Source organism: Cervus elaphus, chromosome 23 (assembly GCF_910594005.1).
Source record: "Cervus elaphus chromosome 23, mCerEla1.1, whole genome shotgun sequence".
In the NCBI taxonomy this organism is placed as follows: Eukaryota; Metazoa; Chordata; class Mammalia; order Artiodactyla; family Cervidae; genus Cervus; species Cervus elaphus.
The window spans coordinates 71,501,657-71,572,706 of record NC_057837.1 but is presented as its reverse complement, the minus strand read 5'-3'; the positions used below and the strand labels follow the sequence as shown (position 1 = coordinate 71,572,706).

The 71,050-nt window shown below is 48.7% G+C and overlaps 2 protein-coding genes across 3 annotated transcripts; one reads left to right on the top strand and one right to left on the bottom strand.

Annotated features, from left to right (window-relative positions):
- Positions 1 to 31,693: 31,693 nt before the first annotated feature.
- GTSF1L (gametocyte specific factor 1 like) lies at positions 31,694 to 32,152 on the top strand. Its single transcript, XM_043884773.1, has 2 exons — positions 31,694 to 31,978; positions 32,054 to 32,152. Exons 1-2 carry the CDS (start codon positions 31,694 to 31,696, stop codon positions 32,150 to 32,152), a joined length of 384 nt encoding a protein of 127 aa, XP_043740708.1.
- Positions 32,153 to 41,752: 9,600 nt separating this feature from the next.
- Positions 41,753 to 67,761, bottom strand: MYBL2 (MYB proto-oncogene like 2). 2 transcript variants are annotated; one of them, XM_043883820.1, is made up of 14 exons: positions 67,500 to 67,761; positions 63,804 to 63,897; positions 59,786 to 59,857; positions 58,870 to 58,962; positions 58,517 to 58,737; positions 56,157 to 56,319; positions 52,014 to 52,301; positions 48,787 to 49,200; positions 48,245 to 48,384; positions 46,840 to 46,939; positions 45,436 to 45,549; positions 44,228 to 44,320; positions 42,881 to 43,030; positions 41,753 to 42,290 (listed from the first exon to the last, which is right to left on the bottom strand). In XM_043883820.1, the coding sequence occupies exons 1-14, from the start codon at positions 67,517 to 67,519 to the stop codon at positions 42,162 to 42,164; spliced, it is 2,091 nt and encodes a 696-aa protein (XP_043739755.1). In that variant the 5' UTR covers positions 67,520 to 67,761; the 3' UTR covers positions 41,753 to 42,161. The 2 variants fall into 2 exon arrangements, with proteins under 2 accessions (XP_043739755.1, XP_043739756.1); XM_043883821.1 differs by having other exon boundaries at positions 52,014 to 52,256; positions 67,500 to 67,751.
- Between the last annotated feature and the right edge of the window lie 3,289 nt (positions 67,762 to 71,050).

Sequence of the window (71,050 nt, the reverse complement as noted above, 5' to 3'; positions counted from 1 at the left end):
CAGCTACTCTGTGCCAGGCAGTGTCCTGGGCTCCTGGGGCTGTTGTGAAGATGAGAGGGGGTGATGAACGCCAGCTCTTGGCACCATATTTGCTCACACTGGACACCAGCTTGGTGGGCCTGAGTGCTAGTGAGAAGATGGGACTCTGGAATGAATGGAGGTGGGGGCGTCGGTGCTCTTGGGCCAAGGGAGCAGGAGGGAGCAGATGGAAAGATGGAGGCCAGCTGGAGGAGGAGGAGGATGAGGGACTTGGTGATGGAGCCCCCAGGCTCAGGCTGCATTCCAGGTGAGAGACATTGTCTCAGCCCTGACCGCCCTGGTCAGCCCCCCACCTGGATTCCTTCCAGGGCCAGGGCCCAGATTCCCCGACAGGTTTTCGCCAAGCCAGGCAGGGGTGGAGGTGAGGGGGCCCCCTTTCCCTCCCCCTCGGCATCTGATGCCTTCGGTTGGGCTCATCTCATCTCCCTGACTGTTTTCATGTTTTCCTCTCTCACGCTGGCTGTGTGGAGCACATCTCTCAGAAAATACTTGCTTTTGAAAGTTGTTGCCATAACAACCACTTCATTACACGCCAGGCCCAGTATCTCAGAAATGCAGAATCTTCCCTTAAAAGCGTGCGCTGCACATCAAAGGGGAATAGGAGCTCATTATTTTTACATTATTTTGCAGGCAAATAGATATTTTCCAATACACATTTCTTTTCTAAGTTGATTTTCTTGTTCAGTGGAAATGCACATTTCTTTCTTAACACTTTCCTGCCTGCAGGGCTCGAGGCCTAGAAACGTAAGTTCCTCAAAGCAGGAGGGAGAAGACATTTCTTTTGCTGGGAGATCCATCCCCCAGCCCACGAAGGGTGGTTTGCTCTAAGTCACAATTAGACTGCACCCAGAAATTCTAGAACAGGCAGAAATTCTCAATGTAGCATACACAAGCCTTTCTCAGTCTGACTTTGTTCTAACCAAGGTTTCGTAACAAGTGAAGCTAATGACTTAAGGAGCCAAATCAAAACTAAACTAAACAAATATCTTAACTGGTTGAGGTGGAGACATGCTCCAGGATTTTGTTTTCTGAGCTAGAGGGTGCCGTCAGAATTTAATAGGCTCCTGTAAGTGAAGGCCTAGCATATATCTCTCCCTTCACTAGCACATACATGTCATGATTTTTGTCTGTCTGTTTCACTGCCTCATCACCAGAGCCTTGAAAAGTGCCTGGGCCTATAGGGGCTCAGAAAATATTTGCTGAATGGACCAACGGATGAATGTGCTGGAAACACCATGCCTTGTAACAATTCTGCAGAGAAAGGAATCATCATCCCCATGATACAGATAAAGAATCTGAGGTTTATAGTAGCTAATACAGTAATAATAATTATAATAACTGACATTTAAATTCTTTATTGAAGCATAATATGCATAGATCCCACAAGCCGTGCAGTGTGGCCAAAATAATAACAATAACATGCATAGAGAAGAATGCATCAATCTTAAGTACACAGTTCCTTGAGTTTCTATAAACTGAATACCCCGGGTAACCAGTCCCTGGGCTTCCCAGGTGGCACAGCGGTAAAGAATTATATTTATATCACCCCCTGGAAAAAAAAAAAAAAAGAATCCACCTGTCAATGCAGGAGATGCAAGAGACGCAGTTTTGATCCCTGGGTCAGGAAGAACCGCTAGAGTACGAAATGGCAATCCACTCCAGTATTCTTGCCTGGAAAATACCATGGACAGAGGAGCCTGGAGGGCTACAGTCCATAGAGTCATAAAGAGTCGGACACAACTAAACACACACACACACACACACATACACACAACACCCAGATCAAGAAACAAAACATTTGGAGGGAAGAAAGGGGCCGTAAGCAGGACCGGCTTTCCTGGTGGCCTTACAAGAATTCATTATGATGCCACACATTTGTTTTAGGTGGATTTCTGTATCTGTTCTAGTTTACATCAGAAGGGGCAAGGCCTGCTTAGAGTCACTAAATCCCACAACTGCCATCCTGACCTCTCACATCATAGATTAGTTTTGCCTTTTGTGTGATTTCTGTACATGGACCCACACAGTGGCTTCCCTTTCATGCATGACTTTTTCCCCTTGTCTTTTTTGTTTTTGGCCACTTGACTTGTGGATCTTAGTTCCCTGGCCAGAGACTGAACCTGGACAGTGAAAGTGCTGAGTCCTGACCACTGGGCCACCAGGAAATTCTCATATGTTCTGGGGTGTTTTTGTGTGTGTTTGTTTTGTTTTAGTTTTAGTTTTCAGCTGCTCCATACAGCATGTGGCATCTTAGTTCCCCTACCAGGGATTAAACTCGTGCCCCCTACCATGGAAGCATGGAGTCATAACCACTGGACTTCCAGGGAAGTCCTCATGATGCTTTTGAGACTTGTCCACATCGTGGCAGATAGCTGACCATCACCCACCTCTCTGCTAACAGTGGCTAACTTTTAATGAGCATTTACTATGTGCTGGGTAAGTTCATTTAATCCTCGCAACACTCTTAAGATGAAACCATTATCTTAAGTGGCTTGCCTGGAGTCCCACAAACAATAAGTAGGGAACTGAACTCAGATCTCCAAATTCCTGCTGTTTTCAGGAACCTTTTTCCTGGCTGACTCAAAGCTATCACTAGCAAGTCAATAGCTGGACCAGGCTGGGGGTAAGGGGGAGGCTTTTTACTCCAACTTGAAATCGCCCCAGCATCCTTAGGCCTCAGCCTCTTGTAACTGCTTTTATATTTTATAAAATATTTTGTATTTCTCAGCTTTCTGACCTCACTGTCAGGCTCTCAGCTGCTCCTTCCTGCTGATGTCAATGTGCCTGCCAGTCGCCAAATCAAAAGCTCTTGTTACTTCTAATCCATTATGACCAGGAAGCCAAAAATACTGGGGTTATTAGAACTGTGTGCAAAACAAGAGATAATGGCTGTGAATAAGGGCTTGCCTCACATGGGTCTACAGACAGTGAGATCTGTGATAGCTTCACTTCTGTTTGTTTCTAGGTCTACAGACATGAGGTATCTAGATAAGCCAAGGGCCTCTCCAGTACATTTTTTCTCATTTTGAATGCTTTAATTAAAAGTTTTCTGGTTGGGGTCTGAGGACTTCACTCCTGTAGTATTTCTGTAGGTCTGTGCCTGACAAGTTAGCTCAGGTCTTTGTAGTCCTGAAATCTCATCAGACAAAGCAGCCAAGAGGAACACAAATGCCTCTGCAGCTCTTGGCTCTGAGGCAGAAATGAGTGCTGAAGTGATACTGGGAGGGACTGGTTCCTGACCCCAGAGCAGAGCTGGTGTCCTGTAATCCTGAGCTTTGATGGGTCTGTTCCAGCTCCCCGCTCCTGGGCAGGCCCCTCCCACACACTCAGGTCTCAAGGTCTGCGGTGCACTTACCTGGTTCTGGACCTGCACTGCGTGCATCATAGAAGCAGGATGGTACCCACCCAGCCTCCTCCCCTGACAGCCTCCTGCTCCTGTGCTGTGCAGCCCTCTTGGACAGTCCAGGTCTGAGTAGCATGGTCCCATCCTAGCCTATCCTCCCCTCCATCAAAGCTCTCACTTATCTCAACTGGGTACTTGGCTCTTTCTCTCTGTATATACATGGGCTTCCCTGCTGGCTCAGACAGTGAAGAATCTGCCTGTAGTGTGGGAGACCCAGGTTCAATCCCTGGGTCAGGAAGATTACCCTGGAAGAAGGTATTCCAGTATTCTTGCCTGGAGAATCCCAGGGACAGAGGAGCCTGGTGGGCTACAGTGCTTGGGATTGCAAAGAGTCAGACACAGCTGAAGCAACTTAGCACGCACACACACACACAAATATATATTTGGCCACATCAAACGGCTTGTGGGATCTTAGTTCCCTGACCAAGGAATGAAGGTGGGGCCCATGGCAGTGAAAGCACAGAGCCCTAACCACTGGACTGCCAGGGATTTTTCCCTCAACATTTTTTTAATGAAAACCTAAACCTTCTCTCCACTCACCTTACCCCTCTTGAAAGAAGCTAATTTTGCATCTATTAACCAACTCATTTCCACTTTCCTAATTTCCTATATTCACGTCTGCTCTCTGGACTCTCTTCTGAACCAGTTTTTAACACTTTATTAGTTTTTTTCAGTAATTAATGGGTTAAAAAGTCTTTTAACACTTAAAAAAAAAAAAAAGATAATCTGTCCTATGGGCTCACACCATGAACATGGCACTCACTTGTCCTGAGTTTCACACTCCCCTAAATTCAGGGCCTGACACCAGAGAGAGTGTCTCTCTTTATGGACAGGGACAGCTATTTGCTTGCGTTTTGACACCTCTCACAGAAGCTCTGATGGCTGTGCTGTAAAAAGCCGCCCCACCCTGGGCCCGTGGCTCCCATTTGCCAACTATGTCCCCTTAATGGATGCACACGTGTCTATTGTGGGTACAAACAGAATGGTTTCCATGGAGACCTGGTCACAATGACTAATTAGACAAAAGAAGAGTGTTTTTCAAAGCCTTGAAAGACATCATGGATATAATAAACGAACATCATCTTAGTCAATTGATATATTCTTTCTCATTTCTCCCTAGAAACATCAAAAAATGGTCCCTGGTGATTCGACCTTATTATGGAGTTGGACTCGCTAGCCGCTGGGTCAGAGCCTTCTAGATTCTCAACTGCAGGATTCTGATCCTGACCTTCCAAAAGCAGCCACGGGGGCTCTTGTCCACTCCCACCATTTGCAGACTGGGCCGTCCCACCTGGCCCCACCTGCTTACTCTCATAATGGCCATTAAGGAGACCAGCGATGGTCCAGATTCGGGGGACCTCATCCTAACCATTCCAAATGACTAGCCTGACTCAGCCATCAGCTGCCCCACTGGGCTCACCGGCCACCTTCATTTGTTTCAGATATTGGGTGTATGAAAACTGATAAAAGGAAATCGCAACTAAACCTGTAGTTAGGAAGGCCTATAGATAGTGCTTTCCTACTCATTGTTGTTCAGATGCCAAGTCGTGTCCAACTCTCTGTGACCCCATGGACTGCAGCACGCCAGGCTTCCCTGTCCCTCACTATCTCTCTGAGTCTGCTCAAACTCCTGTCCATGGAGTCAGTGATGCCATCCAACCATCTCATCTTCTGTCACCCCCTTCTCCTCCTGCCCTCAATCCTTCCCAGCATCAGGGTCTTTTCCAAGGAGTCAGTTCTTCGCATCAGGTGACCAAAGTATTGGAGCTTCAGCTTTAGCATCAGTCCTTCCAGTGAATATTCAGAGTTGATTTCCTTTAGGATTGGCTGGTTTGATCTCCTTGGACCAGCTTTTTCACTCTCCTCTTTCACCATCAAGAGGCTCTTTAGTTCCAACTCAGACTCATCATCAATTACCTCAAACAGGAAGGCAACAATCACCCCCAACAGGAAGATACCTACCTTGCACTGACAGGAAGTGCCACTATTTTACTACTGCAGCAGGAGGAAGGAAGACTTCCTTCCTGCCCAGCAACAAGTCCAGCCAATAAGAGACTGTTGTCACCTAAACTTTTACTTTCCTCCAATGAGCTTAATTTTTTTCCTACTGTCCTCCAATGAACTTGAATTTTTTTCCTTGCCAATGACTTCCTTCCCTTGCCCTGCCCTCCTTGCTATAAAAGGCTTCCATGTTGTGTAACCCCTCAGTGTATCTCCTTGTTGCCAGATGAGATGCTGCCTGACTCATAAATTGTTTAATAAAGCCAATTAGATCTTTGATTCACTCAGTTAAATTCTATTTTCTAATAGATGCAACGTGTAGTGTCTATACCCCCAACAAAACTGGGAGCAATGAATATTAACTATCCCAGATTGTAAAGAAAAGCTATTCTTTTCCCCAAGGGGTTGTAAACTTAGCATAATGTGCTGGCAAAAATCTCAGAAGTGAGAGACCTACCCCAGCTATTTCTTCCAAAGGCTGTATACTGATCTGCATGCGCTTTCCCACTTTTTTTTCCCTGCCCTCATCCCACCAAGTCACACTTTTTCTAAGTGTTCAGAACACAAAATACCAAGACCTGAAACTATGACTTGGCAAGAAAAACTAACCTGTCTTAGATATACTGAACACTGAGTCTCAAAGCCACTCTATATAATAGCAGAATAATAATAATAATAATAAATCTGGACAGAAATGAGAAATGCCTGGACATAAGGCAAACATACTTTAGCCAACAGCCCCAGAAAAAAATCATCTAAAGGCAAAGTATCCAGTCTAGAAGAAAATATAACCTAAAGGAAAATAAAATTTTACCAAAATGCTGCTATAAAACTGCATAATAAGAATACAAATATTTTAAAAGCATAAACTCTCAATAACAAATATAATGAAAGAAATGACAGAGACATCAAAATTTTGAAGAGTTAAAAAGTGAATGGATAAGTAGTAATTGACCCAGAAAAAGAGAAAATTGAGATTTGTGTGTGTGTGTGCCTGCAGGGTGGAGAACCTGCAAACAGTAAACTGATAGAAGCCACAGAACTCTGCATTGACCAGAGTACAGTGAGGCCGGGGTGTAGGAGACACTGAAACAGAAGTGGCAAAAAGGCTATATGATGAGCATTTAGAGCTCCAGACCTGCTTTCCTGACCCTGCAAATCCAGGTGATGGTGTCTCCCACCAAGCAGCAGAAGAAAGTGGGACGTTTTCTCCCTGGAAGGGTTGAAGTCAGAGGCTGACGTATGAACATCAGTCACAGCTAACTAGTTGGTCTGGCATGCTGTAATGAAAACACTAGAATTTAGTACAAGACTGTACACTAAACAGGGGAAGATGGAAGTCCTATCCTTGCTTGGCCCCCAGAACACTGGCAGACAGCCTGCTGCCCTGAGGTGGGAGAGCAAAGGCCTCCTCTCAGAGAAAACAAGCCCAAGAGAAAATACTTAGAGATACTGACATTTAGTCCTCCCTAGGGCACATCTTAATTCCATCTCTTTACCCCAACGTGAAGCACCCAGTCAACAAGCACCACCCCAATCCCAAACTCACTCAGAGACTCCAATAAGCCTTTTAGTGCCTCCTCTTAAATTCAAGCAGATAGCCAGGGATCACCAGATAGTTGGAGGAAAACTTGAAAATTGAAAGATAAAGAACAAAGTAAATAGAACATAGCTTCCAAAAGCCAAACAACTGAAGAAGGATGAGAAAAGGGAAAGTAAAATTACAAGGGTAACTCAATAGTAAATTAAAAAAAAACAAGAAGAGCAATGTAAGATGTTATTTAGAAATATGGAAGTAAGACTAGGAAGAAATAGCTTAGACTTGAAGGAGGTTGGCAAGAATGAAGAAAAGTAGGAGAGAGTTGATTTTCCTTATGAAACTGAGAAAACAATTTGACTTTTCAAACTATGTGCATTTACACTTTTTTTTTAAAAGGAAACTAAGTGTTTGTTGTTTTTTTTTTTTCTAGAAAAATAAACTTCCGAGTCATTAAATCTTCAAGCATTCAGGCAGAAAAAGCAAATCATCTACAAATGAGAAAGGGCCTCAGGCTGGACTGTGACTTCCACTCAGCAACAATCAAAGCCAGAAGATTTAGGAAAATGGTGTTTCAGTTTAAAATACATGTGAGCCAAGGTCTTTCTGTCCTGTATAGATGTTGTTCAAGTACAAAGACAACGGGCATCAGCTAACTAAGAGTCTACTTTACTTATGACTTTCTCTTGGAAAAACTACTTAATAATAAAATCTAGCAAGGAAGAGATAAATAAAAAAACAAAACTCAGAGAGAAAAGGACTAAGCATGAGAAATGGGTCTATCCAAAATTAGAGTTTACACTAATTGTCATTTCATTTAAATATCAATGTTCTAAAATGTATCAATGTAAAAATATCATATATTAACATGCACATATGGAATCTAGAAAAATGGTACAGATGAACCTATTTCCAGTGCAAGGATAGAGGTGCAGGCATATAGAACGGATATGTGGACACAAAAGGGGAAAGGGAGGGTGGGACCAATTGGGAGATTGAGACTGACCTATAGACACTATGATGTGTAAAACAGACGGCTAGTGGGAACCTGAGGTATAGCACAGGGAGCTCAACTTGGGCTCTGAGATGACCTAGAGGGGTGGGATATGGGGGACGGAGATGAAAGAAGGAGGGGATATAGGTATACATATGGTTGATTCACTGCATTGTACAGAACAGACCAACACAACATTGTAAAGCAATTAAATTCCAGTAATAATCATGAAGATGAGGAGTGAAGTAGGAAAGAAATGGAAGAAGGCCAGTGTAATGTCCTATAGAATAGGACATTCCATTCTACCTAACATGCAAATATGTCATTTAAAAACACTCAGATCTCAAGGATGAGATGACGGGATGACATCACTGACTCAATGGACGTGAACTGGAGCAAACTCCGAGAGAGAGTGCAGAACAGAGGAGCCTGGTGTGCTGCAGTCCATGGGGTGGTGAAGAGTCAGACATGACTTACCAACTGACCACATACACAAACATCAATATAATGGACTCGGCGATAAAAAAGAGTGAACTAAAATGCATGACCCCATTAATCTCAAACACAATATGCTAAGTGAAAAAAGTCAAACTGAAAAGCGTGTTCTGTACATGTTACATGGTTCTCTGGAAAAGGCAAAACAACAGGCACAGAAAAGAGATCAGTGGATGCCAAGGTCCATGTGTGGAAGAAGGGGTTGACTGAAGGAAGGGGTTGACTGAAGAAAGGGGTGCAGAAAATGTGCAGGGAGGCTGATGAAACCATTCCACATCTTGATTGATTATGGTGTGACTACACAACTATGCGTTTGTTAAAACTCATAGAACTGACTCTACACTGCTCTGTGGAAAAATGCATTAGGACAGGAATGCAGACAGTAGTCACAGACTTTTCACAAAATATGCCATGTCTTTTGATCTAATAGGCAATTTTATGTTGCTTTCTCAAAAATTCCACTGTTGAATTAATTTAACTAAATATTTTATCTGGGAGTACCACTGTTAATTGTGCTTATGATAAAACACATAGATTTTGGGAATTCCCTGGAAGGCCACTGGTTAGGACTTGGCACTGTCTCTGCTGGAGCCCTGGGTTTGATCCCTAGCCCAGGGTACCTAGGTCCGACCAGTCAGCCACAAGGCTTGGCCAAAACAAACAAACAAAACCCCAAAAAACAACAACAACAAAAAAAAAACACACAGATTTTTAAAAAAGATGACTCCAACCACAATGCTTTCCCTAATCTCTTGTTGAACCTGGAAGCATATTTTAGGAAACAATTTCTTTGGTAATGACTGACGAAATATCTGTTTGAGGTTCAGAAATTCCTTTGGTTTCATTGGTTTCCTTTTCTTCTATCACAGTCAAGTAAAGTTACACTGAATGACTTACTTTCAAAAGTATCCCATTTCACAAAAATATTGCTACTTACCTCTCCACCTAGAAACTCCATATAGAAACATAGTTTGATGGTTTGAGGGGGCTGGAGGCAGTCTTTTTTATTTATTGTACCCATCTGTATTTTTGCAATTTAACACCTATGCACTATTTTTATGAAAGCAATGAGTCCTTCCCTGGCCCTACCCTAACTAGAGTCTCAGGTCCACACCCTCACTTCCATGGCATGCATGTCACTCTCCTTATTCCACAGGTGTTGCCACGCCTCTTCCACCCCCTTCCTGGACCATACATCCTTGAGAACCAAGAGTTCTATCTTGCTCATTCCTCTATCCCATGGAGGGCCATGGTTCGCACAAGCCCTCAATACATGCAGCTGGAATACAGCAGATCACATATTAAGAGGCCAAGGGCAAAATCCTCCATGAGCTTAAAAGGTAAAAAAAGCATCTCAGAATTTTCAATCCTGACCACTGTCTACTTTTCTACAATGTAAGAGAGAAATCAAGGGAGAAGGAGAACATGGCTAAAAGCTTAGTCCATTAGAACACTGGGAGACCAAACATAGCCATCTTACTACCTAACAGCTAGTGACGTGTCTCTCTGCTCCCAGTGAGAGATTTTGATGGAAATCTGGTGGTTGGGAGTCTAGAATCAAGAGTAAACAAAGAGAGCTTTAGAATGTGATGGAGTCACAGAAGCCTGGAAGACACCAAGGTTGAGCAGAGATTGAATAGAGAAACCCAACAGACTCTTTAGCATTTATGAAGTCACTGTGAATTATTTGTAAGCCATCTTCAAACATGTCAACATGAGATTACCTGTTATTTCATTGAGGAATGAACTCAAATTACGTGCATGGCAGAGCTGGGTGTAGGAGGTATTTAAAGAGTCCCTTGGCGAGTGGGTGAGCCAAGTCCACCACAAGTGCATTTCAACAGGGTTTGTTGCTCCCTCCTGCTCCTTTTGTGTCCCCCAATTACTCCCAAGAAGTAATGGAACTTTGCTTCTTTGAGAAATGCTTCCAAAATAAATCCAACTGCTTATGTTGGTAATAGAAGTGAAGAGGAAGAAAAAGGGAAGGCATCCAAGAAAGTGATGATGTAGAGTTATATATACTGAAAAGGAATATCAAATTATAGCGTAGCTCAAATCGACCATATGAATGACTTCAATGTAGTACATTCAATATGGAAAACAGAAAATGTGACTCATGAACTTCAGAAAGTGCTTCCTTCACAGACAAAAATGCTCATCAAATGGGAACTCAGTTTGTTTGTTTGATCCTTCATTTAATTCAACCAGTTTTACTGATGTCCGGCTACGCAAGCACTGGTCTTGGCCTTGCGGATGTAAGAGTGAGCAGAGCAAAGTCCCTGCTCTCAGGAAGCTTGTTGTCTAGTTGAAGAAGACAATACAGGAACACATCCTACGTCAGGTGGAGACAGACCATGAAGAAAAAGTAAGCAGGCAGAGAGATAGAGTGCAGGAGCTGGTATTTTAGGTAGAGTGGCCAAGACAGCCTCTGAGAAGGTGTCAGCTGAGCAGTAATCTGGACGAGGAGAGGGAGGGAGCCACATGGATACCTGGGAGAATGTGCTCGGGCATTTCAGGCGAGAGAACAGCAAGTGTAAAGTCCCTGAGGTGGGAAGACCCTTGGAAGAAGAACGCAGAGGCCAGAGCGGCTGGAACAAGGTGAGCAAAGGGAGGAACAGCAGGAGACGAGCTCAGAGAGGGAGCAGGGAACGATCTGAGGCCACCAGGCGACCGCAGGGACCTCGGCTCTGACTCTGAGTGGAAGGGAAACCGCTCGAGGGCGGTGAGCAGAGACGGGTGTGATTTGACTCCAGCTTCTAACAGGATCCTTCAGCTGCTGTGCAGAGAATAACCTGCAGGGAAAGAAGGTCGGGATAGGGGGCTGGGGGAGTGGGGGGAGAGGGAGACCAGTGAGGAGACTCCTGCAATAACCAAAGGTGGTAACGTGGAAATGGTCAGACATGGTCAGATTTGGGAAACAGTATAAAAAACCATATTCAGATGCTGGGGATGGGAGGGGGGTCACCTTCATCCCTAGATGGTGTCAGGTGTCTACTTGGAGTAAGAAACTTTTACTTGTGTGGAGCCTTTTACATTGATTTAAAATATCACTTTAGGGACTTCCCCGGTTGTGGGAAAGTCCAGTGGTTAAGACTTTGCCTTCCAGTGTAGGGGGTGCAGTTTCAGTTCCTGCTCAGGGAGCTAAGATTCCCACATGCCTAATGGCCAAAAAACCAAAACAGAAGCAATATTGCAACAAATTCAATAAAGACTTTTAAAACGGTCCATATCAAGAAAACTCTTTAAAAATTACTTTAAATTATGCATTATATTCTTAAATATATTGCTGATAATGAATAGTGGCTTGCATTCAGTTTTAGCACCATTCCCGTCTTGAAAAGAATGACAAGCTTAGGGTCTATAGGATGACTGATTCTTGGGCAATCCCATTGTAGGGTGGTGAGGTTCAGGTGCAGACAGAACCAATTAGTTGCTTGGTATCAGATACCCACATGGTAGTGAGTACATTCAGGAAGTACCCAGGAAGACACATCTGACTTGGTCTGGCTTAGCCATGAGGCCAAGGTTTAAGGCAAAAATTGTGTGTTTTTAATACCACCATTGGAAGATTTTTAGACAACCAACCCAGCGAACTAAACATGGCTTCAGGTCTATTCAGTGATGCTCTAGCACCAATGAGTTTGACCACAGCAAGGGGCTAATGGACAGTCTCATGCAGCCACGTGGGCAATGAAACCTTTCTGCCTTCATGTCCCAGGCTGGGAAGTGGAGGATGGGTGTGGAAACCACCAAGCCTCCTGCTCACAGACAAGGTCTCCTCCACTGTTTTGCTAAGAAGCCTTTCAACCTGGATATCTGTTCATGGCTTTGTTGTTGTAAGGATTAAATGAGATGGTAGAGTCAGTTTCCAAAATCAGGAAGGGTTTGGAATCAAATTGACTTGAGGAACAAGCCACCTCTGCCCTGTATTCACTGGGGGGGGTTGGGAAAATAGCTTAGCCCCTCTGAGCCTCAGAGTTAGGAATAAAGGTACCTTTCATGTGAAAAGCCAAGTGAAAAGGATAATAGACCAGGTATGTCCTTGTTAACAATCATATCATCGTTAACAATGATCTAATATCATAACAGGTATGTCCAAGTGTCCAGCAGTGCACTGGGCTCTTAGAAAGCCTTCAGCCATGTTCAACCCTGATACTGGCTTCATGAATATTCCACTGCAAGTCCCAGAGTTGGGAAGTGAGTTTTGAAGGGGTTCAAGGGCCTTGAGGGGCCCTTTGGATCTGGGAATATTTGGACCCCAGTGGACTTGCGCATCTCAGAAAGACTGGACCACACTGGGCTCATGCAGCTGGTCTGGCCCTCCTTTTCCCAGATGGAGAATTCAGGTCCAAAGGAAAGAGAGGGTAACAGCCAGAAAAAGGAACAAACGTGAACCAGCTGAACCGAGGTGGATGAACCTAGAGCCTCTTACACAGAGTGAAGCAAGTCAGAAAGGGAAGAACAAGTATCAAATATCAATGCATATATGGAATCTGGAAAGATGGTACTGATGAACCTGTTTGCAGGGAAGGAGTGGAGATGCAGATGTAGAGAATGGACTGCGGACACAGCAGGTGAAGGAGAGGGTGGGATGAACTGAGTAAATAGCAATGACGTAGTATGTGTAAAACAGCTAGCAAGTGGGGAGTTGCCGTCTAACACCGGGAGCTCAGCTGGGTGCACTGTGACGACCTGGAGGGGTGAGACGGGGATGAAACAGGGAGGGAGGTTCAAAAGCAAGGGGACACATGTATACTTATGTCTGATTCGAGTTGTGTGGCAGAAACCAACACGACATTGTAAAACAATGATCTTCCAATTAAAAACTAAATTAAAAAAAGAAAAGAGAGCGTTAGCCAAGGCCACATGGTCACTAAGGGTCAAAGCCATGGCTGGGACTGGGGGTCTGGTGCTCCCTCCCTAACTCAATGCCACTCCCACATTCACAGCCTTTGCAGCCGGGCCAAGGTTCGCCCAGGTGCTGCCGCGACCCACCCCGAGATGCTCGCTGGAGCTGATGCAAACATTTTGTTCTGTGTCACGCCTGTGGTGACAGCTGAGTGAAACTGAATGTTCACAGTCATTCTGCTCAGAAACCTCGCACGCGTTCCATGTAATCGGAGTTTCAGAATGAGTCAGGTTTCCAAACTCTCCTCTCTCCTTCCAATCGCATGTCTGTATATGGTAACCTTCAGAAAACGAATCTAATAATTAGTCATCTTGGCCTAGTTCAAGACAACAGCCTGTTCCCCAATTTCACTTTGTTTTCAGCAAGAGAGTGATGCTAACAGTAATTTTCACCATGGTGAAAACACGCTTCTCAGCTGGGCCCTGCCGTGGACCGTCAACCGAGACACCTCCGGTGCCCACACCTGCCCGGGCTTTCCCACAGCTCAGCCTTTAACTCGGCTGTGCCCTCTAGGTGCCCTCCCCTCACGCTCTTCCACATCTATGACACCAGCTGTGTACTAAACAAGATGTTTTGGACTCATTATTACACTTAATCATCTTTGCAAGACAAACCTTGCATGTGTATATGGGTGCTCAGTCGCTTTAGTCGTGTCCGACTCTGTGAGACCCTACAGCCGGCCAGCCTCCTCCGTCCACGGGATTCTTCAGGCAAGAATACTGGCGTGGGTTGCCATTTCCTCCTCCGGGGGCTCTTCCTGACTCAGGGATCGAAGCCACATCCTTTATGTCTACCTGCACTGGCAGGCGGGTTCTTTACCGCTAGCACCACCTGGGAACCCAAGACAAGCCTTACTGCCTCACTTTAGAGCCTAAATGTCCCTATCTACTGTCCAGCCTCTCTCCTCCTTTCTCCCTGCTACCTCCTTGCAGTTCTTCAAAAGCAGTGAATCCTTCTCACCCCAGGGCCTTTGCACACACAGGGCCCTTCACCTGAAACACTCTTCCTCCTGACTCTCTGCCTAGGTAACTCCTACTCACCCTTCAGGTCTCAATTCAAGCCGAATGTCCTAAAGGAAGAGCTCCTCCTACCCTCCCACATGGTCCCATAGTTCTTTACTCGAATCACACCTGCCTTCCTCTCCTTTCAAAGCAGCTATTTACAACTTGTAATTTCATGTTTGTGGGATTATTTGCTATTATCTGCCCCTCCCACAAAAGCATGAACTGCAGGAAGGTGGAGGCCATCATTCTGTCTCCATGCCTAAAAAGGACTCGTGAGAGTTTAGGTACTACATTGGACAGATGATGGATAAATGGACAGATGGTTGGATGATGGATGAATACAAAATACTAAAAAACAAAACAAAAATTTCCATCCATCGGGATAAGAAACGGGGCCAAAATGCAAGCCCAAAGCCTCCAACTTGTCAAACTTGCTCTGCCCCTCATGGTAATCGTCCACTCCCACCAGCGCAGCAGACGTACGTGTACACACACACACACACACACACACACACACACACACACACACACACACCCTCCCCATCCCATCTCCCACATGTCTGGACCTCCAGAGGTATGGATTCAATGGATCCAGAAGGGCCCCCAAATCTACATTGTTAACGTGCACCCAGGTAATTTTGAAAGGCGTGTGTCCCAGACCTCCGTTTCAGGGTCTTTAGACTCGGTGAATCCCAAGGAGGGGTGGGGATGGGGTGAGCCGCCCAGCCCTCCACCCTTTCAGCTGCCCAGGGGCGAAGCTGCGAGGGCAGCAGAAACTGGGGCCGTGCTGCCCTCTGGTGGTCACGGTGGCGCTGCAGCTGCCGGGCGTCCAGGAGGACCGTGGTCCGCAGCGAGGGTGCCCCTTCCTTCCATCCCTGACTCTACAGTGACTACGATGAGTCAACAGTGACTCTCCAGGACTTCTCTCCCTTTGTAAGTGGAACACAGTGTTTCCCCAACTTTGGTTTTCCCATTTCATATGACACCTGAACTATTATTTTCTTTCCTCTAAATATTTGTATATAAAATAACTCATTTTAAAAGAGAAATTGGAATCCCTACTGTAGAAGGGAGAAAAAAAATTCATTTACCATAAATAGGAGGAGGGGGAAACATGGAGTGGGGAAAAAAGAAAACAAGGATTCCCAAGGCTTTTTAAAATAAAGATTATCATTCTACAAACAAATATAAACAATGACTTGACCAAGTGGTGAAACTATAAAGAACAGCACAGAAATTATTATGCTAAAGGTCAGGATATGGGTCATCTCTGGGTGAAGGAAGGAGGCTGTAATTGGGAAAGGATGGAGGGGGTCCCAGGAAGCAGTTACAATCATATTAACCTGAACCTATGAGCTGTATGTATTTTTTTTCCTGTATTTTTATCCCATATTAAAAATTGATGAAAATTGAAAAAAAGCAGTGAAACACAAGTAATTTACAAATGCACACCTGAAGATAAGGGGGATGACAGTGAGCAGTAGTGGGTGCAGGGGGTCTACCTGGCTCTAGAATCCTCTGAAGAGGCCCTAGCCTCCTAATAAAACAGCTGGGTGGGGCCAGAAGCCCCACCTGGATAAATGCCTCAGAAACAGGCTGACCAACAAAGGGGTCTGCCGGTCTCTCCACACCACCCCAAATCCCTTCCTGCCCCCCCCACCCTCCTAGCAGGCAGATAGGCCTGTGATTAAAGCTCAAAGCTTGGAGTAGGTCTGGGGTCCAGGACTGCTGTTTGAGGGTCTTGGAGCCTGTGTGCTAAAAACAACGTGAACCACTTTTGGGGGACAGTCAGCACCCCAATCACCAGGCCAGTTGCTCTGCTTCAGTTATGGACAACCAGCGACGTACTCGAGTCATTTACTGCCATAGTCCATCCTGATTGGTTGGGTCCTGTGCCATGCCAGTTGTCAAATATGTTTATGGGGGCTTCCCTGGTGGTCCAGTGGTTGAGAATCCAGCTTGCAATGCAGGGGACACGAGTTCAGTCCGTGGTCCAGGAATATCTCCCACGCCGTGGGGCAACTAAGCCCGTTCTCCACAACTGCTGAAGCCCAAGCGCCCTGAGCCCAGGCACCCTCCGCAACTAGAGAAGGCCTGTGCATAACAACTAAGACTCCATGCAGCCAAAAATAAATATTTCTTTAAATATGTTTATGATCAGCCCTGCTGATGTTCATTAAAGCGTGTATGTAACTATTAAGGGAAACAATAGCCACGGAAACACCATCACACATCACTCACATACCTCCGATCGGGCCTGTACCAAGTTTCGGGGCACATGAGGCTTTACCCGGCCCCTCCCAGAGCGACTCTAAGGATGCAAACGTCAGAGCCAGGCAATTCCCAGCACGGAGCCCAAGCCAGAGGAACGTGGGAGCTGGGATGACCCTGTATGGTTGAGCAAGTTGAGGCCCAGAGGGTGAAAGGAACTCCCCGGGGGGACTCATGAGTGCTCTGCTGTTTGCTTGTTTCATCTCTAATCCTCACAACACCCCTGCCCAGGAGCAGCTGGGGAAACCGAGGCCACCCCAGGACCACCATCCTTCTCCTCCACTGGATTTTTGTGTTTGGTTTTTTTCTGTTTTCCTCTTCCTCACCTTCAAGGACACCAGCTGCTCACTCACTGAGTGCCCGCCCCTCCTTGTCCCGCCTTATTAAGCCCACTCTCATTTTTATTGAATGTGTGTATTCAAGCATACAGAGGAAATCTAAAAGAATAGACACCAACATGTTATTGATATTTTCTTCTTTCTACATTTTTGCATTTTCTGATTCCTTTTTATAATAAGGCTTGGAAATGAGAAAATTCAGTTGTGTATTAAGGAAATAACCGCAGAGCAGTTTGGGACAATGAGCTCCAATAGGAGGATGAGGTCCCCGGGAGAGTCCTCCGCCCTTCAGCTGCTAAGTGATCTTGGGCAAGTCCTTCCCCTGCCTGGGCCTCAGTCTCCCCACCCAGTCAATCCGAAGGGTGTGCTAGCTCTTCTTCAACCCCCACTCCATCCCACCCATCTTCCCACCCTGCTCTGTGCCCAAAAACCTGGCCCCTGTGGACTGTGCCACCCTGACACCCTTGCTGGCTGGCCTCCAGGTCCCAGAGCTGGGAGCAGCCAGAAATGGCAGTATTTCTTCCCTGCTGTCTCCCTTCTTTGGGTCTCCCTTCCGGCAGTAGCTCAGCCCCTACATGACCACAGCTCCTGCTGAGTGGCCCCTACTTTCTGCCTCCAGTCCTCAGTGGAACCCCCTGCCCTTGCCCCCTCCCCCAGTCTTCTCACTGTTGCTCTTCCCTGGGAGCCTGTGAAAGTGAAAACGAAGTTGCTTCAGTTGGGTCTGATGCTGTGACCCCATGGGCTGTAGCCTGCCAGGCTCCTCCATCCATGGGATTTTCCAAGCAAGAGTACTGGAGTGGGTTGCCATTTCCTTCTCCAAAGGGACCCTGACGCCCAGGTATTTGGGTCCCTTTACTCCACCCACTCTCCACTATTACTCCCCTCATTAAATCCACCTGAATTGAATTCTGTTTCTTGCTGGAAGCTCAAGTAACACAGGCGTTGGTCAGTCTATGTAGTAAGTATAAATTCCCCTGACCACACATTCCTCAGGGATTAAAAACCTATTAATACTCCCCATCTCTACCCTCAGACTGAGCTTTGCATGTTTCACTAACCCAGGTAGGTGGCGTATGGACGTGCCTGGATTCAGCCGCCTCCAAGGGCAGAACGCTAACCCGTCCATGGGCGGGTCTGCCGCGCTCGCCCCATAAAAGCAAATCCAACATTTAAAAAAAAAAACCACTATTAATTTCCCTATTGCCTCCTATTTAAATTCATTCTAAGCTCCAGTTTCCCCTGAAGGTGGGGAAACAACGTGACAAACATCAAGTAGAACAGCCACTTCACTCAACTTTTCTTTCAGTAAATGCCACGTGTCTTCAGGTTTCACACACGTGCACATACGCCACCCAGAGGCAAGCCAAGCTGGGGTGGGAGGGAGTTACCCACCGCACCAGCATCTGGGAGGGTCGTCCGGCCGCGAGCCGCCCTCAGCCCTCGATTCCGGCTGCAGAAACCACAGTTCGGCCGTGGCTCCCGATAATTCCTGGGACCCTGTAACCCACGGGGCTTCCCTGGTGGCTCACTGGTAGAGAATCTACCTGCAAAGCAGGAGACCCCGGTTCGATCCCTGGGTTGGGAAGACCCCCTGGAGGAGGGCATAGCAACCCACTCCAGTCTCTTGCCTTGAGAAATCCACGGAAAGAGGAGCCTGGAGGGCTACAGTCCATGGGGTCGCACAGAGTCTGACGCAACTGAAGCGACGAAGCAGCGGTAAGCTGTAGCCCACTCGGACAGGGTCCGTCCACTGTCAGCCACATGCACACCCTCTCTGGGGGCTGGGGGACTCCCTCCTGCTCCTCTCCGCTGTGCTGGGGTTGCTGGTCTCACTGACGTTGTCTGTCCTCAGGCCATTCCATTTCTACACTTCCCTTGGCCACTAGGCTCCACTAGCCAGGCGCCATATTGGGCTTCTCTGTGAGGCCTTTTCTGGGATTCCTACAACCTTGACTAAGGTTGCTCTCACCTTGGAGGATGGGATGCCCGGACACTTTCTCGGGGAACCTGGTAGTTCTAAACCCTGACCCAGCCTCCCCATCCGGCTCTTCCACGTTCATGAATTCAACTCATCTCCTCTAGAGCTGGGAAATATTCTTCATCGCCACCCATGCTTCCCCACCCTGTGGTTTATGGTGTGAATGGTAGTGCTATGGGGTCCCTTTGGCCTTGTGTGCGATATGCCAAGCCAAGCTTCCAGAACAACAAAAGAACAAAAACAAGCAAACAGGAACATTTCTGTCTCTCCTGCTTCTGGCTCTTGTAATCAAAAGCCTTAGCTTTCAAGAGCACTCTGGAACTCAAAACACTAACATTTGACTCTCAGTCCCTCAGGTTTCTCAGGCAGCCTCCCTCCCCTGGGGTCTCAGCCACAAGATCCACTGTTAGTACTAGCGGTGACCTTCAGTGTCACTGGTAGCCTTGACCAGCTCCACTTACTCATTCAGTTAACAAATATTTCTTGGGTACCACTAGGCACCAGGTGCTCTGCCGGGCACTGGGGATACAGTAGGGAACTGATACAGACTGATCCGTGCCTCTGGGGGCTTAGAGCCTCCTGGGGGCTCATAAGAAGAGCGGCTCATAAGAGCTCATCAGAAGAGGGACAGTAACGAATCGTAAAGTGACACCGTCGTAAAGTGCTGTGAAGGAAAGGCGCTGGGACTACGAGGGTAAAGAACAGAGGAATTTAACCTTGCAGGGAGTTCAGGGGAGGCTGAGTTCTGAAGGGCTAGTAGGAGCGTAATCACACACAAAGAGAAAAATCAGATGTTCAAAGCAGGAGATGCCAAGGGCCCGTGGTGGCAGAGAGCAGAGCCCATGCCAGGCTGAGAGGAGAAGAGAAGCAGAAACATGCTCCAGGCCCTGCCGGGTGTGGAGGGTCTCATGGGCACCTTAGGAATCCTGACTGTATCAGGATTCTTTTTATTATTATTATTATTAAAGTACAGTTGATCTGCAATATTTTATTTGTTTCAAGTGTGTAATATGGCTAGGCAAAATTTTTATAGACTATAGTCCATTTAAAGTTAGTATAAACTATTGGTTGTATTCCTTGTGCTGTTCAAGATGTCCTTGCAGATTATTTACTTTATACATAGCAGCTTAATCCTCGACCCCGCTCTTGCCCCTCCCCAATATCTTAATAGCAGTGGGAAGCAGAAAGGGGGCAGTGTATCTGGATTTCTGGATGTTCCCTCTGGGTCTGGTCCAGAGAGAGGCCAGAGAGAAAGTGGGGAGGCCAGTTAGGAGACCTTAGACAAGACCAGAGACAGTCGTCCCTAGAATTAGAGCACTGGAGATGGGGTGAGGAAAACTGGAGAGATTCAAAAGTTGCCCCAAAGTTAAGAGTGGCAGGAGATGGTGGTAGATTCGACACTGGGGCGGAAGTGAGGGAAAGGAAGGATCAGAGCCTCTGTTCTGCTGAGTGGATGGAAGTGGACAGGCGGCGGCATGGTCAGTTGAGACAGAAACTTCCGCCTGGTAGGGCGGAAGGTTGTTTTCAGACAGTTTGGGCAGGCTAGGTGTGAGGTCCCATGAGATGTCCAAGGGGAGGCATCAGTTGGCAAAGTGGCTTCGTGGGTTTGCACTCAGCGGTGGTTTGGATCTTGAGCTGCTTATGGTGAGTTGTCTACAATACAGACAGGAAGAGGGAAAAGAGAAAACAGCCCAGAGGACTCTTGAGTTCAGTGGCCTGGTGGCAGAGAGTAAGACTGAAGAATCCAGGGCTTCCCTGGTGGTGCAGTGGATAGGAATCCACCAACCAATGCAGGGGACACAGGTTCGAGCCCTGGTCTGGGAAGATCCCACATGCCTTGGCGCAACTCAGCCCATGCACCCCAAGTACTGCACTTGTACCCTAGCACCCATGCTCTGCAACATGAGAAGCCACAACAGTGAGAAGTGCACACACCACAACGAACAGTAGCCCCTGCTCTCCACAACTAGAGAAAGCCTGTGTGCAGCAACAAGGCCTCAGTGCAAGCAAAAACATCTAAGTGATTAAAAAAAAAAAAAAGATTGAAGAATCCAAACAGCAAATTCAAGGGTAGGGTAAAAACACTACAAAGAAAACAGAAACTAACAACTACAATGCAAATATGACTTTAAATATTGCTATATTTATAACATACTATAAATATGCTGACTATAAATATTGAGGCATGCGACTTATTCCCAATTATCAGAAATAAGTATTAAAGCTGATAAGCATTAAATACTTATCAGAAATAACTATTAAAGCTGAAGATATACAATATGTTAAAATAATTTATTTTGAATAACCATGATCATAATCATCTGCCTGTAAAAATCCCAAATTATTTCCCCAAAAAGTATGATACATGAGAGGAAGAAAAAGCATATGATGGGAAATCTAGATTTTTGTATTTAAAATAATGTCTTGTATTATAAAAATAAGAGGTATGACTTCTAAACCACCAAAGAAAACTAACTAGAGAAAACATGGCTCATTAGAAACAAAATGACAGAACTAAGCCAAACAAAATAGGTGAGACAATAAATGTGCACAGGTTATATTCATCAGAGACTTAAACTGAATCCCAAATCCAAATCCAAATTATTAGACTTCAAAGTAAGATTTTCCTGATGTTTGATGGTGGTTTGCTGGAGCACCCAGGAATACCAATTCTTGTTCTGCCAACCAGCCCTCCTCATGCAGTTTCCAAGGGGCAGATTCTCCAAAAAAAAAAAAAAGAAAATACAAACCAAAAGTTTCCACACTATTATGATTAGGCCTGAACCAGAACAGGGACAAGGTCACCAGCTCACAGGTTGCCAGATAGAGCAAGTAAAAATGCAGGTTGCCCCTTTACATTTGAATTTCAGATAAACACCAAAGAATTTTTTGTTTCTTAACTTTTTAATAAAAATATTTACTTAGTTTTGGAGAAATATGTCATGCAATAAATGATCAAAAAAATAAAAAAATAAACCTCCCCAAATTGACATGTATATGATAGATCATCTCTAGGCACAACAGCATTTATTAATGAATATAAAAAAATCAATTTTATTATTTTTATCTGCTCTTGCATCAGCTTTAACTACTAGTTTTTGGAAGCTTGAGTGTCTAAGCTTCCAAAATTCCACAGTTATCTCAGCCCCTGTAGTGTGACTGAGGCTAACATCCCATTCCCATCATGGAGAAATAAATTTCTGTCCTTGGGGATTCTGAGCTAGACCTCTAAGAACTTAAAAAAAAAAAAAAAAGATCCTCTCACCAGGATCCTTGTAACTTGGGGAAAATGCAGCCACCGTGCATTGAAACATGATCCAATTTGGACACATAAGTATATATTTTCAGCATAAGTATGTCCCATGCAATATTTGGGACATGAAGTGAAAGTGTTAGTCATTCAGTCATGTCCAACCCTTCATGACCCCATGGATTGTAGCCTGCCAGGCTTCTCTGTCTGTGGAATTCTCCAGCCAAGAATACTGGAGTGTATTGCCATTTCCTTCTCTGGGGGATCGTCCCGACCCAGGGATCGAACCCAAGTCTCCTGTATTACAGGCAGATTCTTTACTGTCTGAGCTACCAGGGGAGCCCAACTTGAGCTTAAAAAGTATCATTGTTTAACTGAAATTCAAGTTTAACTGGGTGTTCTGTATTTTACATGGCAACCCAGCACACCAGAGAAGGTGTATTAGAAAATGAGAGCCAGGGACTTCCCTGGGGATTCAGTGGTTAAGAATCCACACTTCCATTGCAGGGGGCACAGGTTCCATCCCTGGTCAGGGGACTAAGACCCTGCATGCCTCCCAACAAGGCCAAAAAATAAATTCAGTTCAGTTCAGTTCAGTCACTCAGTCGTGTCCGACTCTTTGCGACCCCATGAATCGCAGCACGCCAGGCCTCCCTGTCCATCACAAACTCCCAGAGTTTACTCAGACTCATCCAAAAATAAAAAGAAAATGAGGTCCAGGGAAAAGGGAGTTGGCGCTCACCCAGCCACGTGAGGCGGCACGTGGAAGAGTAGGTGACCTTCCCACTAGTAGAAGTGGACTCACCAATCTGCAGTCTGGCCAATGAAGTTGGCATTTCCTTCTGAAAAGAAGTCAGAGAGGGCCTTGGGCAGCAGCAACTTTTCCTCCCTGTCCTCAAATCAATGCAGTTTATGAAAAGTCCACATCCACGAAATGCCACCTAAAGGTTGAAAGTGAAGAGACTTCCAGATGACTGACGGTGGTATTCAGATGCTCACTGAAGTGATCAAAGAGAAAACCCAGGAAAAATCTGTATGAGCACGTAAACCAGGACGGAACCCAAACCACCACTCACAATCTTGCGGTGAAATATAATACGGGAGGGAAGGACTGACAGTTGGTGAGCTGGGTGGTGCTCACAAGAGCTGAAATTTGGGAGCTGGTTATTAAACCATTGGTAGCTTGAAACTGGCCTTAGCAGCAGTGTTTACACCATGGAAATTGGCAGCTGCTACAAATCAGAAAACAAAACAAAACTGAGTTTGGTGTTTAAACATTTAGCCTACCAGCTTACCAAGTAAGAAATAAGTCACCAAATAAGAAGAAATAAACTCCTGTGTAAGAAGTGGCCGGTGCCTCACGTATATCCATGAGACTTTTCAGTGTTTTGGCCGGCTTCCACCTCCAGTCTCTGCATTTACAGAGGGGAGTGGGGGAGCTGGGTGTCTCTTGCTCCCAGAATTGACCACACTTGGCAGATCGGAAGTGTCAAAGAACTTACATTCCCTCAACAAATGAGACTTTTGGAAGTTGGTATACACAGGTTCCAGCCCCCTTACCCCTTGGCTGGGGTAATTCTGAGTTCTGTGTTTTATACCTTTTCCCATAGTTTCCCCAAAGGCCTTCAGAGGGAGGGAGATGCCTTGATTACCCATACTGTTACTGAATGCAAGTCCATGTGCCTGCCACACAGTGAGGCCAAGCAACAAACCAAAACCTCAGAGTTTGGAGCACAAAAAGGTGTACTGCTTCTGAGTAGCAGAACCAGGCAAGGAGATTAGGGTGGCTCGAGCCTTAAAAACCCCAAATCCCTGAAAACTTTCAGTAAAGCCCTTTTATAGGAAAGGTGATGGAGGGGTGTGGTTAGTTGTTGCAAACTTCTTGGTGTCAGATTCTTTGTTCCTGGAGGTCAGATCAGGATGTTCCTGGAAACCTCCACCAAACGTTATTCTCTGATCTGACAAGAAAGGGCAGGGCCCCAAAGATCAACTCTCATCCTTCAAGGTCCAGGCCTGGGCTAAAAAGATGGGGTTCCTGCGAGGGTCAATCATCCTGCCCGGGAGGCTTCGTCCAGCATCCTGTCTGCATCCTCCCGTTAGTGCTCAGACATTAAGAGAGGTGACCCATCTCAGCTGGCGGCGCCCTTAGGATCCGGTTCTCCAGACCCCACCCAGCCGTCATCACCAACGAAGCCAGACGCCCAGCACCCCACCTGCCCTCGCGCTTGCCATTTAACCTGGAAGGAATCATTTGTACCGGACCCAGAGAAATACATGTAGCAGATACCAAGCAGGTTCATTCCCCACTCAGCTCATCACAATTGTCCTCCTTTGAGAACAGCCCCGACCACAGAGGTGGACGTTAGGTAATGCTGTGCAGTGTCCTTGCAACTTAACCATGACCTCTGGCCACCTCCTAGGATAGGCGACTGATCTATGCTGGGCCAAGTTTGGAAACTTGACTGAAGAGACAAGCTGGTTGAAGCTGGTACCTTAATGGCAGTGTCCATATACTCCAACCCATGAGGCCTCTATGGACCGTGACCCACGGATACAGCCACCGCCATGAGGTCACAGAGGTGGGGATGTAGGAGGGGTTCCCTCCTGCTTCAGGGCCCAGGGGCCTGGCTGGTGGGCAGCCGTGGTGAGGCGAGGATGCAGGAGATCTGGGGGACACAGCCCTCAGCGTGGCCCTGAGCCCCCAGCTCACCTGCTGCCCTGAGGTTGAAGGACCTGGAGGGACCTGGGAGAAGGCGCCGATCCATCCCTCACACACTCTGCCTCGAGGACCCCTGCGAGCTGACCATTGGCAGAGTGGGACCTCGAAACTTGCACTCAGGGTCTGACACTAAAGGTCTCGCCATAACTCTCACTCGCAAACAGGCGCGCTGATGAGCATGTGCTAACGATCTCACGCTAACAGCTGTGCGCCTGCCCCAACCCTATTACAATACTTGTTAAAGTATTTGTAAATCTCCAGTCATTTCCATAAATGTTTTTCTAAATATGATTTTTCCTTGGTTTCTTTTTGTTATGGAAAAATATGCTCAACGGAAGTTTTTTTAACAGTATAGGGAATATACTGCTGCCGTTTTTGTCTCCTTCTTTTATATATATATTAATTTACTTGTTTGGCTGCACTGGGTCTTAGCTGTGGCACGCAGGACCTTCAATATTTCCTTGCAGCATGCAGGATCTGTAGTCGTGGCTTGGAGGATCTGGGCTTCCCAGGTGGCGTGAGTGGTAAAGAACCTGCCTGCCAATGCAGGAGACATAAGAGAGGAGGGTTCAATCCCTGGGTGAGGAAGATCCCCTGGAGGAAGGGCATGGCAACCCACTCCAATATTCTTTCCTGGAGAATCCCACAGACAAAAGAGACTGGTGGGCTACAGTCCATGGGGTTGCAAAGAGTTGGACACGACTGAAGCAACTTAGAACACATGGGGGATCTAGTTCCCTGAGTGGGGATCAAACCCCTGCATTAGGCCCCCTGCATTAGGAGTGCAGAGTCTTAACCACTGGACTGCCAAGAAGTTCCCGTCTCATTCTGTTTTACTATCTGTATGTGAGCATACATATAAAGGTGTCTGACTTCCCCAACCTTACCTGCACTTCACTTGAATCCTTGTTTCAGGCTATGCTTCTGGGAGAAGCCAGATAAAGACAGAGTCACATCCCTGGGAGGCAACCATAAAACTGGGGAGCTCCAAGCAGCAGGGAGCAGAGAAGCAAATCCACAGGGCCATCGACGTGACCCGTGGGGAGCGTCGGGAGGTCTGGCTCCTAGCACCTCGGGCCCCAGCCCCATGTCACACCCTGCCACTGATGTTGGAATGAGGTCTAAGTTGTTCCTGTGTCCGGGTGTGGGAAGGGGGTCTGGCTGACTTCAGGCTGCTTGAGCAAACAGAGACCTCCTTAGGCAGAGAGCTTGGAGGTCTAGGCTCCAGAAATATGAGAAAATGAACTTGGGTTTTTTCAGCCACCCAGTTTGTGGTATGTTATTATGGCAGCCTGAGTTGACATGCATTCTCCACTGAACGTTCCAAATGAACTAGTATGCCATGTGTATTTAGTATTCTCTTCTGATGTGAGAGCTCTTCTCTGCATTTTTGGCTAACTTTCCTTTAACTTGCTTTTTTCCCTTCTTCCTGTCTTTCCTCCCTTTCTTTCTTTCTTTCTTTCCTTCCTTCTTCTCTCTCTCTCCTTTCTTTCTTAATTTCCTCCCTCCCTCTCCGCCTTCTTTCTTTCTTTCTTTTTCTTTCTCTTTTCATGTCCTCTCTCTCATCTGCTTCCTACCCCCTCCCTTTAGGGAATTCTTATAAGTCTAGGTGTCTTATAGCAGTTTGCAAGTAGCTGAGTCTTAGGTTTACCAGTTTTACCAATTTTATGTTTCCTGTCTCATTAATTTTTACCCTAACTTTTAATTCTCTCCCTAGGTTTATCTTGTGGCATATTTTCTAGCTTCTTGAGTTGGACGCTTCATTAACTTTCAGTCTTCCCCATTTAATCACACAAACATTTGAGCCATGGGAGTCTTTTGTTACATTTTATGAGTTTTGCTATGTGGCGTTCCAATTGTTGTGTTCTGAATGGCCTATAATTGCAGTTTTGTTCCATTCTTTATTCAGGAATCAATTTCCAAGTGGTTTAATTTTTTTCTGTTTATCCCTTTGTTTTTAACTTCTGTTTTGTGGTCAGATAATGCGGCCAGAAAAGGGCAGCTTGTCAGCACCTCAGAGGTTGTCTCTGTGGCCTCGAATGGCATGTTTCTTTCAGTTCCTCACAGATGCTTGAATGAAATGTCTTTTCCGTTCGTATTAATTTATGACACAGAGCTTGTTTCTTCCAAGCTGACTTTCCTTGAAGCACGGATCCTATGAGTAGCTTTGGGATTCCGGTGCCCCCAGCGCAGACCCAGGAAGCCCGCAGTCAGAGTCACTGTGGACCTTATTGCTCCCAACTCCTCACACTGCCTCGAGTAGCTAGTTTTCCACGGAACATATTTCAGGAAATTCCATGTTAATGTTTTCTCTTATTTCTTGAGGGTCAACTATGTATGAAGCGTCCTGGCACAGGCATACTTCATTGTTATGGCACTTTGCTTTATTGTGTTGTTTTGTTTGGTGTTTGGCTGCGATGGGTCTCCCGGGTGTGCCAGGGCTTTCTCTAGTTACAGCGTGTGGACTTCTCATTGTGGTGGCTTCTCTGTTGCAGGCTCAGAAGTCGTGGCACACGGCCTTAGTTGCCCCAAGGCATGTGGGATCTTCCTAGACAGGATCAAACTCGTGTGCCCTAGGTTGGCAGGCTTAACCACTGGGATTCCTAACCACTGGACCACCAGGGAAGCCCTTATTGTGTTTTTCATCAACTGAAAGCTTGTGGCAATCCTGCATCAAGCAAGTCTATTGGAGTCATTTTTCCAACAGCATTTGCTCACTTCATGTCCCTACGTCACATTTTGGCAATTCTTGCAGTATTTTGAATTTTTAAGATATTATTAAATGTCCTTTGGTGATCTGTGTAATCAGTGATCTTTGATGTTACTGTTGTAAAGAGATTACAGTTTGCTGAAGGCTGAGATAATGGTTAGAAATGTTTTAGCCATAAAGTAATTTTCAAGTGTGTAGACTGTTGCTTTAGACATAATTGTGTGACTATTGCACATTTAGTACACTACTGTCTGTATGTGTACTCAGTCGTGTCCAACTCTTTGCAACCCCATGGACTGTATGAAGCCCACCAGGCTCCTCTTCTGTCCTTGGAATTCTCCAGGCAAGAATACTGGAGCGGGTTGCCATTTCCTTCTCCAGGGGATCTTCCCGACCCAGGGATCAAACCCATGTCTCCTTGTCTCCTGCATTGCCACTGAATTCCTAAGAATGGACAGAGAGGGAAAAGAGTAATTAAAAAAAAGAGAGAGAGAGAATGGACAGAGGAGCCTGGTAGGCTACAGTGCATAGGGTTGCAAAGAGTCAGAAACGACTGAGTGAGTGAGCAGGATAAAGCTAACTAGGGAATGTTTGGGCGGGGCAGCTCACAGGGAGCTCCCTGCCACTACGAGATCATCCTTCAGGGATGCCTGGGAGGGGATGTTGGCCCTGAGAGAGAAGCTGACCTGAAGTCTCTCCCAGGCTGAAGGATTTGGATTCATGGTGACTCTGATCCTCCATCCCACCTCATGATGATGATTGCTGACTTGGCTGCCCAGGACACATAGTTTTCCTTTTTCAGGAAAGAGTTTCTGCACATTCTGTGACCCCTTCTCCACGCCTGCATCTCCAGCTGTCGGCAGCATCTCTCAAGATGATCAGAGTGGGGAGGGAGCGAGCAGAAGGCAGATCTGACCTTGCTTTCATTATTGGTCTCTGACATGTACAGGCCTGATAAGTGCAGCCCAGACAGGTGTATCTGCATCCTTCTCTCCCATCTGGTTGCTATGGTGAGTGACCTGTCGGATCCCAGAGATGAAGTAGATGCTGGGAGAAGGCTGAAAGCTGGAGGACCATTCAAGAGGTCCATTAGAAGCATTAATGAGCTTAGTCTTCCCTCTCTCCATAATGGACTAAACATTAGCCCGCCCCACTAATGCGTTCTTGGCCACAAAGAAACCTACAACAGCTAATGCCCTGTTCCCTATTATGTGAATTTCAGTGACAGGAGAAATGCTTTCATTATCAATTTCATTCACAGACTTATAGATGCTTAAATCACTCAAGTCTCCGCTACCTCTGGTTTGGGCATGAAAGGGGCTATGGGAATGGGAACAAAAAAAAAAAAAAACACATTGTCAGCATCATCAGTACACACCATGCTGGGCTCTGGGGACACATCAGAGTATGTGCTGAGCCATCTGTTAACTCCCCGTGGGCCCTTCAACACTGGGTTTCAGGCTTAGAGAAAACGGACTCTCTGTTGCATATGGTATGGAAGTTACAGTTTTCCAAGGACCCTTTCTCAGCAAAATATACCAGGAGCTGTCCTTGTGTAGAGGATGGTCCAGTGGGTGGCGGGGGTACCGTGAGCATAACTCTGCAAGCCTCTCATAGGGGATAGCTTAGCTGGAGGCGCTAGAATTCCCACCCATGCAGAGTAAGGTCCTGCGTGGAACCTGGGAAGGTCCCAGTGGGCCCTGACTGAGCATCTTCTCCCAGTCTGGGGAGTTTTCTCCCTTGGGGAGGAGGCAGCATACTCTGCATGTGTAGAGAAAAGGGGGAAAAATTACTGGTGACAAAAAAGACAGAATGGGGACATTGTCAGGACTCTTGTCAAAGTTTCTATTCTCCCCCTTCTATGCATGTGACAAGCCTGGACTTCCTTGATCCCTGTAGTTAGGTTTGAACATGAAACTCACGTTAGACATGAAATGTCAGTAGAATGAAAATGTTGTCATTTCAGTGGAAGTAAAAGCATAAAGTAGAAGAGATATTTGAAGAGACAATGACTGAGCATTTTCCAAACTGAATGAAAGACACTAACCCAGAAGTGCAGCCAATAAACATAAGGAGAGACTGAGTATAACAAAATCCACAGGTCGACAACCTAGTGAAATTGTAGGAAAATCAAAGATAAAAGTTCTTTGAAACAGACCTATGAAAAGACACAGATGGGCTTCAAAACAAGTGAGGTAACTGAGATTCTGAATTCTCAAACACAGAAGTTAGAAGAAATTGGGCTCTGATTCAATATGAAGAAAGAAAATAGCATGACTACTGTCAACAAAAACACCTTCCAAGGATGAGGGTGAGAGCTTCCATGATAGCTCAGTGGTCAAGAATCTGCCTGCCAATGCAGGAGACACAGGCTCAATCCCTGGTCCGGGAAGATCCCACTTGCTGGGGAGCAACTAAGCCCATGCACCACAGCTACTGGGCCTGTGCTCCAGAGCCCGGGAACTGCAACTGCTGAAGCCTGAGCACCCTAGAGCCTGTGCACCCCAACAAGAGAAGCCACTGCAGAGAGATGCCCACATGTTGCAACTAGAGAGCAGTCCCGGCTCTCGGCAGCTAGAGAAAAGCCCGTGCAGCAATGAAGACCCAGTGGAGTCAAAATAAATAAATAAAATTTAAAAATAAATAAAAAAGAATGAGGGTGAAATAAAGATGGTTTCAGACAAATGAAATCAGAAGTATGTGTCAAGAGGAAATTCTAAAAATTGAAAACTTTCAGCAGAAACAAAGTGATCCCACATAGTGAGTTGAAGTGCAAAAGGAGAGAGAAATAAATGTGAACATAAGTGTAATTGAACTTTGATAATAGCAATGCTGTCTTGCAAAGCTTTTTTTAAAATTAGGCTTAAAATACAAGGAACAGGGACTTCTCTGGTGGTTCAGAGGTTAAAGACTCTGTGCTTCCACTGCAGGGGGCACAGGTTTGGTCCCTGGTCAGGGAAGGAAGATTCCACATGCCATGTGGTATGGCTAAAAAAAAAAAAAAAATACAGGGAATAATAACATAATAAATCATGAGGAAAGTAAATGAAGAAAAAGCTCTGTATTATCCAGAAAGAAGCTAATACTTATTAACTTTAAGCCTTGATAAATTATCTTTGTTTTCACTTGTAGAGTAACCACGAAATGATTAGTTCTACAGTGTATAACTTACAAACTAGTGAAAGAAATGGAGCTTTTAAAAGTCTATTTAAAGGAAGATAGAAGAAAATGAACCAAGCACAAAAGAAGATCGTAGATTTAAACCCAAATGTATCACAAATGATATTAAACATGTAGGTTTAAAGATAGGTAAATGATCAATTAGGTGTTTGGGATTAGCAGATACAAACTATTATATGTAAAATAGATAAACAACAAGGTTCTGCTTTACAGCACGGGAAACTATATTCATCACCTTGTAATAAACCATAATGGAAAAGAATTTGAAAAAGAATATATGTGTGTGTATAGCTGAATCACTTGGCTGTATGCCAGAAACTAACATAGACTTCAACTGGAACAAAAAAACAAACTAGAAAGACAGCTAAATGATGACATGTCACCAATAGTTGTAAATGGCAGCTTTCCCCAAGCCCACCTCATGCCTTGAAATTTGTAAAGGACAACAAGAATTCGGCTGGTGACTCACAATGCCCATTGTGACTGTCCATGACTGCCCGGCAGCAGCACGTAAGTGAGAGTTAAAGGCAGAGGCCGGCTGGCACGTTTGTTCTTCAGCTCCGAGGGGCCACTGCGGTTTGGGCTCTGGCCTCTGCTTTGAGTGGTCCTTCCGTCACACATGCCACTTGATGACCGCCTGTTGTCTGTGCAGCGGCTCCTCTCAGCCCCTTGTCCCTCATCCGACCCACCGCTCGTGGTCCCGAGAATAGGCAGCCCGAGTTGTTCAGACCTGAGGCTCCAGAGTTCCAAGGGGCAGCGCTGGCACAGAGGACCGCTCCATCCTTCTTACCAAAGGGCTTTCCCAAGAAGGGCATTTCATCGTGACTCCAGGCAGTGGGCGACCCTATTTCAAGAACTAGTTCCCATGGAGCCAGAAGTCTTAGAAATTTGCCCTTACAACCCTCACCACCGAATCCCACTCAGCAGATTTCAGTACCACCTGGCATCATGCCGGAGAAAGAACCCCAAGAAAGCCAAAAAGATGGCCAGCTGCAAATACAACGCCTGCCACGTGGTCCCCATCAAGAAGCTGGAGGAGCACGAGGCTGCCTGTGTCAACAGAAGCACAGTGGAGGAAGAGGACAGCCTGAGTCCCCTGAAGGTCAACCTTCCAAATGCAGGGCACAAGGGCAACGGAAACGCCTCTCCGGTGTCCCCCCGTCTCCCCAGCCCCGACGTCTGGAATGTTGATAGCACAAATTGCCACCCCATGTTTGTCCTTAAGTCTTTCATTCCCCAGAAGCTTGTTTGCGAAAGCGACACCAGACAGTCAGAGACAGACAACTACACCCCATTCCTGACCGTCCCCCCAGAAGATCATTAGACCGGGAGAGTGAACCGCCAGCAGCAGAAAGAAGATACAAGCCTATTAAATGCATGATGAGAGATGCAGTTCACCAGAATAAAAGGCATACAATGCAAACTACACTGGGGTGCCTTTTTTTTTTTTAACCTACCTAACAGATTCATTTTATTTGTTTTTGGCTGCGCGGGTTTTCCTTGTTGCACACGGGCTTTTTCCAGTTGCGGCGAGCTGGGGCTGCTTTTCATTGCTGTGCTCAGCCTTCTCATTGCAGTGGCTTTTCTTGTTGTGGAGCATAGGCTCTAGGCACAGGGGCTTCAGCGGTTGTGGTGCACAGGCTTATTTGCTCTGCGGCATGTGGAATCTTCTGGGACCAGGGATCCAAGCTGCATCGCCTGCACTGGCAGGTGGATTCTTAACCACTGGACCACCAGGGACGTACAAGACTTTATATGTGCATAGAAACCATGCAATATTAAAATGGCTTTAAAATATACTATTTAATGGTATCCCCACAAGAATTCAATGAGGTAGATTAAGTATCCACACTTTGTAAATTAGGAGATTTGGGTTTAAACAAAAGAAATGGCATGGCCAGGGGAACATAACCTAAAGCAAAGGACAGAGGTGAGTCAGTCCCCAGGCCACGTGTCCTAACCTTTGGTGCTAAATTGTTTTTGTTTTTTTTTAAGTACTTGTAACTTTGTCACCCCTAGCCTCTTCAACTGTTTCTACAAAGTGGTATGCAAAGACTTCTTGGGGGAAAAAAAGAGAAGTTCCCAGTGTTGGCCCTAGAAACTCTATGGTTAATAAAATACTTGGGCTAGAGAATTGCCACATAGGAAGTAGGTAAAATAAGAAAGTGGTATGTAAGGTATATATATCTATGAAATTCAGGTCAACAAGACAAGGAAAAAAAATGGTTTGGAGTATGAAACAAATTGGTCATGAGTTAGTTATTCTTGAAGCTGAGTAAAGAATAAATTTTAATATTACTTTTATTTAAATGTTTATTTTAGTATTTTATTATTCTCTGCTGCTGCTGCTAAGTCACGTCAGTCATGTCCGACTCTGCGCGACCCCATAGACAGCAGCCCACCAGGCTCCCCCGTCCCTGGGATTCTCCAGGCAAGAACACTGAAGTGGGTTGCCATTTCCTTCTCCAATGTGTGAAAGTGAAAAGTGAAAGTGACGTCACTCAGTTGACTCTTTGCAACCCCATGGACTGTAGCCCATCAGGCTCCTCCGTCCATGGGACTCTCCAGGCAAGAGTACTGGAGTGGGGTGCCATTGCCTTCTCTACTTTTGGATAAATTTGAAATCTTACATAATAAAAAGTTTAAATGTATTTTAATATATTTATAATATATTTTAATATAAATACATTATACAATCTTATATATTTTATATAAATTAGGTGTTATATGTTTTAATAAAAATAGTTTTAAAAATATGTATTATATATAAACTTGAAGTCTTACATAATAAAAATAGCTTTAAATATATTTTATGATATACTTAATATATTATAAATATATATATATATTAGTGGGTGAAGTGAAGGTCGCTCAGTCATGTCTGACTCTTTGTGACCCCATGGACTATACAGTCCATGGAATTCTCCAGGCCAGAATACTGGACTGGGTAGCCTTTCCCTTCTCCAGGGGAATCTTTCCAACTCAGGGATTGAACCCAGGTCTCCTGCATTGCAGGCAGATTCTTTACCAGCTGAGCCACAAAGGAAGCCCAAAGGCAACTGCCCCCTCTGAGGTAGCAGGGATAGAAACTTGGAATTAGCAGATACAAACCACTATATATAAAATAGATAAACAACAAGGTCCTACTGAATAGCGCATATCTTGTAATAATATATATATAAATATATTAGCGATATTCAATATCTTGTAATAATGTATATAATATATACAATAATATAAATATATAATAACATAAGTAATATAACTATATATTATATATATATATAATAATCAATTTGCTGTTACAACAGAAACTAATACAATATTGTAAGTTAACTATACTTCAATTTTTTAATTTAAAAACCATATATTATATATTACATATAAATGTGTATTATATATTACATTTTTAATTAAAAAGTTTAAATATATAAATATATTTATATGCACTATTTTAAGTATTATGTTATGAATATTTCAAGTTTGTATAAAAATAGATAGTAAGATAAAGAGATGTATATACACACACATTAAATGCAATATAGTATTTTGGGTTGGCTTCTGGAACAGAAAAAGATATTAGTGGAAACGTGGTAAAATACAATTAAAGTCTGTAGTTTAGTTAACAGCATTCTGCTGGCGTGAATTTTCATTTTATTGGGTGCACCATGGTCTTTCAAGATGTTAACATTAGGGAAAGCTGATTGGAGGGTATAGGGGAACTCTTTGTACCACCCATGCAAATGTTCTGTAAATCTAAAATGGTTTTAAAATAATAAAATTTAAACACAGAGCAAAGAGCAACACAGTGAGCACAGTTCTGGACTCTCCACAACCCCGTTGACCTTGGGCAGCTGCCTCATGGTTCATTGCTCAGTCATGTCCAACTGTTGCCTACCTCTGTGATTGTTTGCTCATCCGCAGAGCAGAGATGATACACTCACAGGATGTTGTGGAGCACTATCGGACTTAACACATGCAGGATTACTAGGACAGTGTCTGCCACAAAGGAAGCCCTGGATTAATGTTAACTGCTAGTGCTGGTAATGGTGGAGGTATTCAGCAAAAAGAAAATGTCATATGGTAAGGGAAAAAATGATGAGCAAGTCAATTTATAAAATATATAAACAAATTTAATCAACTCAGAAAAACCATCAATGTTGCATTTAACATGATAAAAATAAGCTAGGAAGGGGCATTGTTCAGAGGGAAAGAAACACTGAATAGCAAATGTGTATATTAAAAATGTTTATGTAGCCCCCAAAATAATTTTTTCTATGTTGCAAACCAGCCAAGAGGAGAAAAGAGACCAGGATATTACAGAAACTTCACAAATTCAATGAAGAAAAGGAAAAAAAGTATAGATAGTAAAGAGAAAACACAAATTTGAATGGTAGAAATCAACCCAAATATATCAATATTCATAAAGATGTAAAAGGATTTAGCTTACCTATTTAAAAATCCTATTTATAGTTCTAAATCAAATATATGTCCATTTTTTATCAATACTAACTAACAGAGATTTTAAGAAATACATGCCGCCACCAGCTCCCATCCCCTGGAGAAGGAAATGGCAACCCACTCCAGTATTCTTGCCAGAAGCCCATGGACAGAGGAGCCTGGCGGGCTACAGTCCACGGGCTGGCAAAGAGTCGGACACGCCTTAGTGACTCAGCCACCACCACCTCCACCACGACCTCCCAGACACCTAACAGACATAACCAATCGATCATGGCATTCTTTCCTGAGCCTGGACAATACCTTCGGAATGCTTCTCAACACAAGGCTCCAGGCTGCTATTACACAGACGTCAGCTCTGTCTTCACAGCATCCACCCCTACGCAGGTTCCCCACTTGATGCTCTCTGACGTTCCAACTCGTGTTCCAGAAAGAATAAAGAAATTCAGGGGCCTAAGAAAACATCCTACCTGGAAATCTAGAGGAAAGACCAGGCAAGAGAGGAATATCTGTTCTAAACTCCCGAGTTACATCTCAGCCAGCTCTTCGGTCTCCTCATCCCTTACCTCTGCTGGGCCTATCTCCAGGGGAGACATCCAGGCAAGCCAGCCTCTAGCAGGGACCATCATTAAAACACATGTTAGCAGTGACAGTGACCGCAGCAAGCCAGTGCTGGGCTGGGTGCCAGCAACTGGATCACAGAGGAGAATGGGCTGGGTGTAAAGGCAGCCCCAGGAGCCCTGGGCAGCAGGTGAACTTTCGAAGTTCCGGGTGAGGATTCCTGGCAAAGGCAGAGCCTAGCATGAAAAGCCATGTGCTCAGGCAGAGGGGGCTCTGGCACAGCAGAGGAAGGAAAAAAGAAAGGGGGGCTAGAGATTTCTCTGGTGGTCCAGTGGTTAAGAATCCACCTTGCACTGTAGGGAATGTGGGTTTGATCCCTGGTCAGGGAACTAAGATCTCACATGCAGTGAGGCAGCCAAGTTCACACACCACAGTTAGAGGAGCCTCTGTGAGGCAACAAGGACCCAGCAGGGTTGGGGGAAAAAAATTGGGGGGAGCTACCCTGGGGCCAGTTGCCTTGCCGATATTAAGCCCCAGCCACAATCCTGAGGGGAAAGTATTTTTGTTTCCAATATACAGATATGAAAAGTGAGTCTAAGAGAAGCTAAATAATTTGCCTTGGTTCATAAAGTTAGTAAGTGATGAGTAGCCTAATGAACCCATCCCCAGCAATTCCACTCCTAAATTTGTAGAAACCAGAAATGTGTACATGAGTTTGCCAAAAGATGAGGACAGCTATTCTCAACAGCACTATTTGTAATGTTGTTCAGTCACTAAGTTGTGTCTGACTCTTTGTGATCCCACGGTCTACAGCACGCCAGGCTTCCCTGTCTCCCGGAGTTTGCTCAAGTTCATGTCCATTGAATCAGTGACGCTATCCAACCATCTCATCCTCTGCTTCCCTCTTCTGCTTTTGCCTTCAATCTTTCCCAGCATCAGGATCTTTTCAAGTGAGTCAGCTCTTCTCATCAGGTGGCCAAAGTATTGGAGCTTCAGCTTCAGCATCAGTCCTGCCAACGAATATTCAATGAATGTTACTATTAATAAACCTTATTAATTACTATTAATATTCAATGAATATTAATTTTTGTAATGCCAGTCTTCAAATACTCCACCTGTCCTTCAGGAGAAACGGGTATAGTATGGAAAAGATCCATGACGGACCATGCTACGGTCCTGAGAATGAACTGACTGTAACTACCTGGTCAACAAGGGTAAATCCTACGTAAAGTGAAATTCAGTTTACATAAACTTTTTTTAAAAAAGCAAGATAAATCGATGGTGTGGGAATTCAGGATGGTAGTTACCTTTGGTGAGGTGAAGGAGGGGTTTCCGGGGTGCTGGTCATGGTCTATTTCTTAACTTGGGTTACCCTAGTGTGTCTGATTTGTGAAAATTCATCCAGCCTTTCACTTGGGATCTGTGTATTGTCCTGTAGTTTGAACTTCCATGAAAAGTCCTGAAAAACTGAACTTATACCTAAAGCAGATACTTTCTCTACTGTTTCTCTCTGATTCCCTGGCTACAAAACGGACGGGTTATATGGGGCAGGGCACTGAAGTGCTGGCCTTGACTGGGCTCAAGTCCTGACTTGACCACTTTCTAGTAACTTCCACTCAGAACAGTCAACTGAAAGTTGGACATGAACTTCTCATTTGCAGGGTTCTTGTGCACAAGAAAGAAATGAACAAGCATGTTGTAATAACATCACAAGAGCCTCTGTCTTCTGAGCCCCCAAGGGTGTGCCAGTGTTCTACTCAACTTCTTCAACAACTCTAGAAGGTTAAGGCTTCTCCCATTTTATAGCCAAGGACTTCAAGGCTCAGAGACAAGCTGAGATTCACATCTGGGTCTGTCTGATGCAAAGTCAGAGCTTTATCCATGGCTGCCTGGAGAGCCCTGGAAGGTTTTCCAGATGTCCTGGGTCACAATCAAGACTCAAGCAGCCTCACGGTAGCTCTGGATTCCAGAATCCTTCCTCCCACTCATTTCCACAAAGTTCCGAGTCTTCTAAGTTCCTCTTCCACCTTGTTGAGCCCACCATGAATTTTTCATTTTCCTCAAGGTTCTTCAGCAGACCTTCCTATGAGCTAGTTATTGCCTCATTAATGCTGTTTAACAAAACATCCCAATGTTCAGTGGCTTCAAACAACATTCTTTTTCTAAAAAAGAATTGTTTATTTATTTGGCCGCAGTGGGTTTTAGTTGCGGTACTTGGAATGTATAATTGTGGCATTCAGGCTCTTATTTGCACATGTGGGATCCAGTTCCCTGACCAGGGATTGAACCTGGGCCCCCTGTATTCGGAGCATGGAGTCTTAGCCACTGGACCACCAGGCAAGTCCCAACAACATTCTTATCATGTGTCATTCAGGGGTTGGCTAATCTAGCCCACAAAAAAAAAGAGCAGACAAAAAAAAAAAAAGGAACACTGCTGCCCATGCTAGCAGACCTCACATTTTTTTCCCAACGCATAAGAAATACTGACAGAATCCATCCTATGCTTGACCAAAAAAGTAAATATCAACAAACTTCAAAGATTTAAAGTCACACGGACCATGCTCCCTGACAACAGGAGGATTAAGCTAAGAATTAACACTAAAAACGGTGAAGCCTTCCCTACCCTTCTAGTTCTAGCTGCCCTAGGCTTCTCTCTCTGCCACGTCACATCATGGCAGGATGAGATATTAGTTAGCAACTACTGGGTACCAAGCCTGCTACTCTCAGAAGGACATCCCCCAACCATGCCTTTCTGCAGGGCATTTGAGACTCAGGGTCTGCACCTGTCCTTGTCAGACTGTCCCGTTCATCATGGACTATAACCTAAATACCTATAGGTCAGCCCTAGTTAATAAACACGTAAAACACCCTCATCCTACGCAGCTGAGACCATGGTCTGTATCAGTGAAAAGTTCGATTTTCAGCTCATATTTAAATTCAACTTAATTGCTTTCGAGCATATCCAGCCAAGAGTGGAAACATAAAATCCATCTTACAGGGAGTTAAATCACTGCCATCACCGTTCATCAGAGCTTTGGTGATCTCTGGAAATAGATGGAATATAGAAATGATTCACACTGGGGCCTGCTGAGAAAGTGGCTCATTTAGACAATCTTAGTCCCAAGCTAATATGGACTATCAATTACCTGTTCTGAGAGCCTGATTTCCCCACCAATCACTTTTCTTTCTTTAAAAAAAAAAAAAATTATTTGGCTGCATGTGGGATATTTAGTTATGGCATGCAAGCTCTTAGTTGTGGCCTATGGGATTGTTCTTGACCAAGGATGGAGCCCTGGGCCCCCTGTATTGGGAGCATGGAGTCTTAGCCACTGGACCACCAGGGAAGTTCCCCAATCAGCTTTCCTATTGCTTTGGTATTACAAGGGAGAAATTTTTTTCTCTGGGTAAAGAATCATTTTCTTCACAACTGCTGTCCACCATGGAACTGGCTGTTGAGTAATAGAGTCACCTCTCCTCATCAGTGGAAGTGTTCAAGCAAAGGCCAGACAACTGCTTGATGCAGATATTCAAGAAGGGGTCTGAAAAATCAGAAAAACGCTTCAAAGGATCTACCTAGAAACTCCTATGGGCGCACTTTGCCTGCTGCCGCAAACACATCAATGGCCACCAGGTGGCGATAGATAGAGTTGCATCATCGTTGCAAAAGTGCTCCTAATCCAGAAGTGTTTTTCAAAGTACCAGAAACCTAATTGGAGCAAAACATAATTCAACATAGGAAAAAATAGGAATACCATTCTTCCATTATTCCTGCTTCTGGGTATATAGATTAGCAGCTCGGCCTCTGCGGGCTTGTTCCTTCCTGGCTTGTTACTCTGGCCTGGAAAACACCAGGCTCTGGAGCAGCCGGAATAGTCAAGATCCCCAAAGCCGCAGGCCCCCCTGGAGCTCTGCGGCCCAAATCTCATGGTCAAACTTCAAGCAGGGCCCTCAGCCTCCTTTCAGTGGCACCCAATACCCCCATTCCTGAGTGGGCTCTTTCCTCCCTGTCCACACGGTGAACAAACGTCTCAATCCTCCCCCTACCTCACAGCAGACAGCCCAGCCCCCATGCTATCACTCCCCTGCTATTTTTCTTCTAAGCCCCTATTGCCCCCAGCATGTTATGTATGGATTTGTCTGCCCCTGGTAAGATCTAAGACCCAGGAGAGTGAGGTTGTTTGAGGGTAGCGTGGTAGGGGGAGGGGGTACTTTCTTTTTTTGCTCAGCAGCAGAACCATGCCTCACCAGAGGGTGGTAGGAAGAGTTGAAAAAACCCTGGATGTGTATTTCAAGCAGAGCGAACAGCTCCTGGGCAAGCTAACAGGTCTGCAGTTACTGTGGCCACTTCCTTCAGGGGACAGGGAAGAACCTCAGGATAAGCCAGAGTGGGTGAGTAGGACTGCGGGGAGTGGGTGCTGGGCAGAAGCCCCTGACAGGTTGCAGGCCAGGTCACTATGAACCGCCCCCCGGGAGCTTATGATGAACCTGTGTGTGCGTGTTGTCGCTTCGGTTGTGTTCCGACTCTGCGACCCAATGGACTGTAGCCTGCCAACCTCTTCTGTCCATAGATTCTCCAGGAAAGAATACTAGCGTGGGTTGCCATGCCCTCCTCCAGGGAATCTTCCTGACCCGGGGATTGAACCTGCGTCTCTTACATCCCCTGCAAGGGCAGGCGGGTTCTTTACCACTGGCGCCACCTCCATTCCCCCCGTGATGCACCTGGAGTGGGGGAAATGGTGTGCAAATTGTCCCAAGGCACACAGGGTCTGCTATGGGTGTTCCAGTCACAGTAAAGACACCCCTACCCCCACCTCACTGCAGGGCAGGTTGCCCATCAAAGCCAGCAGCCCTGCTTGGGGCAGTCAGGGACAGCGCTTGGGTCCCGCAGGTCACCAGGGAAAGAATTTGGTAGTGGGCAGAGGGGTGATCCAAGCCCAGAAATCAGCGAAGTCACAGACGGCGTGGAAAGCAGGCATGGCCCAGCCTGGCTGGTCCAGCTGGGCCACGTGAGACTGTGGGAGGCAGGTGGGAAGAGTGAAGGCCGGTCCCAGATCTCAAACAGGTATCAGGTGCAGCAGGTCAGGGTTCAAGCCAGGCTTGACTGTGTGAGCACATGGGGGCCACCTGGGGAAGACTGCCAATACTGGGTGACAGAGCAGCCTCGACCGAGATGGTGTGTCAGACAGACTTGAACCCCGCTAACTCGTCCTCTTTAGAGGATGGGGACCCCAGGCAAGACGCCCTGCCCCCAAGTCTCCCTGCGGAACCAGAGGCGCTGAAGCAGGTCGTGGATACCAGGCTGTCCTGTGGTGAACTGAGATCGCAGCCCCCGGGGATGGCCATAAGGCCCCATCCGAGGGATCCTGCTTATATAAACATCGCTCCTCAATATAGACCTTCTGGGACCTGGGACCTGCCCCTCGTCTACCCACCCATGGACTCTTCTCAGCTTACAAGCCAAGGGCCCCAGTCTTTGTGCACTGGGCCATGACGAGGGAGGGCCAGCGTCCAGGCTGGAACTGCTGCCACAGCCTTGGGAAGTTAGGACCACTGGCCAGGCTCCACCCAGCTGATGGTTACTCCTGCTTTACCAGCCTGATCTGGGTGTGGGGCTGATCACAGGCCAGTCCAGCCACCTACGGCAAAGGCCCACCACTGTCCCACCTTCCCCCAACCCCACCCAACAGCCAAGAGACCTCGGAACCCTGAGACACTTGGGTGCAGAGAAAACTGCCTCCCAGCACCTTGGGTTCCCAGGGGCAATACGGCCCAGAGCCCCAGGCCTGGGCTGTGCAGACAAGGTGGCACTGTGAGGATGACAGTCAGGTCCCCCCATCCCTCAGGGCCCTAAGGACAGTCACCAGGGAACTGCAAGCAGGATCCAGGAGGAAGGTGGAGTCCAGAGCACAGGAAAAAGACAACTTTTATTCTTTGAAGAAAATGCACCAACAAGTTGCAAGAAGGAGCACGCTGGCTAGGTAGGTCCCCTGTACTAAGCAGGAGTCTGAGATGAGGCCAGGCCTGACCAGGGCTTGGGAGAAGCTGAGGGGCTCCCTATGGCACTCGGGGAGGGCCAGGCCAGCTCAGAGGTGGGACTTTGTTCTGTTAGCACCAGGAACTGCCCGCAGCTGCAGCCGGGCTCGGAGACAGGTCAGTAGGTGGGCCTGCCTGTCCCCACCTGAGCAGTCTGGGAGGGGCTGGTGGCAGAAGGCTCCCTGCAGGCGATCGTCTGAGTGTGATTCTCAAATTCACAGCCCAGAATCGGTCCCCCAGCCCCCTGTAAACATGAGAATGGGCTCGTGACTGCCAAGCCCCTAAGACAAGATGAGGGTCCGAGACGTGTGGCTGGGCTTCAGGCGACCCAGGAGCTGCCGGGCTTTCTCCTGCATGAAGAGCTGGTCCCTGGTGCCCCCGCAGGCCACCGTCTTCCAGGCGCTGGTCATCTGGGAGGAGGAAAGGGGGTTACCACCCAGGCAGTGGCCGGGGCTCCTAGGGAAGCCTGGAGACCCTGGTTGGGGTGGGGTGGGGACATTTCTATCACGCTCCCTCCCTCTAGAAGCCACAATCTGTGCTCACTGCACCTTCCTGGTGGACCTGGGGAGTTAGTGCCATCTCTGGGCGTCCTCAGGGATAGAGCAAGGAGGCTGGACCAGGACACAAGCCCCCACCCTCCCCAGTGCCCATCATGTGGCAACAGGCCCCAGGGAAGGGAAAAAAGCTACAGCTCTGCAGGCTGGAGAGCAGCAGAGAGGCTGCAGATGGCTGGGAAAACAGGCAGGGGATCCCTGTCTTCAAGGACAAAGTCACAGAGACATGTCTTAATTACGAGTGAGACCACATCGTGAAGGAGTGGCTTTGTGGAGGGAGATCTCTGGTACCCAGGTCCCCCGAGGGAGTGGCATCGGGACAGAGATGTGAAGCCCACATTCATCAGTCAGCAGAGCCACAGAAGAGCATCATGCAGAGGCAAAGCCGGTGCAAAGGCCCTGTGGTGTGGAGGTCACAGAGTGAGGCCCCGAGGGGCAGCACTCACAGGGGCAGGGGTGGGAAAGTGGCCCCGGGGCCTCGGGGCCGCTGGCTTCTCAGACTTGGCCTGCAGGAAGCCCTCGTTGAGCAGGCTGCTGTCCTCTCTGCTGCCTGATGGGGTGAGGCCTGCGGAGCCTGCTGCGAGGATGCTGGTCGGCTGAAAGCAAAACCAAGTCAGAGGCTCAGCGTTTTGCCACAGGCTTTCCGTGGGAGGGAGAACATAAAAGAGCAAGCACATCCCAGTGCCACCACCTCCGGGAGGTCTGGGCAGAAGATGTGGGCAGGAGATGATACTTCTCTGAGCCTCAGCTTCCGCTTCATTTAAAGATGAAGGAGGAAAACAGCTACAAGTGCCTGTTTCAGGGCCTGGCACCTGATGAACACCTAGGAACGCAGGCTCCTTTTACATGAACTGGTTCCTCCCCGTCTCAGGTGGAGACAAGGGTGTTCCTGCTTCTCCGGGGACCAGAAGCACCCATGGGGGTGCTGGTCAAGGCAGCCCCAGGCCTGGGCCGCCTCCCGGACAGGCCTTTACCCTGCAGGCAAGAACCTGAGGCACAGGCAGCTGAGATGCCAGAGACCAGGCCCTCTGCTCCACCTCCTCTGCATTTAACCACTTCACCTGACTTTTTTTCTTTCCACTAGTTATTTCACTCACTCAAGGGTCTGGCTGGAGAGCACCAAGTTCCTGGCCTGCCGTGGATGCCTCATTAGACGGAGCTTTCTCTGCCAGGACTCTGAGTGGCAGGCGGACCTATAGGAGCTGCCAAGCAATGATCTGTCTCGTGGGCCTTTCCGCAGCCTTCACTGTCTGCTACCGGCCACCAGCAAAAAACAAGCTCACCCCACTGCCTGCTGCAAGGGATCAATTGCCCGGCATGGTTTCTGGGGCCCAGGCTCTGTGGAAGCAGTGGCCCCTCCAGAGGTTGGCCTGGGAACAGGGCCGCACCCATGCCAGGGCAGAGGTGCCCCGATCACCTGGCGGGGCCCCGAGGCACCTCACTGACCAGGGTCTTCCCTAGCAGTGTAATACAAGGGAAGGTGCAGGGGACTCAGAAAACACACGTGCCCAACAAGTTCTAGCAGCCAGCACTTGCCAACCGAACCTTCTGTGAAGGACAAGAGCAGGGCGGCCTGGATCGACACCAGTGTGGGAATGATGCCCAGTGCCACCTGCCCCCTTCCTCCCCACTGAGCCCGGCACACGAAAGCCCCGCTGACTCCACCTCCAGGGCTCTCCAGGCTAAAGGGCCCCAGAGGCGCAGGGCGACTCCATACTCTCAGCCTCTTGCAGCTGGGTGGGGAGTAGGGGGTGGCCTCACAGGACAGCTTCTCTCCCAGACCCCTTACCAACCTTGGGCAGCGTGGACATCATCAGCTTCACGTCCTCGTCCACAATGTCGAGAGCCAGGGACTTGCGGACTTTCTTGATGGGGCTTCGCCGCATCTGGGGGGAGGTGGTGGTTAGGTCACACGCCTGGATTCCCATCACCCCCAGCACCTGATGACACTGGCCCTGTCGCAGACTCTGTCCATAGAGCAGGCTGTCCTGCCAGTTGCTCACTGGTGAGCAACTCCACCTCCAAGCCACCTCCACCCAACCTCATCCCCAAAGGGACCAAGTGCAGCCCAAGTCTCTACCACACTGAACACTCCCCCACACAGGCAAGTTACAACTAGAACACCCACCTGCTGGGGAGCTACAGACACACAAGACCGCGTGGAACACAGGATGTTATGGGAATGCCCACCCCCCAAGCCCTGCGCCTCCCTATAAGCAGATCAGGGGGTGGCTCTGACCCCAGGGAGGGCCTCTGAGACTGACACCTGTCCCCGAACTCAGTCCTGTGCCCAAAATAGCTGCTACCCTGGCTCGGAACTACCTTCAGACACAGAGAGGCCAGGGAGGGCCCCAGTCATGCTCTGCCCACACACCCGGGGGCCCAGCTGGAGGGTCCCCTCCCAGCCTGGCCACCCACCTTCCCCACCCAGTACCACCCTGGCCCACTCCTGTCTTCCCTTCTCCTTAGAGAGTGCCTGGGAAGAAAGGGGCTTCAAAACAGGGGACACAGAGCCACCTGCGGTCAGGAAACCACGTGGGCTGGGGGCGGGACAGGCCTGTCCAGCGCGGCCCGGCCCTCCGCACCCAGGCGTCCGGAGCAGTGTCCCCACCCGCTCCCGACCTCACCTGAACCGGCTGGCCCCACCTCCTCACGCTGCCCCGACAGCTGGCCGGCGGCTCCGTCTGAAGGATGCCCCTTGAAATCCTCTTTGGGCCTTTTCTGTCCCCGAATGCTGCGTGTACTGAGTCACTGAGGGTGTTTGCCATTTCCGCCCACTCAACTCCAGGAGCGACCCCCTCTGGATCTTAATCATTGCTCTACCCACCCCGCCCGGCCCAGAGCCCACTTCAGGAGGGTCCAAACAACGCGGAATAAGCGAGGAACCAGTTCAAGGGGAGAGGGAAGGGTGGCAGGCAGCTGCACCGGCCGATGTCGTGGACCCCCAGGCTGCAGGAGCGGATGGCCGGGCCCCCTCCCCACCGCCCTACCAGCCGCTCACCCCGGCCTTCCTCTTCTGCTTCTCGGGCCTCACTTCGTCCTCGATGATGAGCTCGATGCCGGCCTCGGAGCGCAGCACCTCTTTCAAGTCCTCCTCCAGGTGGGGGGTCTGGGGCTGTGGGTGGGGATGGCCAGGGTGAGGCTCCGCGCCCAGGCCAGAGGACACCGGCTGAGCCTGCTCATGGGGGCGGCAGGACAGACAGGCCGCACCTCTGCTGCCCTGGGTGATGCCGGAGGCAGCCTGGAGCTGGGATGCTGGCCTCACACACAGCGTCCATGGCCGTTAACTGTCCTCAGCTCCCTGAGGGGTGGGAGCACTCCACTTCATCACAGCCACCCTCACCCAGCCCAAGGAATCAGCTGGCAACCTCCGCTGGGTACAGAGGCTCAGAGAGCGCGAGAGCTGGCCCAGGGCCACATGGCTGTGAGCTTAGAACCTGGACACGCTCAGAGCCCAACTCCTCCACGCCTCCGCCCCACGCTAACAGAGGTCTCAGTTCCACGTCCGTTTCCTGGGCCTGGGCGCTCAGGTGGCAGAGGCCAGGGGATGTAGGGCACTGTGAAACCGGGGAAGTCGCTCTAAAAGCCCCCGTGTACTTGAACTACCCTGCAAGGTCACTCGCCCTCTTGGATGTGTCCCGAGAGCACAGACACCTCAGCATCTGGGAGCTGAGTCCGGGCTGGGAAACGGCCGGGCTGACTGCGCCTGGCCCGGGGCTGTGCAACTCCGCCAGCTCCACGCCAGGACGGGGAGACCACGGCCCCCGACCTGGGCCCCCAATGGTGAGCCGGGAGGGGAGATCGCTGCAGGGATTCTTCTCCAGGACCTGCCTTCCTCCCACCTGCAGCTGGGTTCTCAGAAACAGCTTGCTTCAGAAAATCCCAGGGTGCCAGCCCTGTTTTGCCCTGGGGGAAAGCAGGACCATCTGATGAACTGGGAGGAGTCGGGGGAGAAGGGCCATCCTCATACTGCGGGGAAAGCAACCCAGGAGACGTCTGCACTGGCCAGCTGTCTCTAGCCAGTCAACAGGCTTAGGCTTGAAGAGCAATTCGCCACTTTCCCCAACAAGCTCGCAGCACCCAAGCAAGTCCTTCTCCATCCCAACGCCTGCCCGCGTTCTGCCTGGCACGGCCATGAGCTGAGTTATTTGGTCACTTGGATGTCGGCCTCCACCACCTCCAGCTCCACCAGGACGCCGCTGTGGTGCCAGCACCAGCCAGCACCGCCTGCGTGGTGGTTGCTCCAGAGACGTCTGGCGAGCTGGTAACTCATTGTAACAGGGGGCCCTGTTTATCAAACTAGGGAATCACGAATTCTCAGGGCAGTCAGGAGACACTAATGGGATCTCAGGACAGGACAAGTGACCATGAACGGCTGGAGGCCTGGCCCGGCCACACCACCTACCAGGGGCTTTAGTGGTCCGTACTTCTCGAGGGCGTTCTTGAACGGGGTCGGTGTGTGGGGAGTGTTGTCCATGGAGTACTTCTGATCTGGGGTTACAAACCTGCCGGGCACGGAGAAGGAGGCTGGGCGACGGCGCTGGAGGGCTCTGCCGTGGGCTGCCCCTGACTCCCACACCCCCAACTGACCTTTGGTCTCAGTGGCAGAAAGGCAGCCCCCAGAGGTGGTCTGTTCCCATCCCATCTGCCCACCCACACACCTCCCGATCTGCAAGGGGGGCTTCCTGGGGCAGAGAGGAAGGGCCCTCCTCAGAAACAGCAAAGAACAGGAAGAGCCTGCGGGAGGCCGGGAGACCCGAATGGGTGGAAGAATGGCTGACGGTGTTGCCGTCACTAGGATTTTCCATAAAACAAGGCGGCCTGTGGCCAGACTGCAGCACCAGCGGGAGAAGGCGCAGGCAAGGAGGGCGAGGGGCCAGGAAGACCACACCCCTCCCCCACATCTCTCCGGAGAAGCAGCAACTCCTTTTGTGGTGCCAGACGTCTAAGAGTTAAGATTTGAAGACCAAGGTTTCAACCTGACAGGAGAATCATTTCTCATGAAACCTATCTAAGTTGAATTTTAGATCTGTCGTTGAAAGACTGATTTCTGACCGAAAGGATTCATACATCTTATCTGAAATTACCTATCATTACGAGAACCAAAATTCCTGAACAGATCCCTGCATTACAGCTTGACTCCTGAAACATAAATAGCAATGCTTCTCCCCCACCCAGCAAATGTACCAAGGCCAAGACCAGTTAAGCAACTCTACCTGGAATTCAAGGGTCATGATGATACAAGGAAGAAAACATTGTGAAAGCACCTCCACAGAAGCAGGCAAGCAACCTGTAGAGGCCTGAAGGCAAAACACAGCCGTCCCTCCTGAGCACCAGAAAGACGGGGGGAATTGGGGGGCCTTGGGTCCTTCCCGCAGAGCTGTGCAAGCACAGTGGATCTGCACTCGAAACTTACAAAAGTGACGCAAACATTACATTTTTCGTGGCAAGGCAGACTCTCCACATGTCTAATCTCTGAATTTAGAAAACCATCCAATTAAAAAAATAAAAAAGAGGAATTCCCTGGTGGTCCAGTGGTTAGGACTCGGCACTTTGCGGAGGGCACAGGTTCAATCCCTGGTTGGGGACTATGTTCCCGCAAGCCATGTGGCCAAAAGAACAAAACAAGAAAAAAAAACAAACAAACAGAATTAGAACAAAGGTGAAGCAACAGACTACACTCATGAAGCAGGTGTGATGACCAGGAGGAGGCTGCCTTCATGAAACGAGAGTCCCAGGTGTTTTCCCAAGGTGTCCCTCGCCCCGAGAGCCGGTCCCTGCCGGGGCGGAGGGGCAGGCCCGGCACTCACGCAGCGTGTTTCTGGTGCAGCGGCGTCTTGTCCCGGTGCAGCGGCGTGGTGACCACCACCTTCTGACTGCACACGGGCGTGGACGTCAACGAGGGGCTCTCCAGCTCCAGTGTGTCCTGCTTATTCCAGAAGTTCAAAAACTGCCAGGAAGACAAGGAAACCAGGCGAGGCGATGAGCTCAGGGCCGGGGAGCAAAGGCCAGGACAGGCAGGCAGGTCCGTGTGGACCCTTGGCTTGGCATCGCCCAATCCTCCCTTTGCCAGCCTGACGGGAGGTCCACCTCCCACCCCCCTGTGCTGCTGGCCGTGAACTTAAGGCAAAGCAAGCTGCTGTCTGAGAGCAGCTTCTTTTCAGAAGGAAAAAACAAAAGTAGCTCTGAAATGGTCTTCCTAAGCTTCACGAGGGCAGGGCCAGACCTGGTCCAGGGTCCCACGTCCCCAGCACTAGGCACAGGGCCTGCAGACACCCAGTGAATGGCCTGTCCTGGGCAACGGGGGGCCGTCACCCGCTCCCAGTGAGCAGTCAGAGCGGGGTGCACGCACCTGGGAGGGCGAGAAGGGCAGGGTCTTGACGGGTGTGCTCTTCGGGGTGAGGCTGTTGCAGGAGTCCAGGAAGGACAGGCTGGCGCTGTTCTCCGTGACGGGGGACAGGGCGACACGCCTCTTCTTCTGCCGCTTGAGCACAGAGGGCGGCGTGCCCACGCCCGAGCCCCCCACGTCAGTGCTGGGGGAGATGGGGATTAGCTCGCCCCGGCTGCCACGGCTCAGGTCGGAGATGGTGTGGCCGTCTAGGCGGTACTCAGTCACGCTGGGTGCCGCGGCGGCGGCTGGCCGGGGTGGCGCAGGCTGCTGCTGCTGCCAGGCTTGGGGCTGCCCTGGGCTGCCCACGAGACTGCCCTCGGCCGATGGCTCCTCAGGGAGGTCAAACTTACTCAGGTCACACCACGCGTCGGGATCCTGCCCAGAGACGGGAGGCAGGGTTAGGAGTAACTGGCTTTCCCAGTGGCTAATAAACCACAGGGCTCATGTGCTATTGGAAAATAACAGAGCGTCAAGGATGATCCCACGGGGACCTCCCTGGCGGCCCCGTGGTTAAAACTTCACGCTTCCACTGCAGGGGGCATGGGTTCAATTCCTGGTCAGGGAACCAAGATCCCGCATGCCATGTGGCACAACCAACAACAACAAAAAAACCCTGATTCCATAGCCCAGGAACAATCACTCTTAACTTTTCTTTGCCTTTGCTCAAAGATTCTTTGATGTCTGTACATCTGTATTTATAAACGTTACTGAAATCCTATCATGCACATGGCTGCTCGCTGTTATTAAAAAAAAAAATGTGCTATGTGTTTTTAAGATATACAAAAAACACCAAGAAAAAAAACAAAGAAAACTCATATGCCCATCAAGAAGCCTAAGAAATAAAACCTTATCACTAAAGCTCCAGGTCTACCTGGCAAACCTCTGCCTGCATGCAGGAAACCAGTGCTGAAATTAAGTATTGACCATCTTTTTGCATTTCTTTATCAATTAACACTTACATGTGTCCCTAAATATTTAGTATTTTCAATGTTCCTAACTTTAGTACAAATCATTTCTATTTCACTTCTTTTTCCACTTAAAATTTCAGTAGAGCTGGAATAATGCAGGCACCTCATTCTATTACCGGAGTTTAATGTTTACCATCAGTAGACTTTAGTTGTTATAATAAAAACATTAACTTTTATAATAATTCTTACAGCTGAAAAATGTTCTATCGTTATAGAACGTTAGATAATGATAGAGCGTTATAGAGCGCTCGGCGCTCTATATGTTACTCAATCCCCTTCTGTTGGACATTTGGGTTCTTCCTCCTAATTCTTAAAGATTAAATACAGATGTTCTTTATGAACATCTTGGACATAAATCCGTTTCTTGATAGACACCTGGAAGTGAAGACCTGGGCCCAAGGCCATGAGCAGGATGAAGGGTCTTCATTTGCCAGTCATGTTCCCAGGCAGGAGGCAGCCCTGGGCTCCATTAGCCTGTCCATCATGGCACCTCACTGGGTGCTTCAGCTAAACTGTATCCACCCGCTAGCCACCCTGAGGGAGTATTACTCTCTCCCTTTCAAGCCGAGGCAGCCAAGTCAGAGAGGGTGTGATCCTGCCAAGGTGACCAAGTTTCTAAGAGTAATTCTGAGAGGAATACTTGGGTCCTTTCTGCCTTTGTCTAGTTAATTACAACCTAGCCCTAGGGCTTCTGGAGACACAAGTTTCCACTTCGGTCCCTGGAGCTCGCAGGAGCCTGGCAAGTCCATTCTCGAAGGTGGAGGGTGGCTCAGGGCAGTGCTGACTCCAGGGCCACCTCCCAGCACGAACGCCAACCTTGCGGGGGCCCCGGAATTCACAGCATCTAACAGACCTGAGCACATGTGCCAAGGACTGGCCCGTGGGACGGACAGCAGTGTTTCTGCAGCTACTGTGACCCCCCATCAGTCACTGAAGGTCATCATGGAGACAGCCCGGCTCAGCACTCACCAGCTATGTGATGCTGGATGAGCCTCCTAAGCTCTCTGAGCTTGAGCTGAGTCCACCACCCAACCCCCTTCCACAGGCTGTTTAAGGACGGAGAGCATACAGAGGCAGCAAGCAGTGCGCCTGGCACGTGGCAGGCACTTGGGTTAGAAACTATCATCACAGAAGGAGCACCAGGACGGGGTCATGACAGGTGCCCGAGAGAAGTCAGGATGGACCGAGGCAGCACCAGCAGGGCGGGACAGCGCTCATCTCAGCCTGCCCTCGGTGGCCCCGGGGCAGTTCGCTCAACAGACTGACACACCCAGCTAACTCTGAAGTCCCTTCTGGTGGAGGAGACACCAGAGTTCCTGCCACCGTGGCAAGCGGGGAAACCCAGAGCCAGAGGGTCTGAGCAGGCAGCCCCTTGAGACCGACTTCACAGTCTAACCCCTCACTGGGCAGGACCCTGGGCACGATGGTTAAGACCTTACTCACTGTGTGAACTTGGGTACACTATCTGATCTCTGAGCCTCACCCTCATCTACAAAAACACAGACAGGACACCCCTCCCAAGATACCACGTGGACTACTTGTTAGGCCCACAGCCTGACACTCAGCAGATGTTCAATCAATAGCATCATTATGCTCAGCTAATAAGAGGAAGCATAAGTGGGAAGGCTTGTGTGGGCGCTGCCCACTGAACCCCTCTGCCTGCCTAGTCACCAGCCTCTTGCCCACCACCTCCTGAAACCCACTCCACGCCTCAGGCCTGGCGGACGGAGCGGTGAAGTCACACCGGGAAGTGCAGCCCCCGCTGGAGCCCCTCCCCAAGGGGCACAGCCCACAGCCAGTGTGGCTCAGGGGCGGCTCTCCCTGAGTAACCAGGACGCACTCACCGCCGCAGCCCCAAGCCCCTGCCCTTCCCGGGGTCCTCTCCAGGAAACCCGACCGTCGGCCCTACCACGAATGCCAGTGCTCTGCGGTGCTGCTATGGACTTCACCCCCTCCCCATCCCCCGAGGGCTCTGTCGCCCCACTTCCGCTGGGGAGCCTCCCCCACCACCCCGGGCTTCACGGGTGAGTCAGGAGCTCCCTGAAGACAGGGACGGCACCGCCAATCTCTTGGGGCTGCCAGGCCCTGGCTGGGCGCTCGGCATCGGCTCAACCACGTCAGCGAGACGATGAGCAGACGGAAAGACATCTGTCTAGGGGCACAAGTGCTCCCTGCCAGAGGTGCTCAGGGCCCACCAGGAAGTCCCGCAACCAACATTACCGACTCGATCAAGTCCAGGGCTTCCGAGAGGCCGGACTCCACAGCCGGGATGAGGAGGTTGGCAGCCTCCACCACCCACTTGTAGGGCAGGCTGGTCTCTGGCGAGGAGCCTTCCTGGTCTTCATGCTTGGGGAAGTCCTCCAGGGGCTCCGGGGTCTGCACTCTGTCCAGCTCCGTGGGGACGGGCTCCTGCTCCTGGGCGGGGGCGGCCGCGGCGACCTCCTCCTCGCTGCTCTCTTCTTCCTTCAGGGCAGGGAATGCCGGGGGCCAGCTGGTCACGACACTTCCCTGGGGACACAGGGCATGCAGTTTGGGTTTCTCATTATGAGATACAAACTGTGCCGTGTTTCAGCAAAAATGCACCATCTGAACCTTATCAGAAACCTATCAACCTTATCACTTGATAAGGAAACTCAAGTGAACCGCAATTTAAAGACGGTCTATAACATAACTAAGTAGAGACATCACTTTTCCGACAAAGGTCCATCTAGTCACAAACTATAGTTTTTCCAGTAGTCAGGTATGGATGTGAGAGTTGTACCTTAAAGAAGGCTGAGTGCTGAAGAATTGATACTTTTGAATTGTGGAGTTAAGAGAAGACTCTTGGGAGTCCTCTGGACAGCAAGACCAAACTAGTCAATCCTAAAGCAAAGCAACCCTGAATTGTCACTGGAAGGACTGACTGATAAAGAAGCCGAAGCTCCAATACTTTAGCCACCTGATGCGAAGAGATAATTCACTGATGCTGGGGAAGACTGAGGGCAAGAAGAGAAGGGGGCAGCAGAGGATGAGATGGTTGGATGGCATCACCAACTCAACAGACATGAACTTGAGCAAATTCTGGGACAGCGAAGGGCAGGGAAGCCTGGCGTGCTACCATCCATGGGGTCGTAGATTCAGACACAACTTAGCAGCTCAACAACAACAAAGCCTAACCTTACGCTTCAAAGGTATCAGTACCACGAAAGGCTAAAGCGGATCAAAGAGACAGGACAACAGAACAGAGTCTAATCCTGGACTGGATCCTAGGCAGGAAAAAAATGCAATCTGTATGGAAGATTAGTTAAAATTCCTAAAGTAGTTAAATTCCAAGTGTGTACTGAAGGTACACTGGGGAATGTCCTCATTCTTAGGAAATATAACTCAAGTATTAAGGGATGAAAGGCACAATGTATGCAACCAACTCTCACATAGCTCAGGTTAGAAAATATATATATGCCTACAAAGAAAGAAAAAGCAAATCTGACCAATGTTAAAAATGAATGAACCCAGTAAAGGGTATAGGAGAGCACTCTTGCTACTTCTTTGTATGTTTAGTATTATTTCAAAACGAAGGTTTGTAAAAGGAGTGAATACTAACTTTGTGACAGGAAAAGAAAAAAGAAATAGACGAAGATTGTTTGTGGCAACAGTTCTCCTGCAGAATCTGGAAACAAGCTTTGACAGGTCAAACTGACAGCCGGAGGAGCCGTGAACACAGCACGTGTGAGACTCCCAGTGGCTAAGACTGCACTCCCAATGCAGGGGCAAAAGTTCAATCCCTGGTTGGGGAACTAAGATCTTGCAGGCTGCACACTGTGGCTAACATAGAATAAATAAAATATTAATTAAAAAAAGAGAAAACGGCCAACCTCACCAGTAAAAGAAATGTAGGTGAAGCAGTGATACTGCACAGCTGCTCATAAAACTGGCAGAGACGTTCTGTAAAATCTGAGCCAGCTGTGACCACAGTGTGGGAAAACAGGCAGCTCCACTTACTGCTTCAGCAGAACGACATTGCCCTTTGAGTGGGAATTTGGCAATGCCTTATGAAAATTTGCTTCCCTTGATGCTCAGCTGGTAGAGAATCTGCTTGTAATGCAGGAGACTTGAGTTCAATCCCTGGGTTGGGAAGATCCCCTGGAGAAGAGAAAGGCTACCCACTCCAATATTCTGGCCTGGAGAATTCCACAGACTGTATAGTCCATGGGGTTGCAAAGAGTCAGACACGACTGAGTGACTTTCACTTTTCACTTTAAGAAAATTTCAAATGTCTACACAGTTCGCCTAAGCATTCCACACACATATAAAAGGCACATGTACAAGGAATGTGAACAATGACGTTCACTGCAGCATACATGGTGACAAGATGTTCATCAATACAAGATATGACAGATGGCACGACAGATTCAAGAACGACGTAAAGGTCTGTATACACACAATGACAGGGGAAGAAATAAGGAGAGAAAGATGTTTGTAAAACTGGTGGTTTAGTCACCAAGTTATGTCCGACTCTTGTGACCCCATGGACTGGAGTCCACCAGGCTCCTCTGTTCATGGGATTTCCCAGGCAAGAATACTGGAGTGGGTTGCCATTTCCTCCTCCAGGGGTACTTCCTGACCCAGGGATCAAACCCACATTTCCTATGTCTCCAATACAGGAGATTCCTACGTTTCCAATACAGGTAGATTCTTTATCTACTGAGCCATCAGGGAAGCCCATTTGTAAGACTGACTCAATGGACATGAGTTTGAATAAGCTCTGGGAGCTGGTGATAGACAGGGAAGCCTGGTGTGCTGCAGTCCATGGGGTTGCAAAGAGTCGCTGAGCGACTGAACTGAAACTGAAGGTCTAATTTTACACAAAACACCCCCTGATGTTTTGTGTCTGGGGAGCTGGCCCAAGGGGGTGCCTAGACCAGGATCTGGACCTCACAGGTCCAGCCTCACCCATTCCTCTCCACTGTTATTTTAATGATTCTATTGTGCTGGTAATTTATTTAACTAAGGTTAACATCCGACTTTTTGTTGTTAGAAACAGAACTTTAACGACTGTCCTGGTAGCTAAATCACTGCTCATTTGCTCACTTCTTTCTTAAGTTCCTTGAGGTAGGCAGACACATGCTTTAAAAACTTGAATGCATTTTGCTAGACTGCCTGCCAGAAAATGCTCGCCTTTTCTGTGTGTATGGGATTACCTCACTGGTCAATGTTTGCAATTACAAATTTTTTCCGTGCTTCAAAAATAACACAATGGTCATTGTAGGGTCAGAAACAAGTCTGTAAGGCTCAAGACTGAGCCTGTAAATCCCAACTTCCAGAGAGAACAGATATACTGTTTAATGCATATGCCAACATTTACTACCAAGGCAGGAGAAGGGGGCAACAGAGGATGAGATGGTTGGATGGTATCACTGATTCAATGGATATGAGCTTGAGTAAACTCTGGGAGTTGGTGATGGACAGGGAGGCCTGGTGTGCTGTCGTCCATGGGGTCGCAAAGAGTTGGACATGACTTAGCGACTGAACTGAACTAAAATTCAGTTTTTTAAAAAAGTGTGCCCTAGGGTGTAGGATGTGAAAGTCAAAGTCGCTCAGTCGTGTCCAACTCTTTGCAACACCACGGATTATACAGTCCATGGAATTCTCCACGCCAGTATACTGGAGTGGGTAGCCTTTCTCCAGGGGATCTTCCCAACCCAGGGATCCAACCCAGGTCTCCCCCATTGCAGGCGGATTCTTTACCAGCTGAGCCACAAGGGATGTGAGATGTTAACAATGATAAATGTGACACCATATGATTTCATTTATATGACTTTTTAGAAAATTACAGAGATTAAAAAAATTGATGAAGGGTCCCAGGGACTAAGGATGGGAGATTCTGGGCTGAAAGGGGCACAAGAGCCTGGGGGGCGATGGGAACATTCTGCATCTTGACTGCGGTGGTGGTGACATGACTGTTTCGGTCCTGACCTCCACAGCAAACGATGAATTTTACTGTGATTGCACCTTGACACATCTGATTTTAAAGTACACACATGCTTTTACTATGAAAAAGCTGGAGAGAGCAACAGGTGGGAAGGAAGCCGTTGATGACGCTGAAGACCTCCCCGCCTGACCCTCCCTGACGCTGGCTTCTGCATCCTGCATCTCTGGGCAGGTGAGTGCCAAGCGTGGACACAGGTTTCACAGGGAAAGGCCCTCGTGAGACATGTGGCCACACAGACCTTCCTGCAGGATTAAAGAACAGCTGTGGGAACGGGTGAAAAGGGAGAAGCAGGTGTTGATGGGATGGCATCAGCTACATGTGAAAACAAGCCAACCCATCCAAGCACCCCAAGCGCTGTGGCCAAGTTCTCCCGAACTCCGCTCCCCGCTGCTCACCTGGCCTTCCGAGGAGGGGGCACTCTGGCGGCCGTCCTTGTCCTCCAGCTCCAGCAGCAAGTACATGGGGGGCTTGCTGTCTCTGGACTCACTCAGGAAGCCTCCTGTGTCCACCTTCCTCTTGATAGTAGAGTTCCAGTGATTCTTCACAGCATTGTCTGTCCTGCAGGGGCCAACCAGGACCTTTGACCCCAGCCCTGTGGCCCGCGCCCCACCGGGTACACCATTAGCCTCCCTGAACTGAGCTCTGGCTTCTGTCAAGGAGGGGTCAACCTGAGGACCTCTAAGGGCTCTCCGCTCTAAGATGAAGTCTGACAGGCCCGCAGCCTGGCATGATTTACGGAGTATTCCCACACACCTCTGTGAAGTAAGCAAACATCTTATTCAGTCGACAGGGTAAGAATCCTAACATTGAAGTGTTCTGGCAACTCTCAGTCCCTTCCCGGCTCACTGGGCATCTGTAGAAACTGGAAGCAAGCTGCTGGCTGCCGGCCCTGTCCAGAGGTTCAGGGACCTCAAACATGAGCCCTGATCACCTCCCATAGATAGAAAATGGCCAGAGAGGGCAGAGCAAGAGGACAAAGGGTCCCCTTCTGACTACTCTGAGCTGTGGCTTTTTAATCTGGAGAATCAGATCACTTCCTCCTCCATCACTTGTTACAGATTAGAGGAAACACGTATAGTCGTATAAATCAGAGTAGTGACCCGTAGAAGCAGAGAGCAGCATGGTGGCACAGGAGAGCAGGGAAGTGCGGATGGAGATAGGCCGATGGGTGCGCAGGAGAACAGGACAGGGCAGCAGAGAAGCAGGCGTGGTGGGCAGGATAAGGCATGGAGACGCACGGAACCGTGGAAGCACACGTCGGCACCGGCGCAAGCATCCTCAAAGCACACGGGTCACAGCAGTGCAGAAGCGCGGACACACAGACAGTGCCTTCTTTGGGGCCCTGAGCTGAGTGCTTTTCCACCAGAATAACAGCTCGACTGAACCACCAGTCTCAGAGGAGGGTCTGGGAACTACGGGGGGGTGGCCAGGGACTGACCACGGTCGGGAAGGACAGACAAACCTTCCCCACCAACAACCAAAGATGAGCGTGAGCCGGCTACACAGTGGGCGTCCAGGCTCCGTGTCTGTGGGGGCGAGGGGAGCAGAGTAGCGCGAAGGCTGACGGGTGAGCGAGGGTGACTGCGGATCAAGGTGAGGCTCATGGCGTCAGGTCAGGCTGGCCACACGGGGAAGAGTCTCCATTCCAAGGGTTAGAGGAAGCACCAAAAGGATTAACACACTTGGGTCAGAGTTTGGAAACAGATGCTTTCAGACTCCAGGGAAAACAGGCCATCTGGTACCTCCTTTCCCTCCATGCCATCTACCATGGCACCACAATGCCATGGTAAAGAAAGATTAAAAATAAAGCGAAGTAAAAATCCACATGGACAGGGCTAGTGATTAGGATGCAGCACTCCTAAGGCAGGGGGCATGGGTTTAATCCCTGGTCAGGGAACTACGATGATCTTGCATGCTATAGAACGTGGTCAACACACACAGAAAAAAATGTATACAGACAAGGAGAGCAGGGTAGAAGGCAGTGGGCCGTAGGAGATTTTTATAGGTTTCCAGAAGATGGAAAGCAATTATGGGAAGCAACTCAGGAGACTGGAGTTGACCCTAGACGAAGATCTGGCAAGATTGTAGCCCAAGTCTCAAGTTGTTCCAGTTCTCCCTACAGAACCCCAAGAGGCCCAGTGCTTGGAGAGGCCAGGCCCAGTGAGGACTAGAGTGAAAACAGACAGTGGTTTGGATATCCAGATCCTGGCCCTGATCTCACAGGCAGGGGGAAAGAGACTTATTCTCTTTAAAAAAAAAAAGAAAAAGACCAGGCAACCCAGGCCATGTGGCTTCTCAGGTATCACTAGTGGTAAAGAACTTGCCTGCCAATGCAGGAAATCCAAGAGACATGGGTTTGATCCCTGGGTTGGGAAGATCCCCTGGAGGAGGGCATGGCAACCCACTCCAGTATTCTTGCCTGGAGAATCCCATGGACACAGAAACCTGGCGGGCTACAGTCCATGGGGTCGCAAAAGAGTCAGGACACGACTTACGCGACCAAGCACGCACGCAACCATGGCCAGGGCACGAAGCCGAAAGCACGACCAGATGAGAACGTGCACAGTAAACAGGAGCCCCCCCAGGCCGCCCTGCCCCACCGTCTCCCAGCAGCCAGGTCCCTGCACCGCCCAAGGCAGGAATCTGAAGGACTCCTCTTCTGGGGAAAGTGAACGACCCCAGAGAAATCGGACTGGGCCTCCCCACAAAGGCCAGGGGATGCCCTGACTGGCCCTGGCCCTGGCAGGCGGCTCACCTCCCCGGCAGCATCTTGGCGATCTCGGCCCAGCGGTTGCCCAGCACCTTGTGGGCCTCACAGATGATGCGGTCCTCCTCCTCCGTCCAGCAGGACTTCTTCACCTCGGGGTTGAGGTGGTTGTGCCAGCGCTCGCGGCACTGCTTGCCCAGGCGGCCTTTCAGGTGCTTGGCGATCAGCGTCCACTGCTTCGTGCCGTACTTCTTGACCAGCTCGATGACCTTGGGGGAAAGTCGCCGTGAGGCCAGCGGGACCCCCACCCCCCAGCACCCACCACGGGGATGTCATCCTCAGTCCCCTGACCCCCTCCCCGGGGCGGGTGAAGGCCACGGTGTGGCAGGCCCAGGCGTCACCTTCTGGTCCTCCTCTTTGGTCCATGGCCCTTTGACGAGGTCTGGATTCAAGACCCTCAGCCACCGGTACTGGCACTGCTGGTCCGTGCGGTTCTGGGAAGAGGACAGGCATCCCTGAGAACTCCTGGCCTGTGGCCCCGCCTCGTTCCCAGAACCACCACACGCTACACACCCACAGACTAGGACACCACGCTTCCCTTTGCTACAAGCGGGCCTGGATGGAAGCAGACAAACTCAGAACCCTGTGTGGGACCACTGCCCATGACCGCCCTGTGCCAGCCTGCGGGATACATTAGGGATTCTCGCTTGCTTCCAAGAGGGGCCATTTCCCTGAAGGTTTCAGAACCCGTAGAGGACAGGGCGTGAGGCCAAAGGGTCTGGTGACCTGGTCCCCGAGCTGCCCATGAGCCAGGAAAGAGAACAGCAGCTCCTGCCACATCCCCTCCCTGTCGGCCGCCTGCAGAACTGGGGGTGGGGGACCCTAGGGGGACCCACATCACCAGGAGGCTCTAGATGCTGGACATGGTGGCTCCAGTCAGCTCTGCGGGGGCCTCACCATGAAGCCTGCTCAAGCATCGTTTCCTCTCACGTTCAGTTTCATGGTTCAGAGACCGAGCAGCAACTCGTCAGTGACTTGCAGGAAGAAATGCAAATATGCCACTGATATGACGCATGAGCATGGAGCCTAAGGCCCCCAGGCACCCAGAGGCTGCCACATGAGGATGCTTAAGTCAGGGCACCTCTGATTCCAGTTTGGGTAGAAATGGCCTCAGGAGGCTGGAAGGTTGTTTTGTTGGGAGAGCTGTGGGGGTGGGGGTGGGGGGCTTGGTAAGGAACTCCCCTTTCTTCTCCCTGACACCAAGTCTCTCCCAGGCCCCCTATCTGGGGGAGCGGGCAGCAGAGGGGCTGCACTCACAGGAAAGTGGCTGGCCAGGAACTTCCAGTCTTGCTGTCCAAACTGCTTCACCAGGGCCCTCAGCTGCTCATCCTGCCAAAGTCAGGAAGACAGAGGGCTCAGCTCACACATGGGCAGGAAGTGGCTGCTCTGGACCGAGACCCATGCTCCCCCCAATAAAGGGAACAGCCTCATTCATCCATTCACGTCATGAAGCGATCGTCTAACTTCGCACCAGGCACGCCAGCATCAGAGCTGCTCAACTTTTGGGACTTAAAGTCTAGAGAGAAGCAGACGCTAATCAAAGGCTCCTGCAAACAAAAGGAGGGCCACCCTGTGCTGTGGGGATGGAGAGCTGGATGGTGAGACCTATGGGGGAACCAAGGGACAGGCTCCAAGGAACTCTAGTGAGGCTAGGCTGCAGGAAGCAGGCAAGAGGGAGGCAAGAGGATTTGGGGGGGTGGGGAGGGGGGCAGCTGGGACCAGACCACACACAGGGTTGATTCAGGCCTCTGCGTTATGCAAAGCCACTGATGCACTGAAGCATCACCACTGACAGGTGGTCACGGTCCAACGTGCTTGTTGTGACCTTCATGTTGGCAACTGCAGGAGAAAGGGCTGCAGGAGGTCAGAATGGAGGAGAGGAGGCCATTACAGTCATCCAGGCCAGAGGCGAGTGACCCAGCCCTGGAGATGCGGGAACGTGGGCACTTGGAAGGGAAAACAGTACCTGTTAGAACGTTCTCCTGAACATAAACTATTGATTCACGCAACAACATTAAAATCACAGTATCATTAGGATGAGAGAAAGAAGTCAGACATAACAAGAGTACACATTGCTTAATTCTGTGCAGAGGAACTTCTAGAAAAGGTAAACTAAGCTATAGGGACAAAAAGATAGTGGTGTCTGTGATCAGGGTTGGTTGGTGGGAGGGAGAAATGAACAACAGGGAGCAAGAGATGCCTGGGGTGATGGAAACACCCTACAAGACGGTGTTGCTCCATGTTTCACGGCAGCACATCCACCGAAACTCATTGGATTGTACTTCAACAATTGTAGCTGATTGTGTGTAAAATATTCCTCCAGCAAACTGACCATTTTTACCCCTGCAACTTATAGGTTCTCAGCTCCCTGATCAGGGATGACCCGAGGCCCTCACAGTGAAAGCTTGGAGTCCTAACCGCTGGACGGCCAGGGAATCCCCTGAACTGTTTTTTTTTAATCTTTATATATATAAAGAAAATGTAGTATTATCCACACAGTGGAATATTATTCAGCCTCAAAACAAGGAAATTCTGTTACAAGCTACAACATGGATGAACCTTGAGGACATTATGCTAAGCAAAATAAGCCAGACACAAAGGACACAGACAGTCCAAGCCCACTCCTATGAAGAATCTCAAGTAGTCAAAAATAAAAACCAAGGACTTCTCTGGTGGTCCAGTGGCTAAGACTTTGTGCTCCCGATGCACGGGGTCCAGGTTCAATCCCTGATCAGGAAACTAGATTCCAAATGCTGCAACTAATGATCCTGCATGTGGCACCTAAAAAATGACCCGATGTGCTACAACGAAGACCAGTGCAGCCAAATAAAAAAAGAAATAAAAAACAGAAAGTAAAACAAGGTGGTTGCCAAGGGCTAGGGGAAGGGGATGGGGAAAATTAGTGTTTAATGATTCAGCTTTTTTTTGCAAGATGACAGTTCCAAAGATCTGCTGCACAGTGAGAATATACTTCATGTACTGAACATACACTTAAAAACAGTTACAATGGTTTAACATTAGGTGTTTTTTCACTCTCTCTCTCCTGGGCAGGGGGAGAAAAGGCCACCACAGACATCCAGACCCTCAGCTGCAGCTTGGCCACAGCCCAGCACCAGCTGGATAAAGTCCCCATAAATCCTGTTGCAGGGCCAGCCCACATCCACATAGTCGGCTCCGGACACCATGCTGCCCATCCCACCTGGTCAGGCTAACCCCTGCCTTCTGCCCATGTCCCCTGTGTCCATCTCCAGCACCACCATCTTCCCTGACAACTGGGGTGGACAACTTCCCCCCTCTCCAATTCCTCCCAGACCCCATGGGCCCCTCCACCTGTCAACTCCTACCTGCACTGCCCTGGCCCCTCCACAGCCATCCTCTGTCTGAACAACGCAGCGCCCTTCCCTGCTCATTCAGCCTCAGGCCGCCCCCAGATCTCTTATCCACTCCACATCCAGTAGACCGGCTCCCTGAAGCCAGGCTACGGTTTTATCATTCATCTGCTTTAAAAATCGTCACTGGCTCCTCCCTGCCAGCTGAGCAAGCCTCAGTCTCTGAGCCCAACCTTCAAGGCCTTCCTGTTTGGACCCTGTTCCATCTTTCCATCTAAATCAACCTTTTCAAAAACTCTTCAAGGACTCTTCCTTCCAGCCACACCAGGGCCCCTCTACTTGCCTTTTCCCACCTACAACCCCTTTCCTGTTCTGACTTATCCACCATTTTGCATACCTCCCTGATGGCTGAATTTCCAAATCCTCACCCATGAAGCGTTCCTTAACCTCTCAGACAACAGTAAACTCAACTTCTAAAGACATTTAAGACAATGATAGGCACCTCTTATGTCTAGGAGGCTTAGTGTAAGACAGGAGACACCACGGTGGGCAGAAAGGACGTCGGTCCTGCCAGCACTGTGATGGCCACAGCATGTCCACGGGCCTTGAATGCAGTCTTATTTCTCCATCCCAGGCAGAGAGAGATGCTCTGGGGTAAGGACCCCATCTTGTCTGGTCTCCTAAGACCACAAGAGTGGAATACAGTCCCTGGTCTACAGTGGGATGAACAGAAAAGGCTGGCCTAGCACTCCTGTCAAGAAACATCTTTTATGATTTAAGAGTGTTTCACAACTCAAACAGTAAGTTAAGAAGGGGTGGGGGGGGGAGAGACTCACAACTAAACACATCCAGGAAAACAGACGTAGAATAAAAAGATAAGGCCAATAGGAGTTTAACATGGTACAATCAAGTTACAAAAAGACTCGACAGTCTATAAAACTAAACATATACCTACCCCATGAGCATCCCAAAGTATCCCGCCTAGAGAAATGAAAACAATCCTCAAAAATACTTAGGCAAGAATTTTCATAGTAGCTCTAGCCACTATAGGCAAATTCTGTAAACAGCCAAACTGCCCATCAACAAGTGAAACATACCATGGTCTAACCATACAATGGAATACTATTCAGCAAGAAAAAATGAACAAAGTACTGAATCATGCAACATTACGCTGAACAAAAGAAGCCAGAAAGATGGTACTTATGTAAGTAATACACACTTATTAAAAGCGATGGAACTGTCCACTTTAAAAAGGTGCATTTGACTATATATAGTCATATAGTGTGTGTATATATATATATATAGTCATATAGTATATATATATATATATATATATATAGTCATATAGTGTGTGTGTATATATATATATAGTCATATAGTGTGTGTGTATATATATATATATATAGTCATATAGTGTGTGTGTATATATATATATATAGTCATATAGTGTGTGTGTATATATATATAGTCATATAGTGTGTGTGTATATATATGTATATATACACACACACTCCATAAACATGATTAAAGAATAAAAAGAAAATCAATTCAGAGCTCGGTATTACAGACTCAATACAATTATTATTTTTCTAAATGATAATAAAGTAGGGGCTGGCAGATTTGACTCAACCTCCCAGCAGTTACAGGACAGGCAGCACGATTAAAGTTCAGGATACAGAACACGCCAGCTTCCCAGAGAGCGCAATTGCTGGTCCTCAGAGACACATCCCTCTCAGAGTCCTCAATACTGACAGGGTCCAAGAATGCTCTGAGAAGCATCAGAGAGAAACAGAGGGCCCACTGGCTTCCTTCCACAGCGCCCCCCCCCCCCCCCCCCCCCCCCCCCCCGCTGCTTCATCATACTGGTCGGGGCATCAGGCAGACACACCTCAGGTTTGGTTCTCAGTCTGCCCTCCCCTCCTCCACTGTCCCTCAGTGTCACTCACCTCCTCCTGGGTCCATTTGACCTTGCACTTGCTGTCTCTCTGCTCTGGCACATCTGAATCTGTGTCCTGGTAGTGCAGCTCATCCAGCTCCTCACTGCAGGGGAAAAATGTCAAAGGTCAAGGATATGCGTCTCCAAGGTCTGCCACCTGATGGATGGACACTGTGGACAGAGGCCAGTGACCTCAAGGGAAAGGTTTCAGGGAGGCGGGCTTCTACTGTAGGTACAAATGTAGGTACTTCCACCCTCCCCCTTTCTAAAAGGTTTTTGATGAAATGGGGTTATGTGGATTTCCCTGGTGATCCAGTGGCTAAGATTCTGAGCTCCTAATGCAGGGGGCCCAGGTTCGATCCCTTGTCAGGGAACTAAAATCCCACATGTGGCAACTAAGACCAACCACAGCCAAAGAAATAAATACAAATAAATATTAAAAGAAGAAATAGAATTATGGTCTATTTTTTTATTCTTGTCTTTTCACCAACACCCTTATGACTTCAAAAGCTACAAGAAAAAAGATTTCACCAAGAATATTAGGATATGCAACACCAGACACCCATTTCATATTTCCTTTTCAGTAACTAAACTTTAACTTGCATGGATATTTTAAGGATTAAAGCCAAAGATGTATGTAATCATTATACACCAGGATTTTAAGAAATATTGGTTATCTGAGAAAACCATTTAAAATACATTATCTCAGGGACTTCCCTGGTCGTCCAGTGGCTAAGGCTCAATGTTCCCAATGAAGCGAGTCTAGTTTGAACCCTGGTCAGGGAACTAGATCTCACATACTGCAAGTCAGAGTTCCTAGAGATTCCGCGTGCCACAACTAAGACCCAGCACAGCCAAAGAAATATATATTAAAAAATAAAATATATTACCTCAGTAACTATGTCCATTTTTGCATACCCCTTCTCAATCCCTGCCTACACACAGGTCTAATTTATGGAGCAAAAAATCAGAATACAAGCAACTTTGAATTCTGGATGCTTTTATTTTCTTAACAAGTAATTTTCCAAGTCACTCCAAAATCTTCCTATTTACGTGGTTAGAAAAACGAAGATCACGCTATCCACCCCCAGGGATGTCTGGGACTCACTGGAGCACCCTTCCAACTCAAGTGGATCTCTGTCAGGGACATTCTTCAGTCATGAATTTTCAAGTAGGAAAAGTCTATGAGTCTCCAAGCAGAGGTCAGGTGTCGAAAGAAGGAAGAGGACTTCCTTCTGCAGCCACGCTCCTTTCCCCTTCTCAGCATCTCCCCAGTCACTCCCACACTCCCCACAGCACCTCAGAAATCCTGTCATATAACATAGGCTCTTAGGTTGCAGCTGCCTATATCCTTGACAACCAGGACAGAGGTCACCTCCACCTCCCTATCTGCCTTCGGAGGATGGCACCAAAATGCCTAAGAAATGTTTGCTCTGGAAATGGCCAGATATAAGAATGAATGACTAAACATGCAAAGCTGCCGCCTCTTAGTCGATCAGAAATGCTAACATAAGTCAACTTTTAGAATTAGGTAAGGAAGGGACAGACGCCATCGAAACCCAGCAACACAAGTCATGGGAGCTGGAATTCAACCTTGTCTCGTCATTCCCAACCCAATTCATGGAGTCCTCCACCATCACAAAATAGGAGGAAAAAATTCTACAAGATACTAATAACAGAAGGAAGCTGGCTTTAACATCAACTGCCCCCGGCCTCTGTTTTAACAGAAACTATCTTTGGTTCTCTGACACCCAGCTTCTAACAGACGCTCAGCAAATGTTCCTTCAAGGACAAAGTAATTTCTGTGTGAACTCTCTGGAGCTCCAATACTCTATTTAATGGGGACAGCAGTTCAGATGGTTGGGAGGATTCTGTGAGGTTTAATATATTTATATTACCATCACAGTAATGACTGTCTACTTCACGTGCATCCTCACTATTCCCATTTAATAGATGTGAAAACTGAGCTCCCAGGTGGCACTAGAGGTAAAGAACCCGCCTGTCAATGCAGGAGACATACAAGACACAAGTTCAATCCCTGGGTCAGGCAGATCCCCTGGAGGAGGGCGTGGCAACCCATTCCAGTATTCTCGCCTGGAAAATCTCATGGACAGAGGAGTCTGACAGGCTACAGCCCATAAGGTTGCAAAGAGTCAGACATGACTGAAGCGACTTAGCACGCACACACAAAGCTCGCAGGGGTTAACCTGCACCTGCAGGTCCTCTTCTCATAATCCCAGCGGGAAAAGCAGAGGCTAAGTCAGTAGTGGCAACCACGTGGAGGTCCCACACACCCTTTCTATGCCCTTCCATGTGCTGGGCTCTGCTCCAGCTGGGGTGAGTCAGAAGCTGAGCAGGAAGTAGGGCATTGGTGCAGAAGAGAGTTACAGCGAGGGACCAAGAATCAAACTTAATGCTGTGGGGTTCCAGAGTGCAGAACCTATCCCTCACCTGGGAGCTGGGATTCCTCCACTGAGCCCCAGGGCATAGATGGTAGAGGACCTGGGGGTTGTCAGGGGCCTTGGGTTTGTTGCCTGGAGTGAACACTTCCTGAACCAGAAATTCAGGGCCTGACAAGTGCCTGCCCAGAAAATAACTCCTGGGAATTGGAGCTGCCCTGAGAAACCATGGCCTGAGGAAGACACACCCTGTGCCTGATTTGCCCAGGGATCAGATGTTTCCTTGCCGAGAAGAATTCTAGGGAAAGCGGCAACCATCGCCGCTCAGATCTATCTGCTGAGCCTGTGAAGGCAGACACCACCTGAAGCGGATTTCAGGCTATCTGGGATGCATGAATCCTGGCAGGGAACAGGTCAGAACCCCTTGTGACTCTGTACTGTGACTCCCAGACGGGTTGAAAAGCCTAGAACTCAGACACTGAAGGAACAGGTGTAAGACAGGGACGTGGAGCCCATAGACCTGATTCCTGGCTTGTCTCTGCCACTCAAACTCTGGGTGGGATAAGTAAAATGGAGACTGCAGTTCTCGCCTCCGCCCCAGGGGTTGCTGGCACAGATCAGTCTCTCTTCCCCTCGCTTTCAACCCCAGCTGCCCCAACCCCCGCATGTCGAACAGGAAGAAGGTCTCCGGAGCGAGACCGACCTAAGGCCCCGAGGCCAGGTGGTGGGGGACCAAAAACTCCCTCCCGGCCCCAGCAACCCTCCTAGGTCAGGGGAGAGAGCCGGGAGTGTTCCGTGCTTCCCCGAATGCTAAGAAATGCCCACCGGCAAAACCAGACCCCCCCCAAAGGCTCGAAAGACAAGCGTCCTCCAGGCTTTGGCCTCCCACCCGCCGCGACTTCGAAAATCATTTTTCTTCTCCAGGGGTCGCCTCCCTCCCCGGTAAAGGCCCTTCCAGCTGACACCACCGTCCCACCCCCACCCCGCAATTAGGCGGGAGACAAAATGACATCATATAGGCTTGGCCCGGGTCCCAGGAGACCCGCCCGCCCCAGCTCCGAGGCCCAGCAGGCCCGGGGGTGCCGAGTGAGGGGCCCCCGGGAGCCTCCCGGCTTCGCGCGCACCCCCGGCGTCTCCCTGCGTCGGGCGACGCAGGACACCTGAGTTTTCTGCCGACCCCAACCGCGCCCGGCCCGGCCCGGCTCGGAAGGGCCCCGGCGAGGGTGGCGGTGGGGGTAGGGGTCAGGGCTGAGGAGGATGGCGCCTGGGGAGGGGGGAAGGGCCCTCCGCCGCCTGGCTCCGCTCACCCGCGCGTCCGCCGCGACATCCCCCCGGCCCGGGCCGCGCCGCGCTCGCCCGCCCGCCGGCCGAGCCCGGAGCGGGAGCCGGGCCGGGGTCAGGGTGCGAGCTGCTCCGGCCGCTCCGGGCCCCGGGGCCGTGTGGCGAGGCGTCAGCGTGACCGCAGGTCCGGCCGCTGCTCACAGGGACTGCGGCCGCCGCCGGCGCTCGCAGAAACACTTTTCTATCTCCCGCCAAGCGCGTCGGCGCCGCCCGGGCCAGCGCGCGGGCGGGCTGGTGCGCGGGGGCGGGGCCAGCGAGCGACGCGGGGCGGGGCCAGCGGGAGGGCCGTGCTCGGGGCGGGGCCTGAGGGCACCGCACTGAAGCTCCTAGGGCTGAGAGCTCATAGGCGCGGCTTTGACCCCGCAACCCGGTGACTGAGGCGTGGCCCGGCCAAGAGCCGTAGGGCAGGCCTGGAGGAAGGAAGACTGATAAAAGGGACTGAGCCGCAAGGATGGGAGAGTCAGGCCGGGGGAAACCACCTGTGCAAAGAGCCCAGCGCTAGTCCAAGCAGCTCCTATGTCCCTACCCCCACCCCCCACCCCCCACCCCCAAGAGGCCTCCTCACCTAGACCTAGACCAGGGCTGAGACTTGGAACCCACTCCCTTCTTCCTTTCCAGCCTCGAACTCAAGTGGCTCCAGCTCCTCTCCTGCTCTGGCAGCCCAAAGCAAGCCTCCTAAAAAGCAAACCTGATGTTGCCTCTCCAGAACTTAAAATCTCTGTCCTCTCCCTCGGGGTAAAATATTCTGCAATCAGGTTTATAGGACTCTGCCAGATCACCACCCTGCCCCTCGCGAGAGGAAACTCTTCAGCCTCCTGGTCTTTGCTGGGGCGGATACACTTCCCACCTCTCCCACCGAAACTAGTTCCTGTTGATCCTTAAGAGCCCACAGCCCACAATCTACTTGCTGACTTATGGACGTCCTCATCTGAACTATGGGCTTGCTGAAGTCCAAGGGGCTCCTCAATTCACAGCAGTATCCCCAAGGCCCAGAATTCAGCGGCTGCATGAAATTCAGTTTACCACAATGCTTAAACTCCAAGAGTCTTAGGAATGATTTTCCATTTTAAATTGCCATTTTACCATGAGTTTCATGCCATGTCCTGGAAGGAGTGCTGAGAGAAAAGTAAATGAATTATGAGATGGGAGCCTGGGGACACAGGGCTGAACCTCAGCCTCTTAGCCCCTGCTTATGCCTCAGATCACTCTCCAGAAACTTCTGGCCACCTGGGGACAGTCCAGCCAGCTGCTGCAAACTTTACTTACCACAACAGAGAAAACACTGACATGTTCCATGCTGGAAGCTTCCTCAGCAATTATCTCAGGGCTTCCCCCACCTACTTCCCTTATAAAGTAATTCATAAGGACACCCCCTCTTCATTGCTAGAGCATAGTATTTAGTAAGAGTCCAGGCTCTGAAGCCAGACTGCCCAGGATTTGATTCCCAACTCCATGTTTACTAGTTGTGGGATCACAGGCAAGTAGCTTCTCTGTGCCTCTGTTTTCTCATCTATAAAAGTGATATTTACCAAGACCTTAGATAGCTTTTTACTATGTGCTAGCCACTGCTTTGGGCTTCCCTCATAGCTCAGTTGGTAAAGAATCCACCTGCAGTGCAGGAGACCTGGGTTCGATCCCTGGGTTGGGAAGATCCCCTGGAGAAGGGAAAGGCTACCTACTCCAGTATTCTGGCCTGAAGAATTCCATGGACTGTATAGTCCATGGGGTCCCAAAGAGTTGGGCATGACTAAATGACTTTCACTTTCACCTTCAGCCACTGGTTTATTGCTTTATAAGACTCTTTGGACAGCAAGGAGATCAAACCAGTCAATCCTAAAGGAAAGCAACTCTGAATATTCAATTGGAAGGATTGAAGCTGAAGCTGAAGCTCCGATACTTTTGGCCCACTCACTGGAAAAGACCCTGATGCTGGGAAAGATTGAGGGCAGGAGGAGAAGGGGGTGACAGAGAATGAGATGGTTGAATGGCATCACCAAATCAATGGACATGAGTTTGAGTAAACTCTGGGAGATGGTGAAGGACAGGGAAGCCTGGTGTGCTGCAGTCCATGGGGTCACGGAAGAGTCAGATGTGACTTAGTGACTGAACAACAAATTTTAACTCATCTATTCCTATGAGCTAACAATAGTAGTCTCTTCTTTCGGCAGATGGGGACACTGAGACACAGGCCTCCACCAGGTCACATTGCTAATAAATGGCAAAGCAGGGAGTCAAACCTGGACTGTCTAGTTCTAGAGTCTATGCTCTTGATCACTACACTGGTTATCTACTTTATGAGGTGGTTGTAGGATTAAATAATTTTATATATGTAAACCCCTGAGAACAATCCCTGGCATGTGATAAGCTCTACATTACTTGTTGTTATTGTATTATTATTATTATTATTACTCTTCAGCTGCTCTCATGCTTGTCCTTTCAGGTCTAGGAAGCTGCACTGCACACAGCACATACTCTCACACGGCTAATTAGTCTCATTTTAGGAAAAAGAACCTAGTGTTCTCGGTCAAAGTTCTTTCTTTGTCTCAAAAGAATTTAGAAATGAAGCAAGGAGATTCGGAAAGTAAAGTGAGAATTTATTTAAGCAAGAATACGCCCTCAGAAGGAGAGCAGGCAGACAGGTGAGGGATACAAATGAAAGGGTGGAATATTCTCTGGGGAAGGAGGAGTAAGGGGGTCATATTCCCTGATTTTCATCCCAGCTCCATTTTCCAAAGGGGAAGAGGGATTTTTGTCCTTATTTAGCTTAGATCCGAAGAGTCATGGCGTTGGTGCGTGATGGGAACATTATCTAACTCAATAAGGCTAATTTTATTGTAATGAGAGCTTAATGAGCAACAGGTTACATTCTGACCTGCCTTTAGGCACCTTTCTTTGTCTGCTTCCAGGACACACATCACTTAAAATGTGTGGTTTCCTGTCAGTCTGGAGGTTCCTGCTTTTCTTTGTCTGTCCATGGACCCCCGCTGTTTACAAGATGCGCGATTTCCTGCCACTTGGCCCCTGCCCCTGTTTCTCTGCACTTACCTAGCTACCTACCTGCTGTAACACTGGCAAGGACAGAGATAGGAAGCAGCTGTCTCCAGTTGCCAGGTGACCAATACATTTACTGAATGAAGAAAACATGTACAACCTAAAAGTTGAGAATCACATTTTATTCAGCAGGCTTACTAAGGACTTAAGACTGGCATACAGCCTCTCAGATAGCTCCGAGGGAACTGTTCTGCAGAAGTAAGGGAGGAGCCAAGAAATTGTTCATTTTTTGTTTTTGGCCACTCTTCGCGGCTGGTGGAATCTTATTTCCCCACGGAGGATTGAACCAGGATCATGGCAGTGAAAGTGCCAAGTTCTAACCACTGGTCTGTCAGGGAATTTCCTATTACAGGAGTTTTATAAAACAAAAAATACAAACAAGGGGTCAGAACATCAAGTGATTATTGTTAATTAAAGAAAAGACATCTCAAGTTAATGAATTTAGCACTTTTCTATGTAGAGGAAG

What these genes read in the sequence shown, in the direction of transcription:
- MYBL2 (XM_043883820.1), bottom strand. Translation starts at nt 67,519, where the DNA reads ATGTCGCGGCGGACGCGCGG. An exon ending in GCCAAGATGCTGCCGGGGAG is followed by an intron (nt 56,320 to 58,516) that starts GTGAGCCGCCTG and finishes TGGCCCCTGCAG; the next exon opens with GACAGACAATGCTGTGAAGA. An exon ending in TGCCCTTCTCGCCCTCCCAG is followed by an intron (nt 48,385 to 48,786) that starts GTGCGTGCACCC and finishes TCTTCCTGGCAG; the next exon opens with TTTTTGAACTTCTGGAATAA.
- GTSF1L (XM_043884773.1), top strand. Translation starts at nt 31,694, where the DNA reads ATGGAGCCAGAAGTCTTAGAAATTTGCCCTTACAACCCTCACCACCGA. An exon ending in GCAACGGAAACGCCTCTCCG is followed by an intron (nt 31,979 to 32,053) that starts GTGTCCCCCCGT and finishes TTTGTCCTTAAG; the next exon opens with TCTTTCATTCCCCAGAAGCT.